The sequence below is a fragment of the Lampris incognitus genome, chromosome 20, assembly GCF_029633865.1.
Source record: "Lampris incognitus isolate fLamInc1 chromosome 20, fLamInc1.hap2, whole genome shotgun sequence".
NCBI lineage: Eukaryota > Metazoa > Chordata > Actinopteri > Lampriformes > Lampridae > Lampris > Lampris incognitus.
The window spans coordinates 16560062-16632150 of record NC_079230.1 but is presented as its reverse complement, the minus strand read 5'-3'; the positions used below and the strand labels follow the sequence as shown (position 1 = coordinate 16632150).

Genomic DNA, 72089 nt, shown 5'->3' with positions numbered 1-72089 from the left:
AACTGACATCCTAACAAAATCAGATAAATACTTAATTTCCAATTCTGACACGTAATCTACTCATATGATTTCTGTTTTATTTGCAGAAAACTACTCGTCGAGCTTCTGACTCTGTGGTAGGTTTTTTTTAGTCTTACAGATGAACTCAGTTGGAGGCCTCAAACATCACCTGATACCCTATTTTTATTATAGCGCTGCATACACACATCCACATTAACATGCGTCTCCAGTCTCATTCCTTTGTTCCAACAATACTTCTTGTTGATTTTAGGGCCAAGATGCAGACAATCTTCATTAAGCAGCAGTACAGCTGAGCCAGAAAAGGTTAAGAAGACACAGGGACAAAATGGAGGATGTTGTTTTGTACTCTGGAATTAAAAGAACTGAGAAGAGTAGAAATGTATTCTCACCTACTGTTGTCTAAGATTTGTCTTTTAATAAAGCAGTGCAATTGTTATTAGCTGTTTGACAAGTGCCATGTAATTCAAATATGTAACAAACTTTCAAGTTGTAAAACTTAACACATAACTCGTTTCAATAAAGTAATAGTAGTAATTACTATTAATTTGAGCACAGTGGTTTCACCAGCTAATACTCTGAGTACCAAGTTACTTCTAAATTTTTGTAAAGTCAGATGGAAATGTGTCATCATATCAGATAGATACAAACATACATACATAAGGTTTGCTCATAAAATCCCATAAGAGTGTGTTTATTGACCCCTGTAAGGATCGATAAACACATTCTTCTGACCAAAACTGTATGTTCAGGTTGGCATTTTAACAAAGGGTAACATCTTCTACAAAGTCTAAAAAATCCATTTTGGATCACACTCATGCGGTGATGGTGTGAGCAGCAGTAAAGTGCTTTTAGATTCCACAGATGGAAACTTAAGTCTAGTAGATCATTACCACAGGAAAAATGACATGCATCCACAAACACAATGTTATGTAGCTTTAAATGGCCAGTTTTTCATAAGATGCAATGTAAGGTTTTGTAACCAACTTTTCTCAGCACACATCCATTGACTGAAAACAAGCCACATTGCCAACACTTAGAAGATATGGAATTTTAATATGCTTTACCTTTTCGTCTTGAGTCTTTCGGTGTCTCTTCACTGTGGTCTGCTCTCGGGGCAGTCTTTCTGCTGAAGTCTATTGACATTTGTCCATAAGCATTATGCTTTGTGCCTGAAAGCTGCTGCGATCTCTGTGGTTTTACATGGGGGTAACACAAGTGTATGTGCTCTCACCTATGTTTCTTTCTCACCATCATAGTAGCTAAAATCAACACTGTCGTGTGACACAACAGTAATTTAAGTATTTACCAGGGCTGTGCAAAAACAAAAACAAAAAACAAAATCGATACAGCTCAGTATTGCAATATTACCCCCCCCCCCCTCGCTACTTAATCGATTTTCCAGCCTCTCATATCCATCTATCCATTATCCAAACTGCTTATCCTGTTCTCAGGATCACAGGGATGCTGGAGCCTATCCCAGTAGTCACTGGGCGGCAGGCAGAAAGACACCCTGGACAGGTTGCCAGTCCATCACAAGGCCCACACACACACACACCTTGGACAATTTTTTTTTAGTACAACTGATTCACCTGACCTACATGTCTTTGGACTGTGGCAGGAAGCTGGATAGGGAGGAATGCTGGTTTGAACAGGCAGTCAAAGAGGCCATCTATGTGACAAGGGAACAACCATTCCTGAACCGAGGAGTGGGGCTAAGTACACCTGTCGCCATCTTACAATGTGATTGCAACTATTCCCCAATCCTCTGTGAAGAGTACGTGTGGCCATTTTAACTCCAATTAATGGTCACTGCAATCTGCATATGAAACTGGTCACTGGTTTCGGTTGGGATGCAAATATGCTGGTATCGTTATGCAACTGTGCTGTTTATAAGGTTGCAGATACCCGCAGTCAGCTGAGACTGACAAAGTCACTTACATGAGTGATGAGACGTTTCTCCCACTAAACATTGTGTCCAGATGAACTGATTCAACTTTCTGGGACCTGGTCATTACATGCTCCTCACTGGATTGTTGTTATAGTCTCACTTTTGGGCTGGTTATTCCTCCAGGAGGCCAGCTGGCCCTAAAGTGCGTGCGTGTGTGTGTGTGTGTGTGTGTGTGTGTGTGTTTTTTTTTTTTTGGGGTTGGGGGGGGTTGCAGTTCTTTACAGCATTTTTTCACAGAATTCAGCAGTGTCTGAATTAAGGGGAAGTGTAAATTGTAATTGATGATGAAATATAGGATAATGTATGATATGATACATGTGATAAATGAATGTTGAATAAACGAATCTTATGAAAGAAAATGATCAAATGTCATAATTTTCAATCCATTCATCAAAATACTTTGCCAATGTATGTATTAACTGCTCAGTACTCAAGCCCCTCACGGTAAACCACGCTGCGTGCCTTCAGGTTAGCATTGACAATGTTAGGTGTAGTGCTTCCCTTGAGCACTGGAAAGATTTGCCGGAAGTCTCCACAAAGCATTGTTGGAATGCCTCTTTCGCAAATAAATAAAAAAAATTTACTTGGTTATTGAAACATTTTTTTAACTGTGCAATCTTTGGAAAGCGCTGATTCTAAAGACACCTTTCTTTTTGTTCTACGAGTATTTCTGGAGTTTTAAATGAACATATCAACATACATACTATAACTTCATTAAATGAAACCCTCAATGGTAGGTAAAGTGTTCAACAAACAAGCAGCAAAATAATCCAGTGATTCAAGTAATTCTTTAATTAAACAGTACAAGCCTGTTTCATTCTATATGCAATCGTCAGCTGTCAATAGAGCTAAACGGCAAAGAACGTAACATATATATAACTGTCTCGCCGTGCACATCACGTGGACAACGTCCAATAGGGGAAGGGGGAGGTGCCTACATTCGAATACATGTGATCGCTAACTGTCCAGCAGGAGGGGGAGGGGGAGGTTGCATACAAAGTTGATGGCATTTGTCTATTGGCATAATCTATGAATAATTACAAAATAGATGCTTATATCTGTGTCTGCAACTACTGGCCAATTCATTCCTGTTATTCAATGTTGACATTTTGGTTTGTAGATGATAACATACTTTTCAGTTAGACATAGGTTGCACATTTGGCTACTGGTTGAATATGATTTGTTTTTGAGAGGATTTTCCAGGTGGTCTAATAACCGTCTAAGGAATGTAACATGTTTAAGATGTTATATTTAGTCATTGGCTGACAGAAACATTAACTATTCAACCACCTGGAAAATCCTCTCAAAAAACAAAGCATATTCAATATGCAAATTGTCGTGACCATTAATTAGTTAAAATGGCTATGTGTACTACTCGCAACTACTCGTACTATGGCAACAGATGTACTCTCAGCCTCCCTCCTCAGTTCAGGGATGGTCGTTCCCTCTTCACATAGATGACCTGTTGGTCTGCAACAATGTATAGGTAGGTGGTACATGTCAAAATAACATCCACATGAATGCCAGGACCCAAGGTTTCCCAGCAGAACATTGCCTAGAGGATCACACTGCTTCCGCTGGCTTGCCTTCTTAACCATGGTGCATCAACAGTAATGAGCAGTGTGTCTACTACAATATAAGACAGTAGAACTGAGCATGTTTTTCTGTATTTGATTGTTAAGCAGCTGTTAAAATGTAACTGGTTGAATTTAGAACTTTCTGAAGTATAGATTTTTTAGAACTGTATTTTTTTGTTTTTTAACCTATTTAAATATGAACCATTGCTTTGCCGAAACTACTTAGAAGTGACCAGACATAAAGACATCATAAGATCCACAGTAAAAACATCAAAACACACAATAAGACCATGACATAATCATAATAAAACATATTTGATCACATTGAGACAGAATAAAACAATAAAGTCAAATAAAAAATAAAACAATAAAGTCAATCCAAATCAGTAAAATCAAATTCAATATAAAATTACAACAGTGCAAGTGAGCAGCTAAAAGACCTGTTGATTAAACCTGCATGTTATACAGGCTGATGGCTTGAGGAATAAAAGAGTTCTTGTATCTACTTGTTTGTTTGTTTTTGTTGTTGTTGTTTTTTTGTAGAAGTCTCTTTCCCTGATCAGGTTGTTGCTAGGACTGAATTTGGAATGAAGGGGATGGGAGCTATCCTGTAAATTGTTTTCTAGTTTTTGGAGGATGAGTTTGGCATACAGGCTGGTTGCTGTTTATTGTTTCCCACTGTCCTGACTTGCCTGGCTGGGTTTTTGTGCATGGTACCAAGCAACATTCTTCTGACCAGAAATTACACAATTTAACAAAGGTCCACAACCCAACAAAGCCTTAGAATTTAACTCTGTTCATAATCCTGTAGTAATGGTGTTGTGAGCTGCAGTGAATGTTTCCACTGATAGAAACTAAAGTCAAGCAGATCATGACAACTGGAAGACTGACCTGCATCCTCAAACACACTACATCAAGCAGCCTGTTGAAAAAATGCATACATTCACATTCATAAATAAAACGTTTTCTTAACCTCATGAAGTGACCTAATAGTAATAAACTTTCCATAGCATACATCCATTAATGGAAAGCAGACGACATGGCCAACATTCAATACAGCTGGGATAAAAAATATACCTCACTTTTGACTGTGCCTCTTGTCTCTTTCTGCGTCTCTGTGGTTTGTTACTGAGAACGCCTCTGTGCTAAGGTCTTTTCACCTTTGCGACAGTATGTGAATTATGACTTGTGCCCAAAAGATAGTGCAATCTCTGTGGTTTTAAAGGGACGTGTAAGGCAACAGGAGGATGTGCCCATTGTTTCCCATGTTTCTCTCTTGCCACTAAAGTATCGAAAAATGAACATTTTATGCGAGGGGGTGGCGCAGCGACCGGGACAGCTTGGAAGAGTGGGGTAATTGGCCGGATGCATCCATCCAGCCATCCGTTATCCAAACCGCTTATCCTGATCTCTGGGTCACAGGGATGCTGGAGCGTATCCCAGCAGTCATTGGGCAGCAGGCAGGGAGACACCCTGGACAGGCTGCTAGGCCATCGCAGGGCCCCCCCACCACACACACACACACACACCTACCTAGGGAGAATTTAATACGGCCGATTCACCTGACCTGCATGTCTTTGGACTGTGGGAAAAACCATAGCACCGAGAGGAAACCCACGCAGACACAGGGAGAACATGCAAACTCCACACAGAGGATGACCTGGGACTACCCCAGGGCTTGAAACCCAAGACCTTTTTGCTGTGAGGCAACCGCGCTAACCACTGCACCACCATGCCGCCGGATACAACTGGGGAGAAAAAGGGGAAATAACAAAAACAAAAAACAATCTACTACTACTTTGGCTGCTCCAATTAGGCATTAGCACAGCGAATCATCCCTTTCCGTCTCTTCCTGTCTTCTGCATCTTCCTCTGTCATGCCAGCAACTTATACGTCCTCCCTCACCACATCCATAAACCTCTTCTTTGGCCTTCCTCTTTTCCTCTTCCCTGGCATCTCCATATTCAGCATCCTTCTCCCACTATACCTAGCATCTCGCCTCCACACATGTCCAAACCATCTCAATCTTGCCTCTCTTGCTTTGTCTCCAAACCGTCCAACCTGAGCTGTCCCTCTAATATACATCTTCAACTCTGTCACCTTCAACTCCACCTCCTGTCTTTTCGTCAGTGCCACTGTCTCCAAACCATACAACATAGCTGGTCTCACTACCATTTTGTAAACCTCTTCTTTTAACTGTTGCTGGTACCATTCTGTCGCAAATAACTTGTGACACTCTTCTCCACCCACTCCACCTTGCCTGCACTCTCTTCTTCACCTCTCTTCTGCACTCCCCATTACTTTGAACAGTTGACCCTAAGTATTTAAACTCATATGCTTTCATCACGTCTACTCCTTGCATCCTCACCATTCTGCTGTCCTCCCTCTCATTCACGCATATGTATTTTGTCTTGCTCCTACAGACTTTCATTCCTCTTCTCACCAGTGCACCCCTCCACCTCCCCAGGCTCTCTTCAACCCTGCACCCTTCCCTTGCTACAGATCACAATATCATCATAGCCCACGGACATTCCTGCCTGATTTTGTCTGTCAACCTGTTCATCATCACTGAAAACAAGAAAGGAATCAGAGCCAATCCTTGATGTAATCCCACCTTCTCCTTGAACCCATCTGTCATTCCAACCGCACACCTCACCACTGTCACACTGACCTCATACGTATCCTGCAGCACTCTTACATACTTTTCTGCCACTCCTGACTTCCTCATACAATACCACACCTCCTCTCTTGGCACCCTGTCATATGCTTTCTCTAAATCAACAAAAGACACATTGTAACTCCTTCTGACATTCTATATACTTTTCCATCACCATTCTCAGCAAACATTGCATCTGTAGTGCTCTTTCGTGGCATGAAACCATACTGCTGCTTGATAATTACATTACAGTCATTTAGCCTACGCTTTTATCCAAAGAGACTTACAATAAGTGCATTTAACATAGGAAATCAGGAGAACTACTAGTCATCAGAGGTCTTAAGTGCATCTAAACAAGCATCTAAGAGCAAAACCAGTGCTAAAATAAAAGCGCAAAAAAGAGATTTTTTTTAAATGAGTGAATACAATAAGTGACAAGAACAAGTAACAGGGTAGTAGTTCTTGAAGAGGTGAGTTTTCAACCTGTGCCAAAAGATGGGCAGTGACTCCGCTGTCCTGACATCAGTGGGGAGTTCATGCCACCACTGTGGGGCCAGGACAGAAAAGAGCTGTGATCGGGTCGATCGGCAGCAGGGGCCTCTGAGCGACGGGGCAACCAGGCGTCCTGAGGCAGCAGAGCAAAGTGGTCAGGCGGGGGTGTAGGGCTTGACCATGGCCTGGCAATAGGAAGGAGCTGTTCCTTTCACTGCCCTGTAGGCTAGCACCAGAGTCAAACTGAATGCGAGCAGCTATTGGGAGCCAGTGTAGGGACATGAGAAGGGGAGTTGTGTGGGAGAACTTAGGGCGGTTGAACACCAGACGAGCTGCAGCTTTCTGAACAAGCTCCAGAGGTCTGATGGCTGTAGCCGGGGCACCAGCAAAGAGGAAGTTGCCGTAGTCCAGCCGGGAGATGACCAGAGCCTGGATGAGCACCTGTGCCATCTCGTCGGTGAGGAATTGGCAAATCCTCCTGATGTTATAGAGGAGAAATCTGCAGGAGCGAGCAACCGATGCAACGTTTGCAGCAAACGACAGTTGGTCATCCAAGATCCCACCCAGATTCCTCGCAGTCCAAGTTGGCATCACCACGGTGTTGTCAATGGTGATGGCCTGGTCTCGGTGCGGGCAACCTTTCCCCCGGAGGAACATCAATTCTGTCTCGTCCAGATTGATCTTCAGGTGGTGTGTCGCCATCCACTCTGAGAGGTCAGTCAAACATGCAGCAATGCGTGTCTCTACTTGTGTGTCAGAGGGAGGAAAGGACAAGATGAGCTGGGTGTCATCGGCATAACAACGGTAAGAGAAGTCATGCGAGCGAATAACAGATCCAAGGGATGTCGTGTACAGGGAGAAAAGGAGAGGACCCAGAACCAAACCCTGTGGAACACTGTAGTCAGTCTGCAAGGCTCCGACACAGATCCCCTTCATGTCACCTGGTAGGAGCGACCCGTCAGGTAGGATGCAAACATTGAGAGTGCAGAGCCTGTGACACCCAGCCCCTCGAGGGTAGAGAGGAGGATCTGGTGGTTCACTGTGTCGAACGCAGCTGACAGGTCCAGGAGTATCAGGACAGAGGAGAGAGAGTTTGCTCTCGCAGAGTGCAGCGATTCTGTCACTGCAAGGAGGGCCGCCTGTCGAGTGACCCACCTTGAACCCAAACTGGTTGGGGTCCAGGAGGTTGTTCTGGTGGAGATACAAAGAAATAATCATCATCTCTCCTCTTATATACATCTCTCCTCTGATAATCATCATCTCTCCTCTTAATCTAGCTTCCACTACTCTTTCCCATATCTTCATGCTATGGGTGATAAAACTTTATACCTCTGTAGTTGCTACAGCTCTGCACATAACCCTTATTCTTAAAGAATGGTACCAGTATGCTTGTTCTACACTCCTCAGGCATACTCTCACTTTCCAAGATCGTTTTAAACAATCTAGTTAAAACCTCGCCTGCCATCTCTCATAAACACCTCCATGCCTCCACACGTATTTCATCTGGACCAACCACCTCCATTCTTTATCCTCTTCATAGCTGCCCTCACTTCCTCCTTTCTAATCAACTACACTTCCAGATCCACTGCCCCTACATCATCCAACCTTCTCTCTCTTGCTTATTTTCTTCATTCATCAGCCCCTCAAAGTACTCCTTCCACCTTCTCAACACACTCTTCTTGCTTGTCATCACATTTCCATCTCTATCCTTGATTGCCCTAACCTGCTGCACATCCTTCCCATCTCGGTCCCAGTCCAACCTCTCATACAACTCACCATATGCCCTTTCCTTCACCACCTCTCTCTTTGTTTTACGCTGCATCACCTTGTACTCCTGTCTACTGTCTTCATCTCTGACTACCCCACTTTTTCTTTGCCAACCTCTTCCTTTGTATACTTTGCTGTACTTCCTCATTCCACCACGAAGTCTCCTTGTCTTCCTTCCTCTGTCCAGATGACTCACCAAGTACCTTCCTAGCTGTCTCCCTCATTATTTCTGCAGTGGTTGCCCAGCCATCCGTCAACTCTTCACTACCACCTAGTGCTTGTCTAAACTCCTCCCCGAACTCCACACAATAGTCTTCCTTCTTCAGCTTTGAATCTTGGCTCTTCCTTCACTCTCTTCCTCTTCTTGGTCCCCAAAGTCATCCTACAGACCATCATCCAATGCTTCCTAGCACTAGAATGACCGGGATTTCACTCCTACCCAAAGGGCTCTTCCTTCACTCTCTTCCTCTTCTTGGTCCCCAAAGTCATCCTACAGACCATCATCCAACGCTTCCTAGCACTAGAATGACCGGGATTTCACTCCTACCCAAAGGGCTCTTCCTTCACTGTCTTCCTCTTCTTGGTCCCCAAAGTCATCCTACAGACCATCATCCAACGCTTCCTAGCACTAGAATGACCGGGATTTCACTCCTACCCAAAACGACCATGGGCGGTCAAAATGACCACCGGTTTTTAAACTCTATATTCTGTCAAGATAAATACCCAACTGAGATATTAATGTATTGCATATGTTAGTATGCCTATTAGGAAACGACTGACACAAAAATTAACATTTTAACAACTATAATACTATTTTTAAACAATTTAAACTTCAGAGAGGCATGGTTGAGCATTTTTGACGTGATTATCAAACAGAGATTAGCATCGAATTTTACCCTCAGATTCCTACCAGCCTGCTTAAGACTATTTGACAGACCATTAAGATTAGTACCAAAAGGGCTGATGGAATTTGGGGGACCAAACAGAATGACCCCAGAGCCATCATCATTAAATTTAATAACATTTTGGGACATCCAGGATGTAATATCCGAGACGCAAGTTGTGAGATTTGCTAGGCTGCTAGGATCTGTGGGCTTTAGTAGTATGTATAATTGAGTATCGTCAGCATAACAATGGTAAAACAAATCATGATTTTGAATAACCTGGCCAAGAGGCAGCATGTATATAGAAAACAGAGGGGGTCAAGAACTGAGCCTTGAGAGACACCACAACTCAACTGAGCCATCGAGGAAGTAGAGTTACCCAGAAAAACAGAAAAGGTTCTGTTGGAGAGGTATGAGTGCAATAAACTAAGAGCCGAGCCCTTGATGCCTACTGGAGTCTCCAAGCAATGTAAGAGGATACTGTGATCGAGTGTGTCAAAGCCAGCACTTAAGTCTAAACGAGCTAAAATCGAGCAGTCACCTCTGTCTGCAGTCAGCGGTAGGTCATTGGTGTCCCTGTCACTGTAGTATGAAATGCTCTAAAACCAGACTGGAAACTGTTAAAAACACTATTAGTATTCATAAAAGACATCTGCTGAGATGAAATTATGTTCTTCAGACCTTAGGGAAAAAAAAGTCAATTTGGAGATTGGTCTGTAGTTGGTTAAGGACAGAGGATCCAGATTAGGTTTCTTTAGAATACTTCAGACAGATAGCTGCACAACCGTTGTGCCGGAGATATTGTCACATGGCTGAGGCTGTGTCTTGTGATACTCTGGCCAATCTTTGTCAACAAATCAAACTGCTCTCTGTCAAGCCTGAAATAGGCCATAAATCGTTCATCATCCAAACAATGTTCGTGTATCACCTGGTGATATTCTCTGTATTTCTTGTGGGCTTGCAGAATGGGATGCAAGACATGGCAGTTTTTTTTCTCTTCTACTCCAAGATCAATCAGTAAAACTACTGTGAGGGTTTTACTGCAATGGCAATCCATTATTTTAGGTAGTCTATCTTAAATGATAAATTACTTAAGTTATTTGAGTTGTGTTCAGTGCTGGTTGGTTATGGTTGTTTAGTAACGGCAGGTGGGAGATGCCTGACCATAGTGCAACCTTCCAAGTACGCTTGAAAAGGGTGCGTGGTGTTTTAGGGCACAGCATATCAATCAGCCCTTCATGTTTTTAACTTTTTATTTGTAAGACACAACATATCTGCTTGGCGTCTTAACAAACGAAATGGCTACTACTACATTTGCTCAGCTTTTAGCTGTATATTTTCTGAGCAACTATTGATCGTAGAGTGTCATTTCAAAATCTGTGTTTTCGTTCTCTTGCATTTCATTTCACATCCAAAGTTTTCATTACCAGTTGAATAAACAAATTGCAAGCTTGTGAAATAAATTCAGTCAACTCTCAGATGAGAGACTAGCTAAACTAATTGTCCAAATTTCTAAGTGTTCTCAATAAAACATGCCACTTTGGATACAAAATGTATAAAATCACTTCGAATTGTGTTTGTGTGAGCAACTTTGTGATCTGGACTTTGTTTTTGAATTGAGATGGCTTCTGAAAACATCATGCCTTGTGTTCCTGGTGTTCCACTGATCATTTGACAAGAGTTGTTCAGCTGCCAATTTTGATTGTACACCTGTTTTCATATGTATCATGTATTGATCTTTACTTTGTTGCTTGATTCCATAACCAAACACCTTAGAAACACAAATATTATTTAAAATCACTGCTTGCTACAGCAAGAGAAAAAAACAGAAAGAATGAAGCCTTACAGCTTGGCTCAGTTTTATGTGGGGAAACCTCAACTCTTATAGGTGATGTAAAAATGAACTCAGTTACCCCAGGTACAACGAAAACAACAAGAACTAGAAAAATGCTTTTCCACAGAAAAATCGTGTGAATGCTGAGCTGCTGAAAGAAATCGCGAAAAGCATTGCTGAAAATGGATAAATAGGAAAAGTCAGAAAGTCACTAGCCTACCTGAAATACCTGGAAACTGAAATGTGAAATGGCTGAATATTTTAAAAGTTTTAAAGGTATAAAAAACTGAAAAATTTGCCATAATGTGCTAAAAACATAAATAGTTTGATTGTTGAATGGTTTCTGTAGTTTAAAGTATGAAAAAGTGGAAGTGGTGCCACCAATAAAGAACTGCAAAGCAATAGTGTGAATGCCCAGCATTCACACTAATTAGGCTGGAAGTTGAGTTTCAAATTGATATGTGATGTCACAATAGGACTGAACATTCTAACAGGCAAAGTGTATGGCAGAATTGTTAAACTTTAGAGCTGAATTGTTCAAAAACTATAAAATATTTTAAAAATCTGAACAGGATTCTGAAAGAGCTGAATGTCCTGAACTGTTTAAGCTTTAAATGGGGTTTCTAGCTCAAAAAAATAAAGGAGGAGATACAGTTCAAAGGTGATGAGGGTTTCAACCTTTCCCCATAGACTTCCATTGTTTTGAAAAAGTAGAAAAAGCTTAATATGTCTAAAAGTATAAAAGATTTAAAAAAATGGGCTTAAAGAGATGAACATTTTGATACCTGAATTGTTTCAGTGGCTAAAAGTATGAAGGAGTAAAAGAGGTGGAAAGGTTGCAAAAGTCCCCCATTGACTCCCATTCAAAAAATGGCTGAAAAAAGTTGAATATTTCAAAAAGTTCAAAAGGTATGAAAAATCTGAAAGGGGAACAACAATGTCCTTAATGAGATGAACATTTTGATAGTTGAATGGTTTTAGTAGCTAAACGTATGAAGGAGCTACAAAATGTCAAAAAATGGGCGGAAGAAAAATAAATAAATAAAGAACTACAAAGCAATAGTGTGAATGCCCAGCATTCACACTAAATATGTGCTGTTTCCTAGATGAAGTGAGCTAATTAACTGATGAGGGTTCTCACTCATTAAGCACTCTCACTTGATTTTGGATACTATAACTGTAAGAAAAAAAATATGGGCAGGAGCACAGCTTTTAGTTACAAAGCATAACATACGTACATAGCAAAAGTTTTCTATTGTTTTATCCTTAGTTCTCTTATTTCTGTCTTTTTTTTGCCTTGTTTTATCGCAGTGACAGATTTGATTTTTAATCCTGTTTGTTAAATGTCATCTTACATTTTATTCATTGAAGTTTTTACTGTTATTTCTAAATTCACTGGACACACACACACACACACACACACACACACACACACACACACACACACACACACACACACACACACACACACACTTTGATTTAGCAGACGCTCTTATCCAAAGCGACATACATCTGAGAGTTAATACGACACAAGCAAGGATCTAGTCAGGAGGCGACCATGCAATTGACCTTTCGCCAAGTCCCGCCCCCCTTAGTTACTGTTGCTATGCCCGTCAAGCATGCCAGAACTATCCAGGAAGTAGCCGGAAAACACCAAAACATGAAGGAAGAAATCAGCGCATTGTGTGGGTAAAAGTAACAGTAATAATACGTTAGCTGTATTAGCTATCAATAATAGCTAGTAGCAAGCTTAGCTTGGAGCAAACGGGTATTTTTGTTGATTTTGGATGGATTAAGCCGGCCAAGGGGTCTGCTATACTGCGAAATCTATTGCCGACATTGCGCTTCTTGCGTTCTGGGTTTCGGGAAGGGAAAGAAAAGTACACCCCCTCCAAACTTTTCAGATATCTAGTATCCGATTTGCAGATCCCATAGGCACACCGTTTCAGCATTTTGCTGTGTGTTTGAAAGCTTGATGGGCCGTTGCTAAGGTAGGATTGGACAAGCACCGTTCTGGGGCGGTACTTTGCGAAAGGTCAATTAAGTGTAAAAAAAAAAACCAAACTAGATTCAAGTCCGATAGGACATAGGTGTCAACAAGCAGTGCACAAAGGCGGTGCATAGAAGCAAAACATTTTTATTGATACCATAAGGTGTGGAGGTGTTCAAGAAAGAGCTTGGAAGCTCCCGAATCTAACGCACCCATCCATCTACCCATCGATTGTCTTAACCGCTTATCCTGCTCTCAGGGTCGAGCCCATTCTCGCCAATTTCCGCCTGCAACATTTTCCCGCCATTTTCCCAAAACCGAAAGTGAAAGTAAAATGAACTAGTCAGAGGCTGTTCATCCGATTTGCATGAAATTTGGTATTTGTCATCTCCAGACAATGCTGATAAAAACTTGTTAAAAGAATTTTGATATGTCCTTCGAAGTTACATGTCAATAAAAATTTAAGGTGCGGGTCCATAGTGATTCTATTGCCTACATCTAGTGATGTGACTGTCCAAACTTAACGAAACGTGTCACGCACAATCACAACATTCTTTGGAAGCATGCCAAATTTTGTGAAACTTCGACCACAGGGGGCGCTACAACTGACACATGTCAATTTCTCAAAAATCGCTTGAGCTAAAAATCTGAAATTTGGTATACTTATACTTGGACCCAGTTGGCTATATTGCCTAAAGTGCCGATTGGCTGGATTACAAAAATGGCCGCCAAACAGCCAATCCCAATTAGGTAGTTAATATTTGCTAGTGTGAATGGCCGATCTTCATGAAACTTGGCAGGCCAATTTTTTATGGCACATAGAAGCCATGTACCAAATACGAAACAGATCGGACGCATGGGGCCGCTACAAGGTTGGTGGGCAGCTGCAATACTGCCCGGACCCCGTCAATCGCCGCTTGCGGCTATGTTTTACTATCCGCCCCCCCCCCCGTCTTGTTCATCCATGACAAGCGAAATGTTCCACTTAATTAGTAAAAACGCCGAAGCACCGTAGAATGGGCTTCACACATAACACGCGTTCCACTTCTTCCTTTAGCCGAACAACGTCTCTTTTTTTTTTAAATGTATAAAACCGCGGCACACTCAACCACCGCAATGTCGTCCTCGTAGGCTGGCTTTAATTAACAACCCGTGGCGAAGCAAGGAAAGATACGACTTACAGTTTGTCGTCTTCTTTTCCCGAAACCACCGCGATGTCCGTGCAGTTTCCTTCTTCCGTAGTCCATTTCGAGTCAGGCCGTTCCGAACTCCATTAGTCCGCGAGGAGCTCGCTGTTGTTTTTTACTATTAACGTCAGTTTCCAAAGAACGGCGCCTTAGCTTGACGCTCTAACGACTCCCGTCGTCCGCGTCCACATCAGGAAAAATAAAAAAAATCCACCGGGCCACTCTGTTATGTTTAACTGTTTACTTCGACACAAGAACTATTTGGTACAGAATGAGTGTTCATTAGCGGGGGAAAAAAGGTTGAATAAGAAAAGGAGACCGAGAGGTCAAAAAACTGTGCGCTCCATTCTCTCCTTGCCTGACTCCACCCCCTCCTTGCCTGACTCCACCCCCTCCGTACCTGACTCCACCCCTCCTTGTCTGACTCCACCCCCTCCTTGCCTGACTACACCCCCCCCGTTCTTCTCCAACTCGCCTCGCGAGAGTATCAAAAGACAACTGAAAGTGCGCGGTTACTAGGAAGTAACTATTAGTCACCTATTTCCAAATATTAGAAATGAACAAAAAATGAGATCTTGTACATTATTCACAGACCTTGTAATTTAAGGATCAGACAATTAGTGCATTACTGTAAATATGAACTGTAAATCATTGCATGCAAATTAGTCAAACATTTATATTGTAGCGAATTCGGGAAGCAGTCCGGGAGACAGTCGCCATGGTCGGGACGCCAACCCATGTCTCCCGCTCCGCAAGCGACAACGTTAACCAGTCGACTAAAGGGTCCGATCCGTTAGTCAAGGACCAACATATCTACTTATCCATGCACGTTACACTATCTTATATTTTACCAATAAACTGCATTTAGGCTCCTACAGTGGGGTTAAGTGCGGGGGAAATGGTCTGTGTCTTCGCGACACACACACACACACACACACACACACACACACACACACACACACACACACACACACACACAAGACCTTGTACTATGTATTGGTAAATAAGGTTTTCATTTATAGTTCCTATCATGTTAAATGTATTGCTTTGTGATGCACAAAACATCATGATAAAATAAGTTTGCTACATTTACTGAAAAACAGGCAGTGAGCAAATCAGCTAACATAATGTAACGTACATGGATTAGACACGTTGGTCCTTGCCAAACGGGTTGGACCCTTTAGTCGACTGATTAACGCTGTCGTCTGCGGAGTGGGAAACACGGGTTCGCGTCCCGGCTGTGGCGGTTCCCGGGCTGCCCCCCCCCCAATTCCCCACTATAAACTTTGAGGATGAACCTATGTCTCCATGGAGACAACAAATATGTTGCCTTACTTCTTATATATAGATAGGAATAGATTAACTTTGACCAGGTGTGTCGACTTTAACTTTTGTTAATATTTACAGAGGCCAATTATGGTTCACTGAAAAGTAACTTTGGTGGATGTGAAATTATACTATAGTTCAGAATAGGAATTTTTATTGGACAATTAAGTTTGCACATACCAAAAAATATATCGTTGTGTCTCATTAAATTGGATCAAATTAAACAACCAAATTATACACGCTTATTTCAAATTGCAGTATCTGAATACGGATCAATGTTTGCAACAGCCAGGACTGCCACTACGTTTAGTTTAAGCGGTTTTTGAGATATGACATGTGTCAGTTGTAGCGCCCCCTATGGATGAAATTTCACAAAATTTGGTGGGCTTCCAAAGAATGTTGTGGTGATTGTGCTTAACAAGTTTCGTTAAGTTTGAACAATCATATCACAAGATATAGGCAATAGAATCACTATGGATCACACCTTAAATTTTGTTTGACATGTAATTTCGAAATGGAAAGGCATATCAAAATTCTTTTAACAACTTTCTATCAGCATCGTGTGGAGATGATGCAGACCACATTTCATGAGAATCTGATGAACAGCCTCAAACTATTTCATTTTAATTTCACTTGGTTTTTTTTTTTAATGGCGGGACAATTTTGTAGGCGGAAATTTGCGGGAATGTGTGTGTTAGATTCGGGAGCTTTCAATGGATCAGAGGAGAAAATAATTTCTTAAAAATTCCATACAGAGCCCGAGATATGACCCAAAACGTAAATGTACTTATTGTAGTGCCCCCTAGAGGTGTGTTGCGGTACTATCTCTTCTGTAAGATCGTAAACAGGTCTGGAACCTAGATCTACCAAGTTTGGTATCTGTGCAACGTAAAGTTTTTGCTGCCCAGACACTTTTAGGGAAGAAGACGCAGAAACAACAACAACAATAATAATAATATAATAATCCTTATAAAAACAATAGGGTTCCGCAGCTGTCATTGCTTGGACCCCTAATAAATACAACATGTAGTGAGGGGAACAAAGCCAATGAAAAGCAACGCAACAGTAAACAACTTTAACATTGTTTATCAAGGTGGAGCTGGCATTACCTCTTACTATTGGAGTTTAGCAATGAAATGGCTGAGGGAATGAAGGAGTGTTTGTATCTACTGGTTTTGACTACTGGGTATTTGAAGTGGGAACCAAGGTCTGAAACACACCCTCTCTCTCTCTCTCTCTCTCTCTCTCTCTCTCTCTCTCTCTCTCTCTCTCTATATATATATAGGTGCAGGGGGTGGGTGCTGTCAGACAGGATGGATTCTGCTTTCCTTAACATCGGCTTGTTATATAAATCAAACAGACTTTTCTGTTGGGTACCTGTGATACTACTGAAGACCTTGAGCACCTTTGTTAGTGCATTTTTCTGTTTAAGATTGAGAGAGGCATATCAAACGATAAAAGAAAAAGTAATAACTGATTCAATAAAAGATGAACAAGGTCATTAGGGACCTGTCGACAGTGATTTTAACCAGCTTCCTCAGACGAAAAAGGCACTACTGGGGTTTTTTTGCATAGCAAATTGGTATTACAATCACAGTTCAGCTTGTTTGTCAATTACAGCGCCAGAGTACTTGTATGACTCAACAATTTCAACCTCCTGACCATTAATCTTGGTGTTGACCGGGTTGGAGAGATTATGTCTAAAGACAATACACGTCTTTGGTCTATGAGGATAAGGAACAAGCGTTATATGTTGCCTAAATAAGGTATTCAAAATCAAACAGTTCTCACTAACCAATCAAACAGAACCTTGTCTCTTAAGAGAGGTAAACCACATGAGGATCCTTCCCATTCAACACAAACACCATGACGACACCATCAACGTTTTTTTTTCATCTGATATTGCTATTCAGGATCAGAATCAGTAAGTTGAATCTTTTAAGACTGTATGCTGTATATTTTTAGAACTTTGTTGATCTGCACATATTTTTAATGTATTATATGGTGTGTGCGTGTGTGTGTATATATATATATATATATATATATATAAAACCTCTTTGATAACATAAGAATTAATCGTGTAATTGACTGCTCTCTTTTTTACTGCAGTTCATGTAACATCTCTGGGAATTTCCTCCTTTGTGCATCAAGAAAGCGGTCTTAAATCAGTTAATGTTGGTGAAAATGTGACTTTGAGATGTACCCGTGGAAGTAAAGCCCTATATTTTTACTGGTACAAACAAACATTGGGACAGAAACCACAGCTCATATCCACCTTTTGTAGTCATGAGAATGATTATGCCAGTTTACATGATGAATTCAAGGATAATCTGCGTTTTATTGTGGAAACAGGAAATTGTAGTAATCACTTGAAAATCTCAAATTTGAGTCTTTCAGATTCAGCTACTTATTATTGTGCAGGTGGCTATTTCAATGGCTATTCCTATGAACTTGGAAAGGGAATGATTCTCAATGTAAAAGGCTCAGGTTCAGGAATCCAAGCTATCGTCCACCAGCCAGTGTCTGAATGGGTCCAGCCAGGAGACTCTGTGACTCTGAACTGCACCGTGCATACTGAGATCTGTAATGGAGAAGTAAATGTGTACTGGTTCACCAGCTCTGCAAAATCTCATCCTGGAGTTATTTACACCAATGGAGTCAAGAACAGTAAGTGTGAGAGGAGAGCTGAGACAAAAACACTGACCTGTTTCTACAATTTATCGAAGAACAACTTAACTAGTTCTGATGCTGGGACTTATTACTGTGCTGTGGTCTCTTGTGGAGAAATTCTCTTTGGAAATGGGACCAAGATAAGTTTTAAAGGTAAGTCACATTTTGGTAGATGCTTTCTCCTAAATTAAGAGTTTCCTCCTTTATTCAGGGAAAAGGCAAAATATCAAGATTTACTTTAACAAGCAAAACAACTGCAATTTAGCAAAGTATATTGATGGCTTAATCTCCACATGTGCAGAGGAATCTCTCGTCTTGGTGTATTTCATGGGCATGGTGTTAGGATTCACATCGGTTCTGGCTGTTGTCCTGTCTTACTGTGTGCTCAAGATGAGAAGAAGAAAGTGTCGTCATTGCCCAGGTAATTCTTTGTATTTGATCATGTGTAGTCACAGAAAATGGTGTTTCAAGACAACGAGGGATAACAAAGTTGTTTATTCTGTCCATTATTTCAGAGCCAAACTCAACCAAGAATTTTTGCTGCCACTGCTGGAACATAGGGGTGAGTATTTCATATTTAGACAAAGTTTCTCAACTGAATGTATGCACTGATATGCGGAACAATATCTCTGTCCATCAATTTCATTTTTTGGCACATTTTCAAGTTTTATCTTGTTAGTTAACCATCACTTCAAAACATTTTATCCTGTTTGTTAACCATCAAATAAAGATAAAAGCATAAAGCAGCAGAATACATTACTAGTCATAGTAAAGGCCAGCCTACACCGGCACCAGCTGATCCAAGTCAAGTAGGACGTTCCTATTCATTTCAACATAAAACCCCAACACAAATGGCATCTAGCCTTAAGTTGACACTAGTGGCACCAGCTGCTAGTGTCAACTAGTGTCTGTTTTACCTTTTTTTGTACTGGAAATTTCATTCATTTAATAACCTACCTCTTAATTAGTAATCACAATATAAATTCTAGAAATACAAAAAATACATGATACAGTAGAAGGCAGCATGGTGGCACAGTGGTTAGCGTGGTCGCCTCACAGCAAAAAGGTCCTAGGTTTGAACCCTGGGGTTGTCCAACCTTGGGGGTCATCCTGGTGATCCTCTGTGTGGAGTTTGCATGTTTTCCCTGTGTCTGCGTGGGTTTCCTCCAGGTGCTCCAGTTTCCTCCCACAGTCCAAAGACATGTAGGTCAGGTGAATCAGCTTTACTAAATTGTCCCTAGGTGTCAATGTGTTGGCCCTGTGATGGACTGGTGGCCTGTCCAGGGTGTTTCCCGACTGTCGCTCAATGACTGTTGGGATACGCTCCAGCATCCCACAACCTTGATTAGGATAAGCGGTTTGGATAATGGATGGATGGATGGATGATACAGTAGAGTAAACATAAAAATAATTCTTTAATTTATATGAACTATGTTAATCCATCTGTTCGAACAAATGAACATTGCTAAAAGATAAAAGCTCACTCCACCATTGTTACTTTTGACTATAGTCTTTTCCGTTTCTGTGAACGAGTTGGTAGCAACTTCAATATTATCTTCATTTGCATTCACCCTTTTTTTAGTTTCTTCCACCTGTTCAGTCAGCACTGAAAGGGAAGTTTGGACCCAAGTCAGCTTGGTAGAGATTGTAACAGTTACAAATTTTTTTTTTGGTTTTTGAGATATAAGGTCACATGTTCCACTTTTGATGTGGAAGGATGGCGGCGCAAACTCACGTTTGCAGTGGCCTCACCCAGTGCCGGTGTGTAAAAATGGCGGCGCCAACTTACGTTTGCGGCGTTCTCACCCAGTGCCGTCCATGCAGTGTCTTTGCCCACATCTGCATCTGAGTTTGTGTCTTCATATGATGGCTGGTAGAGATGGCACTGGATCGGCTGGGGCAGCTTGGTCTGCTGCATCCTGTGGGCCTGGGTACCGCAGCCCTACCCAGAGCTGTGCCCGAACAGGAAACACCAACGGTGGTCTGACAGGACGCGGAAATGGGGCAGGCTAAGCTAACTGCTAGTCCATGCAGACAGGCAGTTCCGATAACACCGAGGGCAGTCTGGCGGTGGCCTCACTTGGCGTTGACTGTGTTTTTGGTGTCGTCATGTGGAGTGCGGGAAGGTGTGTTGAGGGTGTCTTGCTGGGAGAGCTAGCGTTGGATCAGCTGGAGGGGCCTGGTCTGCTGCGTTCGGTGGGCCCCAGGACCACAGCCCTGCCCGGAGCTGTGCCTGAAAGGGAAACACTGAGGGCAGTCTGACAGGATGCGGAAGTGGGGCAGGCTATAAGCTAACTGCTAGCTCATGCAGACCGGCATTTCCGACAGTCATCCTAGCGAGCATTCGCTCTATTGGACAGTAAAAAAAATTGTTTTTTTTTTATATGTTGGATGTATTTATTTTTGTAGTTTTTATAGTTCGGATATATGTGTTGTATGTTTTGGATATGTGTTCTTGTCTTTGTGTTGCACTGCTGTGGGCTGGGGGAAACGATATAACATTTCATTTCATGTATGCAAGCAGATGACATGAAATGCCAAACAAATGTCCCTGATTCCTGATTTTGTGCATGAGGTACACACAGGGGCGCACGTCTCTATTTTGGGGTACCAACCCAAGCTAAGACTTTGGGTCCATGGTTTCTTAACCTTTTGTTTCTTACAACAAGCCAAAGTAGATGAAGAAGGCGAAGTGTTTAAATAGCACTTTTCTTAAAACTATTATAAAGCACCTTAAATGATACTACATGCATAAACCCCACACACCTTCTTTCATTCTGTCTACATATATGTCTGTACCACTGAAGATGCACTTCTTACTTTAACTTCCCATATAATTCTTGAAATAATTTTCCAATTTAAGAAGGTACTTTTCATTATTAATATATTTTGTATTATAGGCTATATTCTTGTTCTACTTTTTATTTTATTTTACCTTTTTGCAATTTTGTGCGCTATTAGGATATGAACACTTCATTTTGTTTTTAGCAATCTGTCGTCTAGCTATCCGTCAGGTTTACAAAACACAGAACAGTGGCGGAATGTATTTTCCATGGAGTGACAGCTTGTTATTTAAACCAGACACTGAGCAAAACAACTTTCCTTTGAAAAGTTATATATTATAGGTGATCAGACAATCAGCTCTACGATTACTGTTAATTCATATTGGTGTTCATATAGGTAATGAACAGACAAGTGGACACAAGTATAGGCTGCTAGATGGTGCAGCATGAAGCCTGAGCCTTTATGGTTCTAAGTTGTGGTGCATATATGATTATAAAGAGCATTTCTACGAAGTATTTTTGTGAAAGCTGTGCACCACGCACAAAGAAAATCGATCAGAGGCCGAAACTAAATTTAACTTGGTTTGAGAATTGAAAAACAATGACGGTCCAACTTACTTGTGATGGAAGTCCATGGTATTGGGGGCAGTCTAAAAAGGCACTCTGATACGAAGTAATATCCTTTATTAAATCATTAAACCAATGTGTATCGACTCAGAGAGTCTTCGTCACGGTATAAGGACTAATGACGACAGGTGTGCAATTTAAAACTCATGAGGTGGTCATGTACCTAGGTCACATGGCATGTAGATACTGCCCCTTGAAGAGACAAAATACAAAACAACCATGACAACAACAATACAAACTAGATATAAACTGTAAACAACCTCACACATACAATGGCAGAAAGGGAAATGATAAGAGTGAAGATCAAATCACAAATTCATAACGTAAAAGTAAGGGCAATCTAACAAAGATACACGATAGAAGTCTCTGTGGTGCAATTGGTTAGCATGTTCAGCTGTTAACCAAAGATATGCGATAGTGTAGAAGAAAGGCACCCTTATAGCACCCTATCATTTGAAAATACTCATCGTAGACGAACCCTCAATCTACTCCTACTACTACTACTTTCGCCTGCTCCCGTTAGGAGTCGCCACAGCGGATCATCCGTTTCCATCTCTTCCTTTCCTCTTCATCTTCCTCTGTCACACCAGCCACCTGCATGTCCTCCCTCACCACATCCATAAACCTCCTCTTTGGCCTTCCTCCTTTCCTCTTCCCTGACAGCTCCAAATTCAGTGTCCTTCTCCCAATATACCCAGCATCTCTCCTCCACACATGTCCAAGCCATCTTAATCTTGCCTCTCTTGCTTTGTCTCCAAACTGTCCAACTTGAGTGGTTCCTCTAATATAATCGTTCCTAATCCTGTCCTTCTCCGTCACTCCCAATGAAAATCTTAGCATCTTCAACTCTGCCACCTCCAGCTCCGCGTCCTGTCTTTTCGTCAGTGCCACTGTCTCCAAACCATATAACATAGCTGGTCTCACAACCATCTTGTAAACCTTCACTTTAACTCTTGCTGGTACTCTTCTGTCACAAATCACTCCTTGACACTCTTCTCCTCCCACTCCACCCTGCCTGCACTCTCTTCTTCACCTCTCTTCTGCACTCCCCCGTTACTTTGGACAGTTGACCCCAAGTATTAAACTCATATGCCTTTCTCCCCTCTACTCCTTGCATCCTGACCATTCCACTGTCCTCCCTCTCGTTCACACATAGGTATTCCACATTGCTCCTACTGACTTTCATTCCTCTTCTCTCCAGTGCATACCTCCACCTCTCCAGGCTCTCCTCAACCTGCACCCTACTCTTGCTACAGAACACAATGTCACCCGCAGACATCATAGTCCACGAGACTCTTGCCTGATTTCGTCCGTCAACCTGTCCATCACCATTGCAAACAAGAAAGGGCTCAGAGCCAATCCTTGATGTAATCCCACCTCAACCTTGCACCCATCTGTCATTCCAACCACACACCTCACCACTGTCATACTGCCCTCATACATATCATAGCCTGCACCACTCCTACATACTTTTCTGCACCTCCCAACTTCCTCATACAATACCACACCTCCTCTCTCGGCACCCTGTCATATGCTTTCTCTAAATCCACAAAGACACAATGTAACTCCTTCTGACCTTCTCTATACTTCTCAGCCAACATTCTTAAAGCAAACATCACATCTGTGGTGCTCTTTCGTGGCATGAAAACATACTGCTGCTCGCAAATCGTCACCTCTCCTCTTAACCTAGCTTCTATTACTTTTTCCCATCTTTTCATGCTGTGACCAGTCAACCTTATACCTCTGTAGTTGCTACAGTTCTGCATATCGCCCTTATTCTTGAAAATTGGTACCAGTATGCTTCTTCTCCACTCAGGCATCCTCTCACTTTCCAAGATTGTGTTAAAAAACTAATTAAAAACTCCACTGCCATCTCTCCTAAACACATCCATGCCTCCACAGGTATGTCATCGGGACTAACCACTCTTCATAGCTGCCCTCACTTCCTCCTTGCTAATCCACCGCACTTCCTGATTCACTATCCCCACATCAACCAACCTTCTCTCTCTCTCTCATTTTCTTCATTCATCAGCCCCTCAAAGTACTCCTTCCACCTTTTCAGCACACTCTCCTCGCTTGTCAGCACATTTCCATCTCTATCCTTGATCGCCCTAACCTGCTGCACATCGTTCCCAGCTTGGTCCCTCTGTCTAGCGAATTGGTACAAGTCCTTTTCTCCTTCTGCAGATTCTAACCTCTCATACAACTCACCATACGCCTTTTCCACCTCATTATGGCAGCAATACAGATGGCAAACAGGGTGGGTGCAATGATGCATCCCTGTTTGACCTGTTTCCACAGTGAAGGGCTCTGACTCAGAGCTGCTGTCTCTGTTTCTGAGCACTGTGGCTGACATGCTGTGATGTAGAAGCCTCAATATTCTGATGTATTGGTCAGGGCAGCCATATCTTAATAGAATGCTCCACAGAGCCTGGCGGTCTACTGAGTCAAAGGCCTTTGTCAGGTGTATGAAAGCCATTTATAAATTCTGCCTTTGTTCACGGCATTTTTCCTGAAGTTGGCATACTGTAAATATCATGTCTTCTGTACCTTTGGATAGGCGGAAGCCACACGGGTTCTGGAAATACTTCCTCAGCCAGTGGTAGCAGTCAGTTTGCAAGGACACAAGCAAGGACTTTGCTTGTTGTTGACAGGAGTGAGATGTCTCTGTATGTCTGTGAATGTTCTCATTCATCCAGGTCATGGTTATCCAAAGGAGTTGAATCAAGTGTAACTGGACTTGGTATATATCCGTGAAAACGTTTCGCCTCTCATCCAAGAGGCTTCCTCAGTTTGTGCCTTCCTGTCTAGATGAAGCTAGTCTGACTGGCTGGTGATGAGACTCAGAATATATCCTCTTTGGAGTCGTTATCAGAGCTATAGATTTCCATGGCTCTTTGTGTCCCGATGTTTACCAACGCCCGTCGCTAACAGAGCCATAGATATGAGTGGCTCTTTTGTGTACTGATGTTTGGCCACGCCCGTCGTTATCGGAGCTATTGATATGCGTGGCTCTCCTGTGCTCCGATGTCCAGCCGCGCCCGTCGCCATCGGAGCTGTTGATTTGCATTTGTTTAGCAGCGACGGTTGTTGGGGGTGTTAGTTCCGACTTCATTGTTCAGTGGTCACGAGAGTGGTTGGAGCCGTTAGTGACCGACTGTTGTTCTTGGAGGCTAGGCTTCTTGAGTCTCCTGGGTAGAGATGAAAGGACGGCATTGTAAGTGGGAGATAGGTGGTGTCGCAGACCTCCTCCTCTGTTGAGGGATGGTTTTTCCAGTTTCACATAGATAGCTTCCTTCCCCCTCTTTCAAACCATCTATCTTCTCTGTCCAAAATGTGTGCGTTGCTGTCCTCGAAGGAGTGTGTCTTCTCCTTTAGGTGCAGATAGACTGCTGAGTCTTGTCCTGAGGAGTCTGGCCTTCTGTGTTGGGCCATTCGTTTGTGTAGTGGTTGTTTGGTTTCTTCTATGTATAGGTCAGTGCAATCCTCATTGCATTGTATGGCATACACCAGATTGCTTTTTGGGTGTGTGGTACACGATCTTTGGGATGAACCAGTCTTTGTTGGAATGTGTTGCTGGGTTTGAAGTATACCGGGATGCGGTGTTTGTTGAAAATTCTCCTGAGTTTCTCAGAGACCCCAGAAACATACGGGATGACTGTGCTATTCCTTTTGTTCCTTTTCTCCTCGTCGCTCACCTGGTTGGTCTTTTTGGAATGTGTTGCACTTTTCACAAAGGTCCAACTGGGGTAGCCGCAGGTTTTTAAAGCACCCCTCAGGTGTTTGTGTTCTTCTCGTTGGGCCTGAGTGCTGCTGGGCACATTGTCAGCTCTGTGTTGCAGAGTTCTGATGACGCTCAGTTTGTGTACCAGAGGGTGGTGTGAGTCGAAGAGTAGATATTGGTCTGTGTGTGTAGGTTCCCTGTAAACCCCAATGTGGAGGCTCCTGTCTTCCCCAGTGTGGACGTCACAGTCCAAGAAGGGCAAACTGTTGTTCTTTACGTATTGCCTTGTGAACTTAATGTTCTTGTCCACTGAGTTGATGTGTTTGGTAAACGCTTGCACCTCTTGTGTTTGGATTTTGACCCATGTGTCGTCCACATATCTGAACCAGTGGCTCGGAGGTGTTCCTCTGCAGGAGTTCAGGGCCCTGTGTTCTACCTCTTCCATATATAAGTTGGCCACAATGGGCGATACTGGTGAGCCCATTGCACAGCTGTGTTTCTGTCTGTAAAACTGGCCCCTGAATTGGAAATATGTAGTGTTCCGGCAAAGGTCCAGTAGTTGGCAAATCTGGTCTGGGCTGAGGTTGGTCTTATTGTGGAGGGTGTCGTCCCGTAGCAAATGTTGCCTCGCAGTTTCCAAAGCCTCCAGGGTTGGGATGCAGGTGAATAATGTGGTCACGTCGTAGGATACCATGGTTTCATCCAGTTCCAGTTTTACGCCTTGGACCTTGTCCACGAAGACAATGGAGTTTTGGATATGGTGAGGTGTTTCGCCCACTAAACGGGTCAAGATATTTGGCAATGTTGTACGTGACCGAGTTTATGCTGCTGACGATGGGCCTGAGGGGGGCTCCATCTTTATGGATCTTAGGGAGTCCATATATGCATGGAATGTTATCTTGTGGGTCGAGATGGTGATATTGTATCCGATCAATGCTTCCTCCTTTCTGTAGTTTCTGTAGGTACTCCATTATTCTCTTCTTGTAACCACTAGTAGGATTGCGTCTCAGAGGTTCATAGGTGTCGGTGTCGCTGAGTAATGACGTGATCTTGATGTGGTAGTCTGTTGTGTTGAGGATAACCGTGCATCTCCCCTTATCTGCTGGAAGGATAGTGATGTTTTCATCCTTGCTCAGGGCTGTCACGGCTTTCCTTCCCTCCATGGTTAGGTTGGAAGGAGGGAGTTTCGCATTGGACAGAGCTGCTGATACCTTTAACCTAAGCTGTTCTGCCTCGGTTTCCGTTAGCTTGTTTTTCCTTATGGCTGATTCTGTGAATGTGATGAGGTCAACTATAGGTACTTGTTTGGGTGTCATGGCGAAGTTCAGTCCTTTGGCTAAGATCTCCTTCTCTGATTGGGAAAGTACCTTGTCCGACAGATTCTTGATCCATCTGTTCTGCGTTCTGTTTTGTGTGGGATGTTCTGTCTTTTGTCTCCAGGTAAGTATATCTGCTTGGCTAGCATTGTTGGTTCGTCGCTGTAAGTTTTGAAACTTCCTTGTCTGCCTTTCTTTGGTTTTGTGGTGTTGAGATAGTTGGGCTTTCTTGGTGAAATCAGTGATCCTCTCCAAGACTGCACCAGACAAGTGGGATGTCATTTGCTGGAGTAGTTGGTCAGATTTCTCCTTCAGCCCTTCAATAGTGAAATGGACCTGTCTCACTGTTTCATTCAAGAGTTGATTCTGTGCCTTCTCTATGATTCTGTCTGCTCTATGTCCTGTCATTGTGGTACACAGGCGCAGGCTAGTGGGTATGAGCATGTGTTGTCTGCATCTCAGATTGAATCGCAAGTGGTTTCTGTAGTCTGCAATCTTCCGAGCCATCCTCTCATATTCCCTCACCATTTTAAGGGTGTCAGACCCAAATTGTTCTGCAACATGTCTGTGAATGTTCTTATTCATCCAGGTCATGGTTATCCAAAGGAGTTGAATCAAGTGCAACTGGACTTGGTATATATCCGTGAAAACGTTTCGCCTCTCATCCGAGAGGCTTCCTCAGTTCGGCTGGTGAAGACACTCAGAATTTATCCTCTTTGGAGTTGTTATCAGAGCTATAGATGTCCATGGCTCTTTGTGTCCCGATGTTTACCAACGCCTGTCGCTAACAGAGCCACAGATATGAGTGGCTCTTTTGTGTACCGATGTTTGGCCGCGCCCGTCGCCATCAGAGCTGTTGATTTGCATTTGTTTAGCAGCGACGGTCATTGCCTCTGTAGTTTTCACATTCCGTCTTGTCCCCTTTCTTGAATATGGCCACTATTAGAGCATCCCTGAGGTCTGAGGTAAGTTCTTTTTCCCAGACCTTGAGGAGGAGAGTGTGGATGTGGTACAGGAGCTCTGGTCCACCTTCCTTTAAGATCTCAGCTAGGATTGCATCTGGATCGGCAACCTTGTTGTTTTTAAGGCTCCTGATGGCATCTTGAACCTGTGTCATGGTGAGAGATTCCCCAATGTCTTCTGTGATGGGACTCTGGGGAATATGGCTGGCAATGTCTGGTTAAGCTGTGCTGTTGTGATTGAGGAGTTCCTGGAAGTGCTCCTTCCATCGAGTTATTTGACTTGCCACTCTACTTATGTACCGGTGAGTGCTGACCTTAAAAGAGCACATTCCAGCTGAAAAAAATAAAATGACACAAGATGATATGAATTAAGGAAAAATCACATTCAAGGCTGAACAGGTGATGACAACTTAAAACTTCAACCAATAAAAGATTTTATGAATTGTTTATATTATTCTGATGCAAACAATATTAAGATGCTGTTATTGTGGGGTACTTTTTAATTCTCTTAACAGAACCAGGATGCAGACAACCTCCAGTATGCAGCTGTAAATATAAAGACCAACAGGCCAAGCAGAGGGACAAACAGCAATGAGCAGTGTGTGTACACCACCAGTGTGTACTCCAGTTCAAGACAGTAGACCAAGGCATGTTTTTCTGCACTTGATTGTTAAGCACTTGTTACAATGTAACTGGTTGATTTTGGAATGATTTTAAAACTTCCCCGATTGCATTTATATACCACAAATGGATTGCAATTATATACCACTTTTTTTCCAAAGTGCTTTACAATTAATGTCTCACATTTTACCCACGCACACACACAAACATTCATACGCCGATGTGTTGTAAACCATGCAAGGTAACAACCAGCTCATCAGGAGCAGTTTGGGGTTGGGTGTCTTGTTTGCTCATTTTTATTTTTTCAGAACTGCCTTTGCTCAAAGTACCTACATGATGAATAAAAACCCTTCCTTTGCCTCAACTGCTTAGAAGTGATATGTATTGTACAGGGGAAATAAGAGGGCTGACTACAGCCTGGACCAGGAGTAAACCACCTAACCACCTGAGTGCAATGTGTTTATGGTTATTTTTTCTCATACCAAGTTATTTCTGCAGTTTGGCAGTCAGAAGGAAGCTTGTCATCATACCGACCAAATACAGACATACACTTTCTCATAAAAACACCCTAAAAGACCTATGAGGGTAAAAAAACAATCCTTTGTTTTTTGGCTGTGCGATATGTCCAAAATCTCATATTGTGGGAGTGCAGGAATGAGGAGACGGAGAGATCGAGTCGAGTCAATTCCGTTTATTCGCCACACAAAATGACACTGATACAGCACAATCTCTCGTGGCAACCAGCTAACCGCTAGGCTGCTGCAAACATGGCTCCACCCCGGAAACTCTAAGCAGTGCCTACATCAGCAGCACTCTGAATGTCTGTCTTAAAGGAGCAGCAGCCCCTGGTGAATCTAACCTCAATTTTATATCACCCCAATATCACGATATAGGTCATTCATATCACGATAACGATACATATCACAATATAGCACATTTTCTGTAAATTCAATGAAGAAATAGTTTATATAAAATTACCACATGGAAAGGCCTATTTCTTTATACATTTTGAATTATATACTCGACAAATAAAAGGTACTTACCCATATTTGATTATTTTCTTTGATTTAGAAACTTTGCACAAATTTTCAACCAAGCATGTAAAAAAATATAAAATGTTAATGTATAAAATATAAAAAGGTAAATAGAAAACACTTTTCAACCGTGTTGTGTAGGTGGTAAAAGAGGCTAGTGGTGTTTGAGTCTGTTGTGGGGACCGGCGAGCAGCACATTTTGCAAAGTACAGTTTTCTGGTCCATGTCAGACTTTTCATACCCAAACCACATCCATACGATAGAAGTAGGCCATCTTTTAGGTACAAGCTCCTCATTTTGTCCTGGCTGGTCAGAGTCCTTCTGTTTGGAATTACCCCATTATGCGTTACATTCACTGTCCTGCATGTTTGTTTGTATTGCAAATTTCCTGCCTGCGTCCGTGCCATGCAAAGAGCAGAAAGGGTCATCCAAATGATGAAAAATGTTGCCGTTAAGAGTGTGATTTGAGACACAATGAAATAAATGACAGATTAATATGAAATGATAGAAGTTTTCTATCATCACACAATATATATTGTCATATCACACAGCCCTGTGACAATGATGGTGTGAGATACAGTGATGGGGGGGGGGTACAGAATGCTACAGGGATGCACGATACTGGGTTTTTGTGGACAGACGATATGACCATATTTCCCAACTAACTTTGGCTGATTGCCGATACTGATACTGATATATGCATCTATTTTTTCCCCACCTAACTGCAGAGAAAATCAAGTGTCTCCTGTAGTGGACTGAACTGATGCTGCTACACTGACCAAGGGAGCTGCGTGCACCCGCACCGGCATCCCGCTACTGGTCTCTCTTTTACGGGTCTAGTATTATTTTTTTCTCTCCAAGTGTGGTTATGTGGCTCTCCAATGGGTAAAAACTACATAGAACTGTGTAAAAATCGAGTATAATCTGTTTAGAAATGATTAAAATAAAAACCTAATTGCACCAGAGGCAATGGGATGCAGCAATGCAACCTTGTGGGTTTGTTTCATTTCACATTAAAATGTTAAATCAATCAAATCTATGTGTGTCCATGATCCTGTAGTTAAATGATCTAGTTAATTAATTCAGTACCAGTTGAAGCATTTGCCACTTAATGTACCCATTTTCCAAAGTAAACTAAATGAAATCTCCTCAGAAAACATGGCTAGCACACAACCACATGCACCATAGACACAATTGGTGTTGCAGGTACAAAACCCGTTCCACTCTTTCCACGTGACACACCGCATCTGTACCCGGTCAACGGTTTGCATCGTGTGTGCATAATTAAAGCGTCATCTTATCAGCTTGTCATATCAGTACTTTGGGCTGATGCCAATACTTCATTTTAAAGCCATTATCCGCCTATACTGATGTAGTGCCGACATCATCGTACATCCCTGCAGTGAATGTTTCCACTGATGGAAATTTAAGTTGAGCAGATCATGAACACAGGAAGGCTGGCCTGCATCCTCAAACACATTGTCTCAAGCAGCTTCAAATGGACAGAGATGTTCATAAGATGCATCTATTCACATTCATAAATGTGAGCTTTTCCTAATCTTGTGACGTGATCCATATTGTAATGAACTTTATATAGCATATATCTATTACCAGAGAACAGACCACATGGCTAACATTCACCAGATCTACGATATAAATAGACCTCACTCTTGACTCTGTGCTTCTTGTCTCTTTCTGCATCTCTTCACTGTGGTTTGTTATCGAGACTGTCTCTATGCTGAGGTGTTTTCACCTTTGCTATATGCATTATGCTTTACACCTAAAAGCTGCTTCAATCTCTGTGGTTTTAAAGTAAGGTGTAGGCTAAGAGAAGTATGCGTTCTCGCCCACATATCTTTCTTACCATTATAGTACCCAAAACAAAGACCGTGCCACATGTGACAAAAACGTCACTGAGTATCCACATTAAGCTACTCATCTGATCATCATTTAAGAAACTGACCACACTCACAGATTTAAGGTAACTTTCTATCATGTTCCACGGGCCTGATTAAGTTATATTGGATATTTCATGAGAACTTGTATTCAGTCCTTGATATTTTAATGACATTTGTCTTTCGGATGAGAGCGTGTTTTTTTTTTTAAGTCTAGATTTGGTAAATAGTTGTTAATTTTACCAAATATGATTGAAATTGCCCTAAATCAGACACGCAACATCTGAATTTAGTGTGTCTTTTCTGCATTTAGTGTGTATTTTCCTTAATCACTGCTAAATACATACTATGCTATGCATTGCTAAATTTTTTCTGTTGTCTCTTCCTTAGCTTGCTTCTTCTTCTTTCGGCTTATTCCCTGTTTCTCAGGGGTCGCCACAGAGGATTTTACAGTTTCCATTGGTACCTTGTGAGGGCACAGCATCAACGGTGGCCATTGTTAACCCGGGCCGTTGACTGATCTGGTATGGTCTTGTCAATCTGTATAATGATTTGGCAAAGTTTTACGCCGGATGCCCTTCCTGACACTACCACTAATCCTACGGACGGAGCCACAGGTAAAGGGGCTGGATGTCATTCCAGTATTCATGGACTTGCGCCAATGCCTGCCTTCCTTAGCTTGCTTGTTTACCTTTTTTCAGTCTTGTTTATGCTGACTGAAAGTTTATAATTTTGGGCTGTTAATTAGGTCAAGTATTCTTATATTTTGTTTGTTATGATAATTTAAAGCGATATTGTATAATTTTCTTATTCATTTATTAAGATGTGGCGCGTTAACACAACAAAGTGAGACATCTGGCGCTTCAATACACCGCTTAACACCGCTGCTATCGCCTCATGTGGCCTGGTGCGACAAGCCTGGGCAGTACTGTCACAATACCAGCAAACATGATCCTTTATTCGTGCACAGGAAATGACGCTCGCTATGAGGCATAATAAAAGGGAAAGCGTGATTTTAGATGTGTTTTTCTTCAGCAGTGGCTTGTCGGTGGTACAGGTACAGCAAAATACATGTGGACCATTGCTAAGGAAAAAACATCTAAAATCTTGCGTCAACTTTTTCATGCCTCATAACGAGCATAATTTCAGGTGCACAAGGAACCGATTACATCTCATTTGTTAAACTAATAGAAGAATGACAAAATGTTGTTTTAAATGTTTTACCATTGCTTGTAAATTTAGTCAAGTGCTTTGTCTTTTTATACACAAAGATTTGGCCCCTATTCCAAACCTAACATTGAAAAGAATACACTCACATGCACACAATAAAAGAGTAACCCTCCGCAACCTTAACCAGGGTTCATATCCAAACAGGGTCAACTAGATCCCAACCCAAACCTCTCCCAGCCTAACCTGGGTCCATAAAACCTGCCCCAACAAGACACCTCAGTACACTGACACACTCACACAAGTTGTACAAAATGTACTGCCTTACTATCTACGGATTAGTAATAGATGCTCTGTGACTGTGGGTGTTCACTGTCGCTTGTGTAAATTATTATAGAGACCGTTTCTGGTTGAATAAGAGGTTAAGCGAGACAGGGATGGGAAAATTCAGAATGGTTTAAGATCATAATTACTTTTGTTGGGCAATAAAGTTTGGATAAAACAAAAATATAGATGTTTATCATTAAAATAGCAATTTAAACTGAAGACTTCATTATATTATATGTAATTACATATTATTACATAACATTATATGAATATTATATGAATAATAATTAATATGAATATTTACAAGGCCAGGATTGTCACTTTGAGGATAAGGCTCATGTGTTCTATGCTGCCTAAATAACGTAATCAAAGTCAAACAGTTCTCACTAACCAATCAAATAGAACCTTGTGTCTTAAGAGAGACGAGCTACTGAAGACCTTTCCCATTCAACACAAAAACCATGATGACATCTTTAAAGTTTGTTTTTCTTCAAATTTCTCTATTCTCGCTGAGAATGGGTAAGTTGCAATTTTAAAGATTGTGTGCTGTATTTTCTTTAACTGTGGTCAGTCCTGAGCTTGAATATGATATATAATTTGAACAATAACATTATGAAGTGTTTTGTAATACAGTACGTATAATGCTATATACCCCCGTTGACCACAAAATTAGTTGTGTAAACAGTTATTCTCTATTTTTTTTTTAACTGCAGATCACATAACAACTTGGGCACGTTCCCACATTGTGCACCAAGAAAGCGGTCTTACATCAGTCAATCTTTGGGAAAATGTGACTTTGAGATGCACTCGGAAAAGTGATGAATCCACATATTTTTACTGGTATAAAGAAACAATGGGACGGAAACCACAGCTCATATCCAGATTTTTTAGTTATAATGATTATGCCATTTTGCATGATGAATTCAAGGATGATCCACGTTTTATTGTTCAAACAGAAAATGATTGGAATAACTTGAAAATTTTAGATTTGCATTATTCAGATTCAGCTAATTATCACTGCATTGGTGGCGATTTCTATGGGTTTAAATTTAAAGAGGGAGTGAGTCTCCATGTAAAAGGTTCAGGTTCAGGAATCCAAGCTATCGTCCACCAGCCAGTGTCTGAATGGGTCCAGCCAGGAGACTCTGTGACTCTGAACTGCACCGTGCGTACTGAGACCTGTGATGGAGAAGTAAATGTCTACTGGTTCACCAGCTCTGGAAAATCTCATCCTGGAGTTATTTACACCAATGGAGTCAAGAACACTCATTGTGAGAGGAGAGCTGAGACACAAACACTGACCTGTTTCTACAGTTTACCAAAGAACAACTTAACTAGTTCTGATGCTGGGACTTATTACTGTGCTGTGGTCTCTTGTGGAGAAATTCTCTTTGGAAATGGGACCAACATAAGTTTTACAAGTAAGTCACGTCTTTGGTAGATGCTTGCTCATAAATTAAGTTTCCTCCTTCATTCAGGCAAAAGACAAAATATCAAGATTTACTTTAAGAAGCAAAACAATTGCACATTTAGAAAAGTATATTGATGGCTTAATCTCCGCATGTGCAGAGGAATCTCTCGTCTTGGTGTATTTCATGGGCATGGTGTTAGGATTCACATCGGTTCTGGCTGTTGTCCTGTCTTACTGTGTGCTCAAGATGAGAAGAAGAAAGTGTCGTCATTGCCCAGGTAATTCTTTGTATTTGATCATGTGTAGTCACAGAAAATGGTGTTTCAAGACAGCGAAGGATAACAAACCTGTTTATTCTGTCCATTATTTCAGAGCCAAATTCTCAACAAAGAGGTTTTGCTGTCACTACTGGGAACATAGGGGTGAGTATTTTATATTTAGACAAACTGTTTCAACTACATGTATGCACTGATATGTGGTACAATAGCTCTGTCCATCAATTTAACTTTTTGGCACATTTTAGTCAAAGTTTTCAACACATTTTATCCTGTTAGTTAATCATCACTTAAAAATAAAGATAAAAGGATAAAGCAGCAAAATACATTACTAGTCACAGTAAAGGCCAGCCCACACTGGCACCAACTGACATAAGTCAAGTAGGACGTTCCTATTCATTTCAATATAAAACCCCAACACAAGTGGCACCTAGCCTTGAGTTGGCACGAGTGGCACCAGCCACTAGCGTCAACTAGTGTCTATTTTACCCTTTTTTGTGCTGGAAATTTCAATACTTTAATAACCTATCTCTTAATTAGCAATCAAAATATAAACTCTAAGAAAATTTTAAAAAAGACATGATACAGTAGAATGAACATAAAAATATTTCTTTAATTTATATGAAGAACTGTTAATCCATCTGTTTGAATAAATGTACATTACTCAATATTGTACTCCATATTTTGTCATACCCCTCAAGTTGCCTCTTTACATTATACATAATCTTTACTAGATGGCTATAAGACAAAGCTCACTCCACCATTCTGTTGTTGAGGGTTCATTTGCCGACTTCCAGTTTTTCACTTAACATATTTTGACTTTAGTCTTACTTTTACGTTTCTGTGAATGAATTGGTGGCAACTTGAAAATGATCCAATATTATGTATCTGTGAGTGGTAGAAGTATGTGAAACTTTGCTTTCAGTATCTGGTGTGAAACCCCCCCCCCCCCGTGCAGCAATAACTGCAACTAAACGTTTCTGGTAACTATTGACCAGTCCTGCACATCGGCTTGGAGGCATTTTAGCCCATTCCTCTGTACAGAACAGCGTCAACTCTGGGATGTCGGTGGGTTTCCTCACATGAACTGCTCGCTTCAGGTCCTTCCACAACATTTCGACTGGATTATGGTCAGGACTTTGATTTGGCCATTCCAAAACATTAGCTTTATTCTTCTTTACCCATTCTTTGGTAGAAAGACTTGTGTGCTTAGGGTCGTTGTCTTGCTGCATGTCAAGTGTACGGTGTGGGGTAAGATCAAAATAATGCAGAGCAGCATGCATTTTATTTCACATGTTGCGCACTTTATTTCAAATGTTTTGACAGGGGCGTTTGTGTGAGATCATAATAAAGTAGAGCAGCACGCACTTTATTTCAAATGTTGTGCACTTTATTTAACATGTTTTGACAGGTGCGTTAGTGCCAACAGGTTGGCGCGGGCCAGACATTTGGCTCTCGCAGGCCACTTGTTGGGGTTCAGGGTGTAACAGTCTCTGTGTCAGCCATGAACAGGATAGACCGAATTTTAGCTATGTTACGTAAGTGGGGGAAAAAAAGGCAGTCTTGGTGATTTCCTTAATGTGCTTATCAAAGTAAAGAGTAGGATCAAACATAACAACAAGACTGTTGGCTGCCACATTTTGTGAAATCACGGTGTTGTCAAATGTTATTTTTACGTGATCGAATTAGTATGTTTCTAGCAGGGCCAATGACCAGCATCTCAGTTTTATCTGAATTTAAAAGCAGTAAGTTTAGTGACATCCAATTTTTCACAGCAGCAAAGCATGCCTCTAAATTAGTCATTTTAGTACAATTGTCAGCCCGTATAGGCACATTAAGCTGAGTATCATCCGCATAGCAATTTAAATTCATTCCACAACTGCATATAATTTGGCCAAGAGGTGAACTATAAGTCAGCAAGTAACTGGTTTAGAAGCTCATACAAGCTTAGTCAAAGTATCAAGAGAAATAGCCTCAAAAGCTGTAAGAACAGGGACTATCAGTGACTAATTGCATAGATTTGAATTTGGTAAGACAGGATCTGCAGGAGTAGCTGGAGTGTAAGAACTAATTTTGTTTGTGATCTCATCAACCTTATTGCAGAAAAAGTCTAGAAACTCATGGGCCATGAATGGTGAGCAGCTAATAGACGGCTGCTTTTTAGTAAATTTAGCTACAGTGTCAAAACGAAATTTGGGATTATGTTTATTAATACTGATTAAGCGAGAGAGAAGCAGCGCTTTCACAGAAGCTAAAGCATGCCTGTATTTCAATAAATACTCATGCTCAGATAAGTGAAAAGCTTCCAATTTTGATTTTCGCCATTTACGTTCCAGTCTCCTGCAGGCTTGCTTAAGAGCACGTGTCTCATCATTAAACCAGGGTGTAGCCATCTTTAGACGCTTAGCTCTGGTAAGGAGAGGTGCAACTGAATCGAGGAGACTAGAGAGGGCCACATTTAAGTAATCAGTGAAATTTTCAAGTGTCTATCTCTACAGTGAAAGGAGCCAAGACTTCAGGCAGCTACAGTGGACAGATGATTGGAGTGGTAATTACATTTGTGCCAACATCAACAGGACAGGTCAATAATATTTAAAATTTAATGAAAAAATGATCTGACACAGCAGATGTGGTTGGCAAGACATTCAGATCAGAAACAGCTACCCCTTTAGATAAAACTCAAGGGTGTTACCTCTGGAATTAGTCGACTCTTGAACAAACTGAGCAAACCCAAAAGTATAAACAAGCACCAGAAAGGCTTTACTTAGAGAATCAGTAGCCTTATTAAGATGAATATTTAAATCACCAAGAATTAGAATCTCATCAGAATGAGTAACAAGACCTGAGACAAATTCTCCAAATTCTTCAAAAAATAGTGAGTAAGGGCCAAAGGGTCGACAGAATATCACAATCTGGACTAAGCAGATTCTGTTCATGGCTGAAGGAGACGTACTTAGAAAAGTTTTGAGGCTCTTTTTAAGAGCCTCAAAATATTCGAATTTAGATTCAAGATTAGAAGTTAAATTGAAAATAGACATAACATTAGGCGACACCCCCACCTTGTTTATTTGCCCGAGCTACATGGGCGTAAATACAGTCAGGTGGGGAAGCTTAATCTAGGAAGGAAAATATTTGGATTCAGCCATGTTTCACATAACCAAATCATATCAAAACTATCTTCAAGAATCAGATCATTTATTAGTAAGTCGTTGGTAGTGATCTGATATTTATGAAACCAAATTTAAGCATCTCGTTGAAGTGATCAGTAGTAGGCAGAACTTGAGAGCTGCCAATAGATGAAATATTAATTGAAATTAGACACTTTGTATTATTAGTTGACAACTGTAAAAACCTACACTTTAGACCAGTGGTCACCAGCATTTTCTTTTTCTTCTTCTTCTTTCCTGATTTTTCCCTTTTTTCTCCCAATTCAGCGGCCAATCGCTCCCTATTCTATTGTAGTGGGAAATGCCTGGGGATGTACTTGGAATGTTGCACTGGGCTCGTGCAGCTAGAGGACCAATCACAGGTTAGCTCGCGCTGTCACAGACGCAACTATATTAGACACTGCGGGAGAGACAAAGGGCCAGAACTGTTTAGTAACCATATTGTAGACTGTCACCTTAGCGTGGGATAGAGCAGGGAAACCTAGCGTATCCTGGGCTAGACGGTAGATACGGTGGCTAGCAGTGGTAGTGTTAGCAGCAGACTGCCTCGGTACCTGTAGCTAGCTGACTACCCCCGAGAGCTTCCCCAGAGAGACTGAGAGAGACATTCACCCGGTCACACCGGAGCCAGAGTACAGAGAGAGAGAGAGACACGCACCCCGGAGAGCAGCCATCCATCTCCCGCCCCGCCTAGAGCTCAGCCGCCCTGTTCCATCACCAGCCCTGGTCCCAAGGTGAGCTTGCTAACCCATTAGCACACGGCTAACTAGCTACCTAGCAGGCTAGCCCTAGCATTGGCGCAGCTATCCAGCTAACGGTGGTGAAGCCCGGTTTGTCGCACCTAAAAGTCCCCGCCTCCATCCATAGTTATCCGGGCTATAGAAAAACCGCGACAAGTGGTGTCAGAAGTGGGATAAAAGGTTGGGATTCGCCATAATCTCAACACCGGAGGATCCTGCCCCGGTCACATGGCGGCATAATTCAGCCTGCACACTGTGAGCTAACCCAGCTAGCAACTGAGTGAGTCAGCCATTTCGTGAAGCACTGTAATTTCTTCAGTAGTCACGTAAATCAGTGGAAAAATAAAAATGTCACAGGACAAAGAAAATGTAAAAGAACAGTCTGAGTTGAGTCTGGATGGTGCTGGTGTGGGGACAGAAGACCCCGGAGAGCACGCCTGGATGAAGCTCCTCCTGGCGCAGATGGAAACCATGAACCAGACCCAGGTTCAGACGCAACGCCAGATGGAAAACATGGAACGCCAGACCCAGGTTAAGATGCAACGCCAGATAGAGATGCAGATGGAGGCCCTCACAGCGCGTATCGATGGACTAGCGGAAGCGGTGGCTAAGCGATCTCGTCCCCCCACACCTCCCATTCAGCGCACCGATTGGGCCCGTCATCGTTCAGATATCCAAGGTGAGCCTCCCGGTTTGTCGCCCATCGCTCAAGTAGTGAAGCAAGGGGTTTCTCCTAGTAGCCCTCAAAGCGATAGTGGTGTAGGGTCGGCAGGGGCTGTGCTCGGAGAACGAACTAGCAGAACGGTGCAAGACATGAGCCTACTCTCGCAGTTCACCCCGGCCCGGGAGAACCCAGGGGCCAGACAGCGTGACGGCGCTGATCACCTGTTGCCAGCAGCTATGGCCGCAGTGGCTAACTTGAGCGACCGGCGCAACGAGGAGACGCCAGCCAGGCCGAGCAGCAAAGCGGCCCCAGCAGCCCTGCGCTATACAGGAAATGGACCCAGTGAGCCCGCACCATTTACCAGCACTCCGATCGGTCATGGTGGAAAAAATGGAGCGACTGCAGTACCACCCCCAGACGGGATGCAGGGTGGCCAAATGTCCCTGGACAGCAACGGCGGCCGAAACCTGCTGGATGACAGCGTTGGAGGGCAGGCAGGTTCCTCTAGAGGTCAACAGAGCCAGACAGGAGACCTTCAAAGTCGGAGCGGCAACCGAAGCTCACAAGGTCCCGACCGAGGACACGAAAATGACATCAAGCTCCTCGCCACTTTTGATGGTAAGGGCGACTGGGATAGTTTCGTTGGACCATTCGAACGGATGGCGAGAAAGAGGGGCTGGACCGACGAGACCTGTTTGGACGCCTTGTATCTCCGACTGAGGGACAACGCCATGTCTTTTGTCATCGCGCAGCCGGCTCCGATAAAAGATGACTACCACGCGCTCATCACCCAGTTACGCCGCCGCTACGGTAAAGAGCTGCCTGAGGGAACTGTGCGCCGTAAACTCAGCGAGGTTAAGCAGGCCAGAGAGATGACCCTCTATGAGTTTGGCAAGGAAGTGAGGAGACTTGTCACACTGGCATACCCGCAGGTTGGTGTTACACTGCAGGAGGCCTACGCTGCAGAAGCCTTTCTGCGCGGGCTGAAGAACCAAAACATCGCGTATGAAGTCCTGGGGGCAGAACCCAAAACACTAGCTGAAGCAATCAGGAAGGTTGAGGCACGCGAGTATGACTTTAAAGCGACGCTGGGGCGAGAGGTTGAAGGAAAAGGGAGAATCCGGCGAGTAGCATGGGAAGACGAGCGGCGTCGCGATAGCTCTCCAAGTCCTCCGCCGGTAGGAGACAGCATGAGCACCCCCGAGCTCAAGACCCTGGCCAGTGGCATCGACAACATTAACAAGGTGAAGTTGCACAGGCACATCAGCCCAGACCACCTACTCCAAGTGTGTTCTAGAGTATGTCCACTGCTGGAGAAAGAGGTTCCTGCCAGCGTGCCTGGTCTCCACAGCATCCTGGGAGCCGGCAGGCAGAACCTCCTGCATACCAACAAGAGCTGCAAGCATGTTGTGTGGAAGGGCTCAGCGCTGGCTGCTCTGCACTGTGGACGACCCCCAGAGCCTCCTATTATCTATGGGAGTCCACCCAATATCGTGGAGACGAGCAATGGGCGTCGGCTCAATGGCTCCTACCGTCTACGCCAGCTACTGCCTACAGCTGTCTACCAGCACATGAAGATGCACAAGAGGATTCTGGGACATCTCTCCTCTGTCTACTGTGTCACCTTCGACCGCACCGGGCGACGCATTTTCACGGGCTCAGATGACTGCCTGGTGAAGATCTGGGGCACAGATGACAGGCGCCATGCTCTGTTGTCTGCTCCTGCACCAGCCATAGGGCCGCAGGAAACACCTGAAGGAGGTCCTCCCGCTGCTGACATGGAGGAGCCGGGGGCGCAGAGAACAGAGGAGTACGAAGGAGTGACAGAGCAGGAGGAGATCGATGAAGACCTTGATCTCCGGCTGGAGGACCTGTTCCACGCAAACGACGATGGAGGACCCAGCACACCAGGCTCCCCGGCTCGGTTCCAGCCGCTCCAACACACTGCTGCCAGCTACTCTTCAGGCGAGTCGACAATCACCCAACGTCGTGGGACAGCAGCCTGTGCTCCGGGCGGGCAGTCCAACGCCCCTGACCCAGAAGGAGACGAAGCCGACGCCGCTGAGTCCCATCTCCCGTACACCACCAGACGGGGCCGGCCAGTCCGGAGGCCCGCCTGGCTCCTAGACTAACTTTGACGGACGTGACTAGTTGACTTGGGGGTTACTAGGCTAGTCACAAGAGTCCCGTATGGATAGCGACCACCCACATTTGTTTGACGCCCTTTGTTCCGGGCCTAGTTCAGTTCGCGGGTGTTCTGTCCCGTTTATCGTCTTAGATTAATCAGACTGATCTTTGTAGTCTGTTGTTCATTTATGTTGAAGGGACTCAACAGTGCTGGAGGGGGGCAGTGTAGTGGGAAATGCCTGGGGATGTACTTGGAATGTTGCACTGGGCTCGTGCAGCTAGAGGACCAATCACAGGTTAGCTCGCGCTGTCACAGACGCAACTATATTAGACACCGCGGGAGAGACAAAGGGCCAGAACTGTTTAGTAACCATATCGTAGACTGTCACCTTAGCGTGGGATAGAGCAGGGAAACCTAGCGTATCCTGGGCTAGACGGTAGATACGGTGGCTAGCAGTGGTAGTGTTAGCAGCAGACTGCCTCGGTACCTGTAGCTAGCTGACTACCCCCGAGAGCTTCCCCAGAGAGACTGAGAGAGACATTCACCCGGTCACACCGGAGCCAGAGTACAGAGAGAGAGAGAGAGACGCACCCCGGAGAGCAGCCATCCATCTCCCGCCCCGCCTAGAGCTCAGCCGCCCTGTTCCATCACCAGCCCTGGTCCCAAGGTGAGCTTGCTAACCCATTAGCACACGGCTAACTAGCTACCTAGCAGGCTAGCCCTAGCATTGGCGCAGCTATCCAGCTAATGGTGGTGAAGCCCGGTTTGTCGCACCTAAAAGTCCCCGCCTCCATCCATAGTTATCCGGGCTATAGAAAAACCGCGACACTATTTCAAACACCCACCCCCGTACTGCATGTCTCCGGCGGGCAGTCTCGAAGGAGACGCCTCGCCACTTTCGTGAAAGGCGAATCCAGGCCGAACCACTGCCATGTTTCACATAACCCAATCATATCAACACTACCTTCAAGAATCAAATCATTTATTAGTAAGGCTTTGGTACAGTGATCTGATATTTATGAAACCAAATTTAAGCTTCTTGTTGACATGATCAGTAGTAGGCAGAACTTTAGAGATACAAATAGATGAAATATTAATTGGAATAAGACACCTTGTATTATTAATTGACAGTTTTGAAGACCTACACTTTAGACGATGTGCGGTCACATTTTTGATAACATTAGATGTTTGGTTCTGTAGATTATTCGGTGCTTTGTTGAATACTTCGCCACCACCAGTGGTAGGAATGATTATTAGATTATTGTGATTCACACCTTTAGGAGATGAGAGCTTGGAAGCAATATAGTGTCAGTACTGAACCACAGGCTTGGACTCAAAACGCAGACTTAGTCTCAGTTCACAAAAATCAGTCCTTTTAATAAAAATGAGGTCGGTACACAGGTGATCAGATAGCAAGGCAACAGTGTCCAAATCGGCAGGCGAAAGGCGAGGTCAAAAAAGGCAAAAACAGGTCAGGAAACTATAGAGCTCAAGAAACTCACACAAGGAAAAAATGCTGGAACACTGTCACAAGGAACAAGACGAACTGGCACAGAAGGAAGGGAACACTAAGACTATATACTCTGGAGGAGGGGAGACAATGAGACACAAGCGCAACACATTAGGGCAGGGCAGGTAATCACACGCAAGACAGACACACGAGGGCAGGAAGTAAAGGACCTGAAACGAGACAAGAGGTGAGTATCAAAATAAAACAGGAAACACAAGACAAAGAACACTGGGAGAAACAAAAGATAACTTAACTATCCAGATGGAGCGTGACATATAGCAGCGTAGGGAGACGATCGCAATGTTATAGACCAAGCTTGATAACATTAGATGTTTGGTAGGAATGATTATTATATTATTTTGATTTACACATTTAAGAGATGAGAGCTTGAAAGCAATACAGCAGGGTAGGGAGACGGTCGCAATGTTATAGACCAAGCTGTCAGTCTGGTAATCTATACTATGAGAAATTCCCTGACTAAACATATTGATTAAACTAGTTGACCCCATATCTGCAGTAGATTTAAACCGAGCAGACGCTCTAATCACCTGCAACCTGCTGAATGATACGTCCCTAGAGTTAACCTACAAGTAGACAGTTATCTATAGCCCGGCAAAAGAGTGGTGCCGTCCCCAGTAGGAGGAATGCCGTCCACTTTCAGCAGGTAAGGGCGGCTCCAGAAAGCTGTCCAGTTATCAGCAAAATGGAATCCCTGCTCATATCAGTAACAAGCCAGCCAACAGTTCATTGAGGTGAACCTATTGTACATCTCATCATTACTCCTTATGGATAAGGGACCAGAGACAGTTAACCGATGCTGAGAAATCTTTCTGGCCAACTCAAGTGTCCTGACTAGGTTAGCTTTGTGATCTCTGACTGCTTCATCCTAGCATTATTGGTGTCAACATGAATAACAATGTTGCTGAATGTAGTGGTGCTGTGCCTGGGTTCCCTTGATTCTCCCTTCGTGATGCAAGCACCCTAAGATTATCCTCTCTGTCGGAGACTCTGACCCCAGGTAAACAGTGAACCAAGGCTGGCGAAGGTAATCTGATGCTGCTGGTATTGGAGTCTCCTATCATTAGCTTGCATTGCTTTACACTGTGGACAGGAGCAGTAGAGGAACACTGGCCAGTACCATGACCAAGAAGGTTGGTGAGGGGTGAAAACCGGTTTAAAGTTGGGAGAGGTGACTTCAGACCAGGCGACACAACCAGTGGCTTGCTCTTATGAGCCTTCCACAATGGCAAACAGAGATAAACTTCCTGTGTGTGCTACAGATGGAATTTGACTTGACATATTTGACTTGCCGCTCAACTAACGTACTGGTGAGTGCTTGCCTTGAAAAAGCACATTCAAATTGAAAAAATTAACAATAAAATCACACAAGATGATGTGAATTAAGGAAAAAGCACAACCAAAGCTGGACAGGTATGTTTTTGGTGACAACTTAAAAACTTCAACCAATAACAGCATTTTATGAATCTGTTATATTCTTCTGATACACAGTTCAATATTAAGATGCTGTTATTGAGGGTTTCTACTTTATTTTCTTAACAGGACCAGGATGCAGAAAACCTCCAGTATGCAGCTGTAAATATAAGGAAGACCAACAGGCCCAGCAGACAAAGGGACAACAGCAATGAGCAGTGTGTGTACACCACCTGTGTGTACTCCAGTCTAAGACAGTAGACCTGCGCATGTTTTTCTGCACTTGATTTTTAAGCTCTTGTTACAATATAACTGGATGATTTTGGAATGATTTTAAAACTTCCTGAAGTAAATGGTAAATGGACTGCATTTATATAACCACTTTGTTGCAAAGCGCTTTACAATAACGTCTCACATTTTACCCACGCACGCGCACACACACACACGCACGCACACACACACACACACACACACACACACACACACACACACACACACACACACACACACACACACACACACCGATGAGCTGTAAACCATGCAAGGTAACAACCAGCTCATCAGGAGCAGTTTGGGGTTGGGTGTCTTGTTTGTTCTATTTTATTGTTTCAGAACTGTCTGTGTTCAAAGTACCTACATGATGAATAATAATAAAAAATTCTTTGCCTCAACTGCTTAGAAGTGATGTGTTGTACAGGGGAAATAAGAAGAATGACCACAGCCTGGACGAGGATTAAACCACATAACCACCTGGGTGCAGTGTGTTTATGGTTATTTTTTCTCATGCCAAGTGCTTCCGCAGTTTGGCAGAGCCAGAAGGCAGCTTGTCATCATACCAACCAAATACAGACATACAACAAGTTTTCTTATAAAAACACCTTAAGTCCTATGAGGGTAAAAAAAAAAAAAAAAAAAAAAACAATCCTGTGACAATGATGGGGTGAGATAGAGTGAATCAGGGATGCAGGATATTGGATTTTTGTGGACAGACGATATGCCGATGATTTCCAACTCATTTTGGCCAACTGTAGATACTGATACCAATACATTCACATATTTTTTTTCCCACCTAGTTGCGGAGAACATCAAGTCTCTCCTGTAGTGGACTGAACTGAAGCTGCTACACTGACCAAGGAAGGGTGCGTGCACTCGCACAGGCATCGTGCTACTGAGCTCTAGTTTTATGGATCTGTTCAATTTTTTTCCTGTACGTGTGGCTACGTGGCACTCCTATGGGGAAAAAACTACATATAACTGTGTAAAACAGGAGTACAATCTGTTTGAAAATGATTAAAGTAATTGCCTAATTGTACCACCAGAGAAAATGCGACGCAGTTATGCAACCTTGTGGTTGTTTTTTAATTGCACATTAAAATACTAAATCAATCAAATCAATGTGTATCCATGATCCTGTAGTTAAACAATCTAGTTAATTAATTCAGTACCAGTTAATGCATTTGCCACTTAACTTACCCATTTTCAAAAGTAGCCTACATGAAATCTCCCCAGAAATCTTCTTAGAAAACATGGCTAGCATGCAACCACATGCAACATAGATGCATGCAGTGCTGCAGGTAAAATACCTGATCCAACCCGCCCATGTGACACACCGTGTCCGTGCCTGGTCAACAGTTTGCATTGTGTGTGCATAATTACAGCATCATATTATTGGCCTGTCATATCAGCCGATGCCAATAGTTCATTTTAAAGCCTTTATCGGCCTATACTGATGAAGTGCCGATATCATCGTACATCCCTAAAGTGAATGTTTTCACTAACAGAAATTAAAGTTGAGCAAATCCTGAACACAGGAAGATTGGCCTGCATCCTCAAACACATTGTCTCAGGCAGCTTCAAATGGACAGAGATGTTCATAAGATGCATGTATTCACATTCATAAATCTGAGCTTTTCCCAATATTGTGACATAATCAATATTGTAATGAACTTCATATAGCATACATCCATTGAAAGAGAACAGACCACATGGCTAACATTCACCAGATCTGGGATATAAATAGACCTCACTTTTGACTCTGTGCTTCTTGTCTCTTTCTGCATCGCTTCACTGTGGTTTGCTACTGAGACTGTCTCTATGCTGAGGTGTTTTCACCTTATGCTTCACACCTAAAGCTGCTTCAGTCTCTGTGGTTTTAAAGGAAGGTGTAGGCTAAGAGAAGTATGTGTTCTCGCCCACATATCTTTCTTACCATTATAGTATCCAAAACAAAGACCGTGTCATGTGTGACAAAAAAAATCATTAAGTATTGACATTAAGCTACTCATCTGATCATCATTTAAGAAACTGACCACACTCACAGATTGATGGTATCTTTCTATCATGTTCCATGGGCCAGATTCAGTTCTATCGGCTATTTCATTCATGAGAACTTGTATTCAGCACTTCATATTTTTGACATTTGTCTTTCGGATGAGACTGTCTATTTTTTAATGTCTAGATTTGGAAAATAGTTTTAAATTTTTCCAAATATGATTGACACTGCCCAAAATCATACAAAGAAGATCTGAATTAAGTGTGTCTTTTCTGCATTTAGTGTGTATTTTCCTTGATCAGTGCTAAATACATGCTATGCGACACAATGCTAAACTTTTTTTCTGTTTCTCTTCCTTAGCTCTCAGAAGTCGTCACAGCGGATTTTCTTGTTTCCATTGGTACCCTATGAGGTCACAGCATGAATGGCGGCCATTGCTAACCTGGGCCTTGACCAATCCAGTATGGTCTTGTCAATGTGCATAATGATTTAGCAAAATTTTACATCGGATGGCCTTCCTGACACAAGCACTAACAATATGGACGGAGGCACAGGTAAAGCACTGGATGCCATTCCAGTATCCAGTGCTTTACCTGTCATTCTGCCTGTCTTAATTAAATCCAGCTTAGCGTATTGCAGCTCTAACTTTTCTTGCTCCAATTTCAACTCGGTTTCACGTTTTTACCATCATACTCTAGATGCAATAAGAGCAATGCTTTCTGCTGTTCAAATGTGAGATTACTACCTACATGTGGCTGGAGAAGTGGACCAGGCCTCTTCTTCTCTGCCTTACGTAACAAGACCTTCCAATCCAAGTGGAATTTTTCTGTGGCCTTAACAGCGTCTCCACTTTGCCTTCTATCACCAACATCCAATGAAAAATAATCTGCTATTTTAAGCAATTGGTCCTTATTAATGCACCGCTCTATCCACTCCACTGAGGGACTATGGACAAACTCATCAATATCTGCCCTGCTGGGGAAAACGTGCACAAGACAAATTCCAGAACTCCCCCTCTAACTGCCTAACCATGAAGCTATCCAACTCTCCCCTAGTCTTCAGGTGCTTCTTCTTCTGGGCTCTTTAAACACTAAGCCCATAGCCTGTGAAGGCAACCAGTATCTGGCGACCACCCCCCCCCTCCCCAGCAGCTATGAGTGTCCCCAAGACAACTGTTACAAACCGCATCCACACCACACTCTTCTTCTCCTTTCAGCTTGTTCCCTGTTTCTCAGAGGTCGCCACAGCGGATTTTACAGTTTCCATCCTTACCATGTGAGGGCACAGCACCAATGGCGGCTATTGTTAACCTAGGCCTCAGCCAATCCCGTATGGAGCCTCAACTGATCTGGTATGGTCTTGTCAATGCGCATAATGATTTGGCAAAATGTTACGTTGGAAGGGCGTCCGAGTAGCATAGCGGTCTATTCCGTTGCCTACCAACACGGGATCATCGGATCGAATCTCCGTGTTACTGCCGGCTTGGTCGGGTGTCCCTACAGACACATTTGGCCGTGTCTACGGGTGGGAAGCCGGATGTGGGTATGTGTCCTGGGCACTGCACTAGCGTCTCCTCTGGTCAGTCGGGGTGCCTGTTCGCGGGGAGGGGGAACTGGGGGCATAGCATAATCTTCCCACGCGCTACGTTCCCCTGGCAAAACTCCTCACTGTCAGGTGAAAAGAAGCGGCTGGCGGCACTACATGTATCGGAGGAGGCATGTGGTAGTCTGCAGCCCTCGCCAGATCGGCAGAGGGGGTAGAGCAGCGACCAGGATGGCTAGGAAGAGTGGGGTAATTGGTCAGATACAATTGGGGAGAAAAGGGGGGGGGGCGTCCACAAAAAAAAAATATGTCGGATGCCCTTCCTGACACAACCACTAACCCTATGGACGGGGGCACAGGTAAAGCGCTGGATGCCATGCGTGTATTCATGGACTTGCACCCATGCCTGTTGCTATAACATCAACACCACACTACTAGTTACATATATAATGACGTGCCCTAAAGGACACATGCCCTATACCTTCCCGGTGAGAGATCAGAAACTGAATTGCACACAGGCAGTACCCCTTATCTACCATGATCAAATTTGCAAAGTGCACAATATACCCACCAACAACAAGCTCCCCTCACTACACACACCCAAATAGCACCCACACAAATAATCCAACTCAGGACCTAGATGCTAACAAAAATCATTGTCTCCAGAAATAGCGCAATTGACCAAAATGATTATACAGTCAAACCAAGGAAATACCAATTCACTTATCAGCCCATCCTTCCAAACAAACTCAGGAGGGTGACAGTGACCGAACAGCACTATCAATTAACCAACAAATTACAAAAATACAACATATGCTTTCCCGATTTCAAGAAAACAATTACCAACAAATTAATCAATATAAAAGACAAGCCCCCATGTTACAACCCCTGGCTCTACGGGGTGCAACAAAAACCATTCAATCAAAACCATCCAATAAACCAAAATGATTTATTACAAAAATAAAGAATAAACTCAATACAATAACGTATGGATAGATGTGTGTCAGTAAATCAGTGGGGTAAGGTAGTGTATGTGTGGGTGTATTGGCTGATGTTGTGCGTGTTGTCAAGAGTAAAAACAAATCAACCAACAAAAGTAAAACGGCATGGCAGTGAGAGCTCACAGACTGAAAGCTGGCTGCAGCTTTATGCTGAAGGACACACCAGGGTCCAAGTGTATCCTCTCAGGTCTGACGAGCCATCTCTCCACATGAAACACAATAGAGGTGAACAGAATGATCCAGAAACAATCCACCGGGGGGAGTGGTTCGTCACAACGCTCAAATGCACACAAGAAAAGTGGGTCAACTAGATCCCAACCCCAACCTCTCCCAGCCTAACCTGGGTCTATAAATCCTGCCCCAACAAGATACCTCAGTACACTGACACGCTCACACAAGTTGTACAAAATGTACTGCCTTACTATCTACGGATTAGTAATAGATGCTCTGTGACTGTGGGTGTTCACTGTCGCTTGTGTAAATGATTATAGCGACCGTTTCTGGTTCAATAAGAGGTTAAGTGAGATGGGGATGGGAAAATTCATAATGGTTTAGAATCATAAGTTTGTTGGGCAATAAAGTTTGGATAAAGGAAAAATATGGCTGTTAATCATTGAATTATAAATTTAAACTGCTCAATAAAAAATGATGAAGACTTCATTAAATCATATGTAATTACACATCATTAAAAAAAATAAAAATAAATATATATATTTACAAGGCCAGGATTGCCACTTTGAGGATAAGGCTCATGTGTTCTATGCTGCCTAAATAAGGTAACCAATGTCAAACAGTTCTCACTGACCAATGAGGTCGAACCTTGTCTCTTAAGAGAGACGATCTACTGAAGTCCTTTTCCATTCAACACAAAAACTACGATGATATCTTTAAAGTTTGTTTTTCTTCAAATTTTTCTGTTCTTGCTGAGAATGGGTAAGTAGCACCGTTAATAATTGTATTTTATTTAACTATAGTCAGTCTTGAGCTTGTATATCATATATAATTTGTGCAATATTATGTAGCATTTTGTAATACCATACGTATAATGCTATACATCCCCATTGACCACAAAATTAGCTGTGTAACAACTTATTCTAGTTTTTGTTTTGTCTTTTGTTTTTGTTTTTACTGCAGATCACGTAACAACTCTGGCACATTCCCCCCTTGTGCCTCAAGAAAGTGGTCTCAAATCAGTCAATCTTGGGGAAAACGTGACTTTGACATGTACTCGTAAAAATGATGAAGCCATATATTTTTACTGGTACAAAGAAACGTTGGGACAGAAACCAAAGCTCATATCCACATTTTCTGGGTATGACGATAACGCCATTTTGCATAATGACTTCAAGGAAAATCCAGAGCGTTTCATAATACAAGCAGAAAATGACTGGAATAACTTGAAAATTTTAGATTTGCGTTATTCAGATTCAGCTACTTATCACTGCATTGGTACTCATGAATATGGGTTTGGATTTAAAGAGGAAGTGAGTCTCCATGTAAAAAGTTCAGGTTCAGTAACACAAGATATCGTCCATCAGTCAGTGTCTGAATGGGTCGAGCCAGGGGAGAATGTGACTCTGAACTGCACTGTGCATACTGAGACCTGTGATGGAGAAGTAAATGTGTACTCATTCACCAACTCTGGAGAATCTCATCCTGGAGTTATTTACACCAATGGAGTCAAGAACACTCATTGTGAGAGGAGAGCTGAGACAAAAACACTGACCTGTTTCTACAATTTAACGAAGAACAACTTAACTAGTTCTGATGCTGGGACTTATTACTGTGCTGTGGTCTCTTGTGGAGAAATTCTCTTTGGAAATGGGACCAAGATAAGTTTTAAAAGTAAGTCACATTTTGGTAGATGCTTTCTCATAAATTGAGTTTCCTCCTTCATTCAGGGAAAAGACAAAATATCAAAATGTACTTTAACAAGCAAAACAATTGCAAATTTAGCAAAGTATATTGACGGCTTAATCTCCACATGTGCAGAGGAATCTCTTTTCTTGGTGTATTTCATGGGCATGGTGTTAGGATTCACATCGGTTCTGGCTGTTGTCCTGTCTTACTGTGTGCTCAAGATGAGAAGAAGAAAGTGTCGTCATTGCCCAGGTAATTCTTTGTATTTGATAATGTGTAGTCACATAAAATGGTGTTTCAAGACAACGAGGGATAACAAAGTTGTTTATTCTGTCCATTATTTCAGAGCCAGATTCTCAACAAAGAGGTTTTGATGTCACTACTGGGAACATAGGGGTGAGTATTTTATATTTAGACAAAGTGTTTCAACTACATGTATGCACTGATATGCGGAACAATATCTCTGCCCAGCAATTTAACTTTTTGGCACATTTTAGTCAAAGTTTTCAACACATTTTATCCTGTTAGTTAATCATCACTTAAAAATAAAGGTAAAAGCATAAAGCAGCAGAATACATTACTAGTCACAGTAAAGACCAGCCCACACCGGCACAAACTGACATAAGTCAAGTAGGACGTTGCTATTAATTTCAATATAAAACCCCAACACAAGTGGCACCTAGCCTTGAGTTGGCACGAGTGGCATCAGCTACTAGTGTCAACTAGTGCCTATTTTACCCTTTTTTGTACTGGACATTTCAATAATCTAATAACATATCTCTTAATTAGTAATAACAATATAAACTCTAAAAATAAAAAATACATGATACAGTAGAATGAACATAAAAAAATCTTTAATTTATATGAAGAACTGTTAATCCATCTGTTCGAATAAATGTCCATTACTCAATATTGTACTTCATATTTTGTCATACCCCTCCAGTTGCCTCTTTACATTACCCATAATCTTTCCTAGATGGCTATAAGATAAAAGCTCACTCCACCATTCTGTTGTTGAGGGTTCATTTGCCGACTTCCAGATTCTGACTATACATATTTTGACTACAGTCTTTTCAGTTTCTGTGAATGAGTCGGTAGCAACTTCAATATATATATATATATATATATATATATATATATATATATATATATATATATATATATATATATATATATATATATACACTACCGTTCAAAAGTTTGGGATCACCCAAACAATTTCGTGTTTTCCATGAAAAGTCACACTTATTCACCACCATATGTTGTGAAATGAATAGAAAATAGAGTCAAGACATTGACAAGGTTAGAAATAATGATTTGTATTTGAAATAAGATTTTTTTTACATCAAACTTTGCTTTCGTCAAAGAATCCTCCATTTGCAGCAATTACAGCATTGCAGACCTTTGGCATTCTAGCTGTTAATTTGTTGAGGTAATCTGGAGAAATTGCACCCCACGCTTCCAGAAGCAGCTCCCACAAGTTGGATTGTTGGATGGGCACTTCTTTGAGCAGATTGAGTTTCTGGAGCATCACATTTGTGGGGTCAATTAAACGCTCAAAATGGCCAGAAAAAGAGAACTTTCATCTGAAACTCGACAGTCTATTCTTGTTCTTAGAAATGAAGGCTATTCCATGCGAGAAATTGCTAAGAAATTGAAGATTTCCTACACCGGTGTGTACTACTCCCTTCAGAGGACAGCACAAACAGGCTCTAACCAGAGTAGAAAAAGAAGTGGGAGGCCGCGTTGCACAACTGAGCAAGAAGATAAGTACATTAGAGTCTCTAGTTTGAGAAACAGACGCCTCACAGGTCCCCAACTGGCATCTTCACTAAATAGTACCTGTTAGAGCCTGTTTGTGCTGTCCTCTGAAGGGAGTAGTACACACCGGTGTAGGAAATCTTCAATTTCTTAGCAATTTCTCGCATGGAATAGCCTTCATTTCTAAGAACAAGAATAGACTGTCGAGTTTCAGATGAAAGTTCTCTTTTTCTGGCCATTTTGAGCGTTTAATTGACCCCACAAATGTGATGCTCCAGAAACTCAATCTGCTCAAAGAAGTGCCCATCCAACCAATCCAACTTGTGGGAGCTGCTTCTGGAAGCGTGGGGAGCAATTTCTCCAGATTACCTCAACAAATTAACAGCTAGAATGCCAAAGGTCTGCAATGCTGTAATTGCTGCAAATGGAGGATTCTTTGACGAAAGCAAAGTTTGATGTAAAAAAAATCTTATTTCAAATACAAATCATTATTTCTAACCTTGTCAATGTCTTGACTCTATTTTCTATTCATTTCACAACATATGGTGGTGAATAAGTGTGACTTTTCATGGAAAACACGAAATTGTTTGGGTGATCCCAAACTTTTGAACGGTAGTGTATATATATATATATATATATATATAAAACTATACATATATCTGTTACAATCTCTACCAAGCTGACAGGACAGTTATTGATTATCTGTGACATAGCTGGAGAGTGGTTATGTCTAGCCAAGGACCTTAGAGAGTGCGAAGTACGTCTTATGTCTACGAATGCTCTACGGCATAGGTCAGGTGTACAGTGTGGGGTGAGGTTTAAATAAAGTAGAGCAGCACAAACTTTATTTCACATGATGCACTTTATTTCACATGTTAAGACAGATGTGTTAGTGCCAATGGGTCGGCCTATCACTCATTCACCATTCATAATAACCTCAACAGTCAGTCAATTACAGGCCTAAGTCAATCATGTGCAGAACTGTTTCACTTTCCCTTTTAAGCAACATATAACACAGATCATGTCCTTTTGTAAACAATAGCCTACAACAGATCATATTCCAAACTGGTAATACTCACTCACTCTGATGGCTGTGGGTTAGATCAACAGCCTGTAGTCTGGCTCATAGTTTGATACAGCAAGTCTGACACTGTCTGTGAGACGTCTATTAGTTAGACAAGACCTGTTCTTTGACTTGATTATTTTCTCCTGTGAAAAGGCCATCTCACAGAGATAATGCAGATCCAAAGTAGACTTTCACCTCAAGTGCGCGAGATGAAAGGAGGGGAAACTTTTCAGTGTTTACAAGACCCCAAAAGTCACTGTCTCTTGAGCTTGCTTTCAACTCGATGTCATTTTGCAAATCAATTATCGCCATGTCAACTCCGATTGGTAAAGCAAATACTTGCTAGAATTTCGCAGAAACCTCTTCAATCTCAATGGGGAGGAAAGAGTTTGAGATAAATGCAATATCCTCCCTTATGTTGTTTAACTCCTGAAAATACCTGTTGAATTCGGATGCCAGTTTCTCCAGGTGGGTGCAGAATTCTTTTGGGAGAAAAGCTCATAGTTGAGCTCGTTCAATTTTGCTGTTATATCAGAGAGGAAATCTAAGTCTAGCAGCCATGCATCATCAGACAGTTCCTCCTGCTCCTCATTTCGTGACTCAAGAAATGATTTGATCTCGGGCAGCAAGTCAACAAATCGCTGCAGTACTTTCCCACGACTCAACCACCTCACGCCGACACTGAGAATCAAGTCACCATATGCGGCATCAAGCTCACCGAATGGATCAATTTCATGATGTATGCAGTAAAAGTAACACTGCTGACCATCCATTTCATGAAGGGGACACCTTAAAGTTATGAAAAAACAAGGTCAGCATTTGCTGTACTCCGGGTAGGGGTACCTCCAAATTTTGGGGGTTTTGTTCCTCCACTATAAAGATTTAAACCAGTGGTGCCGAAGTCATTTTGCACGAATCGAATTAACAATCATGACGACAACTTTCATGACATGAGACAAGTCCACTGCTTTACTAGCCAGTGCTTGCTCATGGGTCACACAGTGATAGTTCCCAAACTTGGGGAAATCGGGATCAGAGCAGCACAGTGCGACAAAGCCTGGATGCACCCCACGCATTGGCGGGGCCCCATCTGTAGAGATCGCTACCAGCTTATGAATGGGAATGTGTTGTCATGACCATAACGTTTAAACTTGTTGTAAATGTCCTCAACTCTTGCCCTCCTTTTTAATGTTAAAAGGGTGAGAAAAGCTTCCTTAGCAGTTGAATCCTTAAAAGCCATGCAAACAAACACCATCAGCTGCGCAGTGTCTGTCATATCCTGGGATTCGTCAAATGGCAGCGAAAAAGCACCGACAACGTGATAAATCCTTGAGCATTGGTTAATTCACCTTCTCCGATAACGACTCCACCCTTCTTGTCACAATGGCTGGGCTAGGTGGCACACTTCCGACAGCACTTTTAATGTCCTCTTAGTTTTTGAATTCTTTGACCAACGTCTCAGCAGCAACGGCCTTTGCCTCCTTGTATAGCTCGCCATCGGTGAACGGTTTCTTATGTTTAGCCTGTGGTGGACACGTATTGGGGACAGAATTCAACCCAGGAACTAAGGGTTAAGTCATGGTTGCCCTGGCAGGTTAACGCAGGGTTAAGTTATGGTTGTCCAGCCAGTTTTCTGGTTATTCTTGCCACCTCCGCTCAGTCGAGCTGTGGTTTGGTTGTCTCTCTGATTTACCGTGGATTAAAGAAAGTTGCCTACACGGCTAAAGTGTGAACCTACGGTCTTCTCCGTTCCTTCGGCTCTACACTGGTGACCCCGACGTCGGTTTTCGGATAAGTTTTCTGAAACCACACACATTATGGCTACGAACGCCGTTGCAATTAAACTGCCGGAGTTTTGGGAGTCTTCCGCGGCTACATGGTTCGCGCAGGCTGAGGCACAGTTCGCGCTCAGAGACATAACAGCAGACGAGACCAGGTACTACTACGTAGTGGCAGCGCTGGGGGGCGCTACGGCTTCCAGGATAAGCGGTTTCATAACCAACCCACCGGCCGATGGTAAATACGCCGCACTTAAACATCTCCTCCTTGAAACTTTTGAACTGTCAGCAACGGAGAGAGCACGTTGCCTCTTCGCAATTCAGGGCTTGGGAGATGGCAAACCATCGGAGCTAATGAGCAGGATGTTAAACCTACTGGGTCAAGAAAAGCCATGTTTCCTGTTTATGGAGCTGTTTCTGCGCAACATGCCGCCCCACGTCCAGACTGCGCTCGCTAACTCCACCATCACTGATCCCCGTGAGCTGGCAAAGGAGGCTGACCGATTCTTCGTCGCTACACAACGTTCCTCCCATGCCGGGGTGCTGGCTCCTACCTTCACTGGCCCCCCGCCGACATCGAGGGCGTGGCCCGACGGTGGCGCCACAGCATCAGACCGCTACAAGCCCTCTGGACTCTGTATGTACCACGCTCGATTTGGTGCGAAAGCTAAACGGTGCCGTTCCCCCTGCAACTACAGGCCGACGGGAAACGAGAGGGCCAACACTCAGTAGTGGCCATGAGTGTTGGCGATACGAGCAGGCTACTCTTCATCCTCGACACCATCTCCGGTCGGCGATTTCTTTGTGACACGGGCGCACAGAGAAGCGTGCTCCCTGCTACTGACGTCGACATCATGGGCGGGGAGCGGGGCCCCCAGTTGGCGACGGCTGACGGCAGCCCTATCCACACCTACGGCGTGCGGTCTGTAGAACTGTGTTTTGGTGGACAACGTTTCACGTGGGAGTTCGTCATGGCCAATGTAACGCTTCCCCTCCTCGGAGCTGATTTTTTGTGCGCTTACGGTTTGCTAGTGGACATTCAGAACAGCCGTCTGGTCGATGCCTTAACCTTCTCCTCCTTCGCATGTACGCGGAGGGAAGCGGCCTATGCAGGTCTAGCCAACTCTCTCTCAGAGGCAGACAAGTTCAACCGCCTCCTCGCTGAGTTCCCTGACCTCACCCAGCCTACCTTCTCTGCACCCACCGCTAAGCATGGGGTGGAGCATCACATTGCTACGAAGGGGCCCTCGGTCTACGCCAGAGCCAGGCGTCTCGACCCCGCCAAACTCGCCATTGCCAAGTCTGAGTTCGAGCACCTGGAACGCATGGGGATCATCCGCCGCTCTGACAGCCCGTGGGCGTCCCCACTCCACATCGTCGCTAAGCCTGATGGAGGTTGGCGCCCATGCGGGGACTACCGCCGACTTAATGACGCCACCACGCCCGACCGCTATCCTGTCCCGCATATCCAGGACTTTTCTGCAAACCTGTCTGGCAAATGCGTCTTCTCAAAAGTCGACCTGGTCCGTGGTTATCATCAAGTTCCCGTGCACCCCTCAGACATCCCCAAGACAGCGGTGACTACCCCATTCGGCCTATTTGAATTCCTACGAATGCCATTTGGACTCAAAAACGCGGCCCAGTCCTTTCAGCGGCTGATGGATGCAGTGCTCCGTGGCCTTCCTTTCATCTTCGTCTATTTGGACGACATACTCATCGCCAGCGCCTCCGAGGAAGAACACCTGTCCCATGTTCATGCCCTCTTCACACGCCTCAGCCAGCATGGGCTGATCGTCAACCCGGCTAAGTGCCGGTTCGGGCTGACAGCCATTGATTTCCTCGGGCACCGCATCACTGGGGACGGGGCAGTCCCCCTGCCCTCAAAGGTGGAAGTGGTGGCGGCCTTTCCGCGCCCCCAAACAGCTCGTGCGCTCAGGGAGTTCATCGGGATGGTGACATTCTACCACCGCTTCATTCCCCGAGCCGCCTTTATCATCCGGCCACTGTACGAGGCGCTGAAAGGCATGTCCCCCAACCAGGCGGTCGACTGGACAGCAGAGCGGGACCGTGCGTTCACCGAGACTAAAGCTGCGCTCTCCCAGGCTACCCTGCTAGCGCATCCTTCACCTACAGCGCCTATTTCCATAACCACGGATGCATCGGACTATGCTGTTGGTGTGGTTCACGAACAGTGGGTGGGGGGGGGCTTGGCAGCCTTTGGCCTTTTTCAGTCGCCAGCTTACACCCTGAGAGCGCAAGTATAGTACTTTTGACAGGGAACTCCTCAGTCTCTGGCTCGCCGTCCGGCATTTCCGTTTCCTGCTAGAGGGCCGCGAGTTTACTGCGTACGTGGACCACAAGCCCCTCACGTTTGCCATGTCCAAGACGGCCGAGCCATGGTCCGCTCGCCAGCAGCAACAACTCTCCTACATTTCGGAATTCACTACTTACATCCAGCACGTCGCTGGTAAGTCTAACCAGGTAGCTGACTGCCTCTCTAGGGCAGTGATTGGAGCGGTCCACCTAGGCCTGGACTATGCACAGATGGCTGCTGACCAGGCCACGGACCCGAGCATCCTCCGTCTCCGGACCTCTGACACGGGGCTCCGCCTGCAGGACGTTCCTTTCGGCGACACAGGTGTCACCCTCCTGTGTGACGTCTCCACAGGACAGCCCAGGCCCATCGTCCCGCACAGCTGGAGACGCCCCGTGTTTGAAGCTGTGCACGGCCTCTCTCATCCAGGCGGTAAGCCATCCGTGCGCCTGACCTCTGCTAAGTTTGTGTGGGAGGGACTTAAGAGAGACGTGAAAGCGTGGGCCGACTCGTGTGTTGCCTGTCAGCGGGCTAAGATACACCGCCACATTAAGGCGCCCCTGGAACGCTTCGCAGCGCCGGAGAGACAATTTGACCATGTCCACGTCGACCTGGTTGGTCCCCTACCCCCCTCCCATGGGTTCACCTACCTCTTCACTGTGGTGGACAGGACTACGCGCTGGCCTGAAGCTGTTCCCCTGGCATCCACGACGTCTGCTGATGTGGCCCGGGCTTTTATTGGGTCGTGGGTCTCACGTTTCGGTACGCCTTCCGACCTTTCATCTGACCGTGGGCCACAGTTTACCTCAGAGCTATGGAATGCTGTGGGTGAGGCTCTGGGCGTCAAGCTTCACCGCACTACCGCCTACCACCCTCAGGCGAACGGCCTATGTGAGCGCTTCCACCGGTCCATGAAGGCTGCGCTTCGCGCTACTCTCAAGGACTGCAACTGGGTCGACAAGCTCCCATGGGTCATGCTGGGCCTGCGGACCGCCCCGAAGGAAGACCTACAAGCCTCCTCTGCGGAGCTGGTGTACGGCACGCCGCTGCGAGTCCCAGGCGATTTCATGCCCAATGCAACGCGTCCCTGGTCAGCTGTGGACCAACGAGCCTCCTTGCTGGACGGGGTCAGAGCTTTCGCACCCGTCCCTACCGCCCAACACGGCGCTCCGGTGTCCCAGGTGCCCCCAGGTCTGCAGTCAGCGGACTACGTGTTCATCCGTCACGACGCACACCGCCCCCCTCTGCAACCCCCTTATGACGGCCCCTTCCGCGTCCTGGAACGGGGAACTAAGCACCTGGTGGTGGATTTTGGGGGCACGGCCGAGCATGTTTCAGTGGACCGAGTTAAACCAGCACACCTGGACTTGACGCAGCCGTTGGAGTTAGCCCAACCACCTCGTCGCGGTCGTCCCCCGGCTCCGCCTCCTCCCCCCGTGGAGGCCCGAGCTGCCTCTTCTGCTCCTCCGGCCGACCTCCACAGGCCCGCGTCAATGCCTCCCAGAGACACTCCGGCCCCTGTTATCCGGAGCCGCCGCGGACGGCCTGTCGTCCCCCCGCGCCTGCCTGACTTCAATTACTAGGGCGAATTCTGGGGGGGCTCATGTGGTGGACACGTATTGGGGACAGAATTCAACCCAGGAACTAAGGGTTAAGTCATGGTTGCCCTGGCAGGTTAACGCAGGGTTAAGTTATGGTTGTCCAGCCAGTTTTCTGGTTATTCTTGCCACCTCCGCTCAGTCGAGCTGTGGTTTTGTTCTCTCTCTGATTTACCGTGGATTAAAGAAAGTTGCCTACACGGCTAAAGTGTGAACCTACGGTCTTCTCCGTTCCTTCGGCTCTACAAGCCAAAAGATAGCTGACATGGAAGGATGCCTCTGTTGCAGCCTTACTCTGAGCTGTTGATTTGGGAAAAGCGGCTGCTGTGCTTTCAATATCGACTTGAGCTCGTCAACTTTGAACGCAGCGTGCTCGTTAGCGGGTAGGGGTCTTTGAACTTGGGGTGGATGGTGTTGTGGTGCCGCTCCACGTTACCCTTTTTTTGCAAGCGCTACAGCCTGGTGACAAATCAGTCAAATCGTTTTGTCCTTTACTATGGTGAACAGAAAACCGTGTTCCCATTCTACGTGAAAATGATAAGTTTTTGCTTTTTCCGTTTTGCCCCCGCCATCGTGTATCGTTAGCTTCAGAGCTCATGAGCGTAGCACGAAGTGCCGGAGCTAGTTCAGGTATTACTCAGGGACCTAATTTGTCAGCCATTAACCTAGAAACTGTATTCGATTGGCCAGATATACCCCTTCCCCGCCCCTCGACCACCCTCACTACACACAGGGCTCAGGCAGGGTGCATTTGAAATTAACAAAAATAATAATGAATACATAACATTTTGACATTTATGGGTTTTTTTTCTCTGATTTTGAAAACTTCTCCTGATCGACTTGGAACGCTTCCAAGATCGACTTGTCGACTGGGATCAACGGGTTGGCGACTCTTATAATAGAGAATTTAAAATATTGTGATTAACACATGTTTGTAGTCTTCCTCGTTGCTGTACGGTGGTTATCATATTTGCAGACAACTCTAGGGTGAAGAAAGGAAATATCTAGAAACATACTCCAGGCCTATTACTCTAAGGACTCTTGTAAAAATTGTATGAATGTTCAGCTGAGACCGTTAAGATAATCAAAAAATATCAAAGCAGTTATTGTCTGACCACTAACACAAAATCTGAATCTTTTTTTTTTCTTCTTTTACCTTCTACAATGGGACGGCAACAGGGGTGGGGAGGTGTTGACTGAGGGTGACTTCAGCAACCCATAGTTACCCCATACAGGCACCTTTGATCGATGCACGTCCACTGAAAAAGTTACACCTTTTCAGGACACTGTTGTATTCACGGACACTTACACTCCTGCGAACTCATATTTCCTATGGGGAAAAAAAGTGTTCAGTAGTTTTTCAGAGCATTGCTGAATACAGTGGCTTTCATATTTGACAAGTGTTAGCTTGTGCTTCCTGTGTGTGCTACAGATGGAATTTGACTTGAGTTATTTAACTTGCCGCTCTACTAATGTACTGGTGAGTGCTGGCCTTAAAAGAGCACATTCAAACTGAAAAAAAAAAACCAAAGACAAGATGATGTGAATTAAGGAAAAAGCACAACCAAAGCTGGACAGGTATATTTTTGGTGACAACTTAAAAACTTCAACCAATAAAAGCATTTTATGATTTTTTATATTCTTCTGATGCACAGTTCAATATTAAGATGCTGTGATTGAGGGTTTCTACTTTATTTTCTTAACAGGACCAGGATGCAGACAACCTCCAGTATGCAGCTGTAAATATAAGGAAGACCAACAGGCCCAGCAGACAAAGGGACAACAGCAATGAGCAGTGTGTGTACACCACCTGTGTGTACTCCAGTCTAAGACAGTAGACCTGCGCATGTTTTTCTGCACTTGATTTTTAAGCTCTTGTTACAATATAACTGGTTGATTTTGGAACGATTTTAAAACTTCCTGAAGTAAATGGTAAATGGACTGCATTTATATAACCACTTTGTTGCAAAGCGCTTTACAATAACGTCTCACATTTTACCCACGCACGCGCACACACACACACACACACACACACACACACACACACACACACACACACACACACACACACACACACACACACACACACACAGACAGACAGACAGACAGACAGACAGACAGACAGACAGACAGACAGACAGACAGACAGACAGACACACACACACACACACACACCGATGAGCTGTAAACCATGCAAGGTAACAACCAGCTCATCAGGAGCAGTTTGGGGTTGGGTGTCTTGTTTGCTCTTTTTTATTGTTTCAGAACTGTCTGTGTTCAAAGTACCTACATGATGAATAAAAACCCTTCCTTTGCCTCAACTGCTAAGAAGTGATATGTGTTGTACAGGGGAAATATAAGGGAGGACCACAGCCTGGACCAGGAGTAAACTACCTAACCACCTGGGTGCAGTGTGTTTCTGGTTATTTTTTCTCATGCCAAGTTACTTCTGCAGTTTGACAGAGCCAGAAGGAAGCTTGTCATCATACCAACCAAATACACACCTACAACAAGTTTTCTCATAAAAACAACCAAGACCTATGAGGGTCAAAAAAACAATCTTGTGACAATACTTTTTTTCAAAATTTACTTTAATTTTTTGATTCTGATATAGTTTAATGATCCCCGCAGAGAAATTACGCTCTGCGTTTAACCCATCCCAGCACTGTAGCTAAGAGCAGTGGGCAGCTGCTGTGCAGCGCCTGGGGACCAACTCCAGTTTGTCTTGCCACGCCTCGGTCAAGGGCACAGACAGGAGAATTCGACCTAACAGGCATGTCTTTCTGATGATGGGGGAAACCGGAGCACCTGGAGAAAAGCCACCACAGACACGGGGAGAACATGCAAACTCCACACAAGAGGACGACCTGGGATGACCCCCAAGGTTGGATCGAACCCAGGACCTTATTGCTGTGAGCACTAACAACTGCGCCACCGTGCTGACCTGTGTGGAGTGAGATATAGTGAATTACGGATGCACGATATTGGATTTTTGCCAGTAGACAATATGCCGATATTTTCCAACTCGTTTTGGCCAACTGCCGATACCGATGTGTTCACTTTTTTTTTTTTTTTACCCAATTGTAGAGAACATGTAGTCTCTCCTGTAGTGGACTGAACTGAAGCTGCTACACTGACCAAGGAAGCCGCGTGCATCCACGCAGGTATTGTGCTACTGATCTGTAATTTTATAGATCTGGTCTAGTTTTTTTTTTCTTCCTCTCTCTAGGTGTGGCTACGTGGCCCTATAACAGGTAAAAACTACATAGAACTGTGTAAAACCGGAGTACAATCTGTTTAAAAATGATTAAAATAAATACCTAATTGTACCAGCGGCAATGCAATACAGCAATGCAACCTTGTGTTTTCTTTTTTAATTGCACATTAAAATACTAAATCAAGCAAATAGATATGTAGCCATGATCACGTAGTTAAACGACCTAGTTAATTAACCAGTTAAAAGCATTTGCCACTTAATTTACCCATTTTCCAATGTAGCCTACATGAAATGTCCTCAGAAAACACGGTTAGCACTACACCACACACAACACAGACGCAGGTGGTGCTGCAGGTAAAAAACCCGATCCACCCCACCCATGTGACACGCCGTGTCCGTGCCTGGTCAACTGTTTGCATCACGTGTGCATAATTAAAGCATCATCTGCCATATCAGCATTTTCGGCCGATGCCAATACTTCATTTTAAAGCCTTTATCGGCCTATACTGATGAAATGCCAATATCATCGTACGTCCCAGTGAATGTTTCCACTAACAGAAATTTAAGTTGAGCAAATCATGAACACAGGAAGATTGGCCTGCATCCTCAAACACATTGTCTCAAGCAGCTTCAAATGGACAGAGATGTTCATAAGATGCATCTATTCACATTCATAAATGTGAGCTTTTATAAATCTTGTGACGTGATCCATATTGTAATGGACTTTATATAGTACAGAGAACAGACCACATGGCTAACATTCACCAGATCTGGGATATAAATAGACCTCACTCCTGACTCTGTGCTTCTTGTCTCTTTCTGCATCGCTTCACTGTGGTTTGCTACTGAGACTGTCTCTATGCTGAGGTGTTTTAACCTTTGCTATATGTATTATGCTTCACACCTAAGGCTGCTTCAGTCTCTGTGGTTTTAAAAGAAGGTGTAGGCTAAGAGAAGTATGTGTTCTTGCCCACGTATCTTTCTTACCATTATACAGACCTGCCAACCCTGAAGAATAAAAATTAGTAGTCCTTTTTGCGTGCACACACATACAATTTTTTTGTGTTTGCGTGCGTGCTGCAAGTACATGCTGAAAACAAAAGACATCACACAGTACATTGTGAAAAAACACTTATTTTCTCAAATCAAAAAACAAAACCGCCAGTCATTGGGATTCATGACGGTTCACCGTGTTGGTAGGCTTGAATCGGGTAAAAAAAAAATCAGTTTGAAGCCCAAAATAAACTAAAAAGTTTTATGGAGGCCTAAAGTCACTCAAGCATGTTTTTTAAATAAATGTATTTATAGTTTTTCCCCTTATCCCACCCGATTAACCCAATGGCATATGGCCGGAACTCCCGTCGAATAACTCCCCTGGCTCACGTTTCCTCAGGAAGGAGATAGTCGTAACACCAGCTTCCTCCAAACTCGTGTCGACTGCTCTCGCTGTCGGCTGCTCACGCTGAAGCCTCGCGTGGTTGCGTTACCTCCGGGCCGCGGAGGTGACGTAGGGAGAATGCTTTCGGTTGCTTGGCTGCAGGCGCCCGGATGGGCCAGAGGGGTCGCTGGAGAACGACGAGTCCCCGAACATTACACCGATCTACACCCACTATCCTTCGGTAAGGGGTGGCCTAATGAACACCTTACCCCGTGGACGCTCTGGCCGTGACCGGTGACGGCGAGTCTGGGATACGAACCTCCCAGCCACGTGACGAGCGGACTGCAAGAACAGCGGTTTATTCCGCTCCGCCATCAGAGCGGCCAAGCATTTGTTTTAAAGGCAGCTGTTTTGCGTATTTTGGTCTCAGAATGCGGAGTGACTACGCAGAATGCGTAGAGGTTGGCAGATGTGATTATATAGTATCCAAAACCAAGACTCTCACATGTGACAAAAAAGTCATAGAGTATCCACATTTAGCTACTCATCCGATCATCATTTAACAAACTGACCGCACTCACGGATTGAAGGTATCTTTCTATCATGTTCCACGGGCCTGATTCAGCTCTATCGGCTATTTCATGGTACCCTGTGAGGGCAAAGCACCAATGGTGACCATTGTTAATCCGAGCCTTGACCTATCCAGTACTGTCTTGTCAATCCGCACAATGATTTGGCAAAATTTTACATCAGATGCCCTTCCTGACACAGCCACTAACCCTACGGACAGAGCCACAGGTAAAGGGCTGGATGTCACTCCAGTATTCATGAGCTTGCACCCATGCCTGTCTTTCTTATCTTGCTTATTTACCTTTTTTCAGTCTTGTTTATACTGTCTGACAGTTTATAATTTCGGGCTGTTTATTATGACGTCTTCTTGCATTTTGTTTGTTATAATAATTTAAAGTGACTGTAATTTTCTTATTCATTTATTAAGATGTGGAGTGTTAACACAATAAAGTGAGACCTCTGGTGCGTCAATACAACGCCTAATACCGCTGCTATCGCCTCATGTGGCCTGGTGCGACAAGCCCGGGCAGTACTGTCACAATACCAGAGAACATGATCCTTTATTTGTGCACAGGAAATGACGCTCGCTATGAGGTATAATGAAAGTGAAAGCAGGATTTTAGGTGGGTTTTTTTTCTTTTCTTAAGCAATGGCTGGTCGGTGGTAAACATGCAGCAAAATACTTTATAATACATTGCTGGGGAAAAAACACCTAAAATCTTACATCCACTTTTATCATGCCTCATAATGAGCGTCATTTCAGGTGCACAAGGAACTGATTGAATCCATCCATTATCCAAACTGCTTTTCCTGCTCTCAGGATCACGGGGATGCTGGAGCCTATCCCAGCAGTCAGTGGGCAGCAGGCGCGGAGACACATCTCATTCACTAAATTAATAGAAGAATGACAAAATGTTGCTTTAGAGGTTTCCGCTGCCTGTAAATTTACTCAAGTTTTTTGTCTTGTTATACACAGAGATTTGGCCCCTATTCCAAACCTAACATCGAAAGCATACGCTGACATGCACACAATAAAATAGTAACCGTCCACAACCTTAACCAGGGTTCACAGCCAAACAGGGTCAACTAGACCCCAACCTCTTCCAGCCTAATCTGGGTCTATAAACCCTTCCCTAACAAAACACCCCAGTACACTGGCACACTCACACAAAGTTGTACAAAATGTGCTGCCTTACTATCTACAGATTAGTAATAGAAGCTCTGTGACTGTGGGTGTTCACTGTCGCTTGTGTAAATGATTATAGAGACCGTTTCTGGTTGAATAAGAGGTTAAGAGTGGAAAATTCATAATGGTTCAGAATCACAAGTTTTGTTGGGCAATAAAGTTTGGATAAAACAAAACTACAGCTGTTTTAAACTGCTCAATAAAAATATGAAGACTTCATTAAATCATACATAATTATACATTATTAAATAACATATATAATAAATATATATATTTACAAGTCGAGGATTGCCACTTTGAGGCTAAGGCTCATGTGTTCTATGATGCCTATATAAGGTAATCAAAGTTCCCATTGACCAATCAAGTAGAACCTTGTGTCTTAAGAGAGACGATCTACTGAAGACCTTTCCCATTCAACACAAAAACCATGATGACATCTTTAAAGTTTGTTTTTCTTCAAATTTTTCTCGTCTTGCTGAGAATGGGTCAGTTGTACCTTTAACATATGTATGCTGTATTTTCTTTAACTATAGTCATTCTTGAGCATGTATATGATATATAATTTGTACAATAATATGTTAAATGTTTCATATTACAGTATGTGTAATGCTATACATTTCCATTGACCACAAAATTAGTTGTGTAACCATTCTTTTTTTTTTTTACTGCAGATCACATAACAACTCTGGCACCTTCCCACAGTGTGCACCAAGAAACCGGTCTTAAATCAGTCAATCATGGGGAAAATGTGACTTTGCGATGTACTCGTGAAAGTGATGAAGCCATATTTTTTTACTGGTACAAACAAACACAGGGACAGAAACCACAGCTCATATCACAACTTTTTAGGTATGGAGATACTGCCAGTTTGCATGATGAATTCAAGGATGATCCACGTTTTATTGTTCAAACAGAAAACAATTGGAATAACTTGAAAATTTTAGATTTGCATTATTCAGATTCTGCAACTTATCATTGCATTGGTTCCGATGATTATGGGTTTAAATTTAAAGAAGGAGTGATTCTCAGTGTAAAAGGTTCAGGTTCAGCGATCGTCCATCAGCCAGTGTCTGAATGGGTCCAGCGAGGAGACTATGTGACTCTGAACTGCACCGTGCGTACTGAGACCTGTGATGGAGAAGTAAATGTCTACTGGTTCACCAACTCTGGAAAATCTCATCCTGGAGTTATTTACACTAATAGAGTCAAGAACACTCATTGTGAGAGGAGAGCTGAGACACAAACAGTGACCTGTTTCTACACATTACCGAAGAACAACTTAACTAGTTCTGATGCTGGGACTTATTACTGTGCTGTGGTCTCTTGTGGAGAAATTCTCTTTGGAAATGGGACCAAGATAAGTTTTAAAAGTAAGTCACATCTTTGGTAGATGCTTACTAATAATTTAAGAGTTTCCTCCTTGATTCAGAGAAAAGACAAAATATCAAGATTTACTTTAACAAGCAAAACAACTGCAAATGTAGCAAAGTATATTGACGGCTTAATCTCCACATGTGCAGAGGAATCTCTCGTCTTGGTGTATTTCATGGGCATGGTGTTAGGATTCACATCGGTTCTGGCTGTTATCCTGTCTTACTGTGTGCTCAAGATGAGAAGAAGAACGTGTCGTCATTGCCCAGGTAATTCTTTGTATTTGATCATGTGTAGTCACAGAAAATGGTGTTTCAAGACAGCGAGGGATAACAAAGCTGTTTATTCTGTCCATTATTTCAGAGCCAGATTCTCAACAAAGAGGTTTTGCTGTCACTACTGGGAACATAGGGGTGAGTATTTCATATCCAGACAAACTGTTTCAACTGAATGTATGCACTGATATGCAGAATAATATCCCTGTCCTTCAGTTTAACTTTTTGGCACATTTTAGTCAAAGTTTTCAACACATTTTATCCTGTTTGTTAATCATCATTTAAAAATAAAGATAAAAGGATAAAGCAGCAAAATACATTACTAGTCACAGTAAACGCCAGTCCGCACCGGCACCAGCTGACAAAAGTCAAGTAGGACATTCCTATTCATTTCAACATAAAACCCCAACACAAGTGGCATCTAGCCTTGAGTTGGCACTAGTGGCACCAGCTACTAGTGTCAACTAGTGTTTACTTACCCTTTTTTTACTGGAAATTTCAATAATAACCGATCTCTTAATTAGCAATCACAATATAAATTATATAAATAAAAAATACATGATACAGTTGAATGAACATAAAGATAATTCTTTATTAAGAACCATGTTAATCCATCTGTTCAAACAAATGTATATTACTCAATATTGTACTCCGTGTTTTTCATACACCTCGAGTTGCCTCTTTATATCATACGTAATCTTTCCTAGATGGCTTTAAAATAAAAGCTCACTCCACCATTGTTATGTTGAGGATTTATTTGCCGACTTGCAGTTTTCACTATACATATTTTGACTATAGCCTTTTCTATCTCTGTGAATATATCGGTAGCAAGTTTACTTAGTTCACTTATCTCTACTTTTCTTTCTCAAACGACTCTTATGTTAGTGGGCTGCCTTTCATCCCTAGTCTGTTTATTAGCTTCGAGCTTAGCCTAGCTTAGCAGCTAGCTCTATTGCTTTGAAGTGAAAGCAGCCTCAGAAAACGATGATGTTTGCCGACTGTTCCGCAGTTAATGATAGGTTGTCTCTAACAGAGAGATGTGTCCGTGAGTTAGAGCAACTTCTTTCAGCTAGGATTAATTTAGGTGTGACGGGCTCTCCAGATAGTCCTGGACCTGACAGCAGACCTAAAAAAATAAAAAATAAAAAAAAACCTGACAGCAGACCTGTTATTTTTAACACTTGCTTAGCCTTGTCAGCAGATAGGGCAGAGTTTGTCTCTGTTTACCAGTGTCGGAAGGCATGCAAGAGCAAGCCAAAGGTCGTGTGGCCTATTCTGCAGTCACCTCTCCCGACTACAAACCAGTTTTCGCCAATCACCAGTCCTGTTGGTAGTCCTACCGGTGGAGGAGAGCCTGGAGAGGTGGAAGTATGCACTGAAGAGAAGAGGAATGAAAGTCAGTAGGAGCAAGACGGAATACATATGCATGAATGAGAGGGAGGACAGTGGAATGGTGAGGATGCAAGGAGTAGAGGTGATGAAGGCCTATGAGTTTAAATACTTGGGGTCAACTGTCCAAAGTAACAGGGAGTGCAGAAGAGAGGTGAAGAGGAGAGTGCAGGCAGGGTGGAGTGGGTGGAGAAGAGTGTCAGGAGTGATTTGCAACAGAAGGGTACCAGCAAGAGTGAAACGGAAGGTTTACAAGATGGTTGTGAGACCAGCCATGTTGTATGGTTTGGAGATGGTGGCACTGATGAAAAGACAGGAGGCGGAGGTGGAGATGGCAGAATTGAAGATGCTACGATTGTCATAGGGAGTAATGAAAAGGACAGGATTAGGAACGAGAACATTAGAGGGACAGCTCAGGTTGGGTGTTTTGGAGACGAAGCAAGATAGGCGAGATTGAGATGGTTTGGACATGTGTGGAGGAGAGATGCTGAGTATATTGGGAGAAGGATGCTAAATATGGAGCTGCCAAGGAAGAGGAAAAGTGGAAGGCCAAAGAGGAGGTTTATGGATGTGGTGAGGAAGGATATGCAGGTGGCTGGTGTGACAGAGGAAGATGCAGATGACATGCAGAGGATGGTGATGCTGGTCGCGTGGCTTGGGTCCTGGGCTGTCCGGTGGTGTCTGGACACTGCTTGGCATCCTGTGCATCACATTCTTCATAGATTTATAAATCCATTATAATTCTGTTATCCTCTTTCAATGTTGTATTCTGTAAATTGTGTAAACACAGTATCCATTGCATGTTGTCCATCTTGGGAGAGAGATCCCTCTTCTGTTGCTCTCACTGAGGTTTCTTCCTATTTTTTCTCCCTGTTAAAGGTTTTTTTTGGGGAGTTGTTCCTCTATCTGATGCAAGGGTCAATGGACAGGATGTTGTGTTGCTGTAAAGCCCCTTGAGGCAAAGTTGGCCAACTACAGGCCAACCTCCAACCTCCCCTTCCTACCCAAGGTCCTGGAAAAAAAACATTGCAGCTCAGCTACAGGATCACTTCAACAACAACAACCTCTTCGATCATTTCCAGTGTGGTTTCAGACCTGCTCACAGCATTGAGCTGGCCCTCCTCAAGGTCACCAACGACCTTCTGCTGGTTGCTGACCATGGCTCCTGTCCCATCCTGATCCTCCTTGACCTAAGCTCAGCAATTGATACCATAGACCAGACCACTCCATCCTCCTCAAACACTTCCGAGACAACACTGGACTCACCAAACTAGCCCTCAGCTGGTTCAGCTCATACCTAACCAAAAGGACTGACTTCATCTCCCTAAGGGCATCAAAGTCCCAGACCCACTTTGTTTCCTGCGGTGTCCCACAAGGATCTGTCCTTGGCCCCATCCTGTTCATGCTCTACATTCTCCCCCTCAGTCATGCCATCAGCCAGCATGGAATATCATTCCATTGCTATGCAGATCACACACAACTGTATATCAAAACTGCCCCAAATCCTTCTGCTGCCTTCACATGGCTCAACATCTGCTTCAAGGATATAACGACGTGGATGAAGTTCTTCAGTTAAACAGTAGCAAAACCGAGGCCATTCTCATTGGCACCCCTCACCAAGTTAACTTTCTCCACCATCTCCCTCTCTTCCTCAACTACCAAACTTGGTATCAAGTTTGACCCCCTCCCTAACCTTTGACACCCACATTAAACATCTCAGCAACAGGTCATTCGACCACCTTAAAAACTTCTCAAAACTCCATCCACTCTCAACCTCGCTCTGCCAAGAAGCTCATCCAGCCTTTGTTTCCTCAAAGCTGGACTACTGCAACACACTCATCATTGGAATTCCTGGCAGGAACCTTCAGAAGCTCCAATACATCCAGAACAGTGCTGCCAGGATCTTGATGAGAGTGTGGAAACACCATATCACCCCCATTCTGGCTTCCATGCTCTGGCTCCCCATCTCCCACAGAATCAACTTCAAAACCATCCTATTAACCTTCAAATACATCCATGGCAACACACCTCCATACCTCAAAGAACTGCTCACCCCCTGCAAGCCCTCCTGCAATCTCCAGTCTGGCACCAGTTTGATCCTCCACATACACAGGATGACGCTCCACTCAATGGGAAACTGGGCATTTTGCTCTGCCCCCCCCATATCTCTGGAACGCCCTTCTGGACCACCAAAAAGCTCCCCAGACTCTGGCCTCTTTTGAAACAAACCTTAAGACACCATTATTCAAAAAAGCTTTTAATATAACCAAGTACTATTTTTGTTGTCTTTTTTATTGTTTTAATGTGCTATCAAGCACTTTTGAGATTTTCTCTGATGATGGTAGGTGCTGTACAAATAACTTTTATTAATTATTATTATTATTATTATCCTAATGGAAGCAACCGAAAGTAATTGTAGATTATGATTATGATTATGATTATTACTACTGGCAGCACGGTGGCGCAGTGGTTAGCACGGTCGCCTCACAGCAAGAAGGTCCTGGGTTCGAGCCCCGAGGTTGTCCAACCTTGGGGGTCGTCCCAGGTCATCCTCTGTGTGGCATTTGCATGTTTTCCCCGTGTCTGCATGGGTTTCCTCTGGGTGCTCCAGTTTCCTCCCACAGTCCAAAGACATGCAGGTCAGGTGAATCAGCCGTACTAAATTGTTTGCTCTCTGTTACTGCCTCCACCAAAATATTTAGCGTTATATCATTCTTTTCTTCCAGTGAGCTGTCAGAAAATTTGTTTGAGATGTCGGAGGAAATGCATATTAGAAACCCATGTAAGAGAATTTTCCCTTGCAAACTGTGCAGCAATCATTTATATTCTCTACAATATATTTGCAGTTTATATAGTTACGTAATCAAAATAACAGGGAGTTATAATCTGGTTAAAATAATGCAAATGACTAGTTCAATGTAACAGAATATGAAACCAGAATGAAGTCATACAGAATTTAAAATATTCTGACTAATGCATTTTTGAAGTCTCCCTTGTTGTTCTATGGTGGTTACCATATTTGCAGACAACTCTATGATGGACAAATTAAATATCTAGAAACAAGCTCAGGGCCTGTAATTGTAAGATCACTTGTAAAAATTGTAGGAATATTAATAAAAAATATCAAAGCAATTATCAATTTTTTTCTTCATGTCTGTTTATTCTGGCAGTTATTTCAGAAACAGATTCTCAATCACAAAGTTTAGCTGCTATTACTGGGAATGTAGGGATGATTATTAAATATTTAGATAAACTGGTTCAACGGAATGTATGTATTGTGTGGCGCAACAATATCTCACTCGATTCTTTTTTTAGCTCAGTAAACTTATCAAATTTTCTACATATCTACTGCTACTACTACTTTCGGCTGCTCCCGT

General features: G+C 43.4%; 5 protein-coding genes across 5 annotated transcripts in view; all 5 read left to right on the top strand.

The window, feature by feature from the left end:
• LOC130130736 (immunoglobulin kappa light chain-like) overlaps positions 1-462 on the top strand; it is a 1644-nt gene extending 1182 nt beyond the window's left edge. Inside the window, exons 4-5 of the mRNA XM_056300531.1 lie at positions 87-116; positions 272-462. Of these exons, the coding sequence (XP_056156506.1) occupies positions 87-109 (23 nt within the window). The 3' untranslated portion in view covers positions 110-116; positions 272-462. The remainder of the gene's footprint in view (positions 1-86; positions 117-271) is intronic.
• Positions 463-14025: 13563 nt separating this feature from the next.
• On the top strand, positions 14026-28405 carry LOC130130456 (uncharacterized). The gene is made up of 5 exons (XM_056300165.1): positions 14026-14041; positions 17792-18505; positions 18654-18773; positions 18868-18914; positions 28280-28405. Exons 1-5 carry the CDS (start codon positions 14026-14028, stop codon positions 28403-28405), a joined length of 1023 nt encoding a protein of 340 aa, XP_056156140.1.
• A 4918-nt stretch (positions 28406-33323) lies between these two features.
• LOC130130454 (uncharacterized) lies at positions 33324-44395 on the top strand. The gene is made up of 5 exons (XM_056300164.1): positions 33324-33327; positions 33522-34229; positions 34378-34497; positions 34592-34641; positions 44264-44395. The coding sequence occupies exons 1-5, from the start codon at positions 33324-33326 to the stop codon at positions 44393-44395; spliced, it is 1014 nt and encodes a 337-aa protein (XP_056156139.1).
• Positions 44396-49054: 4659 nt separating this feature from the next.
• Positions 49055-61164, top strand: LOC130130453 (uncharacterized). The gene is made up of 6 exons (XM_056300163.1): positions 49055-49136; positions 50084-50794; positions 50942-51061; positions 51156-51205; positions 54263-54388; positions 61033-61164. Exons 1-6 carry the CDS (start codon positions 49055-49057, stop codon positions 61162-61164), a joined length of 1221 nt encoding a protein of 406 aa, XP_056156138.1.
• Positions 61165-66116: 4952 nt separating this feature from the next.
• Positions 66117-70934, top strand: LOC130130452 (uncharacterized). The gene is made up of 4 exons (XM_056300162.1): positions 66117-66162; positions 66349-67047; positions 67198-67317; positions 70501-70934. Exons 1-4 carry the CDS (start codon positions 66159-66161, stop codon positions 70932-70934), a joined length of 1257 nt encoding a protein of 418 aa, XP_056156137.1. The 5' UTR covers positions 66117-66158.
• Positions 70935-72089: the final 1155 nt, after the last annotated feature.

What these genes read in the sequence shown, in the direction of transcription:
- LOC130130454 (XM_056300164.1), top strand. An exon ending in GACCAACATAAGTTTTACAA is followed by an intron (nt 34,230 to 34,377) that starts GTAAGTCACGTC and finishes CCGCATGTGCAG; the next exon opens with AGGAATCTCTCGTCTTGGTG. An exon ending in AAAGTGTCGTCATTGCCCAG is followed by an intron (nt 34,498 to 34,591) that starts GTAATTCTTTGT and finishes CCATTATTTCAG; the next exon opens with AGCCAAATTCTCAACAAAGA.
- LOC130130452 (XM_056300162.1), top strand. An exon ending in GACCAAGATAAGTTTTAAAA is followed by an intron (nt 67,048 to 67,197) that starts GTAAGTCACATC and finishes CCACATGTGCAG; the next exon opens with AGGAATCTCTCGTCTTGGTG. An exon ending in AACGTGTCGTCATTGCCCAG is followed by an intron (nt 67,318 to 70,500) that starts GTAATTCTTTGT and finishes CGCTCTGCCAAG; the next exon opens with AAGCTCATCCAGCCTTTGTT.
- LOC130130453 (XM_056300163.1), top strand. Translation starts at nt 49,055, where the DNA reads ATGGCAGTGAGAGCTCACAGACTGAAAGCTGGCTGCAGCTTTATGCTG. An exon ending in TCACTACTGGGAACATAGGG is followed by an intron (nt 51,206 to 54,262) that starts GTGAGTATTTTA and finishes GATCTCGGGCAG; the next exon opens with CAAGTCAACAAATCGCTGCA. An exon ending in TCATGATGTATGCAGTAAAA is followed by an intron (nt 54,389 to 61,032) that starts GTAACACTGCTG and finishes TTTTCTTAACAG; the next exon opens with GACCAGGATGCAGACAACCT.
- LOC130130456 (XM_056300165.1), top strand. An exon ending in GACCAAGATAAGTTTTAAAG is followed by an intron (nt 18,506 to 18,653) that starts GTAAGTCACATT and finishes CCACATGTGCAG; the next exon opens with AGGAATCTCTCGTCTTGGTG. An exon ending in GCCACTGCTGGAACATAGGG is followed by an intron (nt 18,915 to 28,279) that starts GTGAGTATTTCA and finishes TTCTCTTAACAG; the next exon opens with AACCAGGATGCAGACAACCT.